This window comes from Fundulus heteroclitus, chromosome 14, assembly GCF_011125445.2.
Source record: "Fundulus heteroclitus isolate FHET01 chromosome 14, MU-UCD_Fhet_4.1, whole genome shotgun sequence".
NCBI lineage: Eukaryota > Metazoa > Chordata > Actinopteri > Cyprinodontiformes > Fundulidae > Fundulus > Fundulus heteroclitus.
The window spans coordinates 9,569,293-9,630,240 of NC_046374.1; the positions used below are offsets into that span (position 1 = coordinate 9,569,293).

General features: G+C 42.4%; 3 protein-coding genes and 3 long non-coding RNA genes across 6 annotated transcripts; 3 read left to right on the top strand and 3 right to left on the bottom strand.

Moving 5' to 3' along the window:
* Window positions 1-2: 2 nt before the first annotated feature.
* LOC118565890 (C-C motif chemokine 5-like) lies at window positions 3-883 on the bottom strand. Its single transcript, XM_036146947.1, has 3 exons — window positions 755-883; window positions 547-658; window positions 3-400 (listed from the first exon to the last, which is right to left on the bottom strand). Exons 1-3 carry the CDS (start codon window positions 822-824, stop codon window positions 265-267), a joined length of 318 nt encoding a protein of 105 aa, XP_036002840.1. The 5' UTR covers window positions 825-883; the 3' UTR covers window positions 3-264.
* A 13,349-nt stretch (window positions 884-14,232) lies between these two features.
* On the top strand, window positions 14,233-16,021 carry LOC118565651. The gene is made up of 3 exons (XR_004932503.1): window positions 14,233-14,720; window positions 15,316-15,427; window positions 15,601-16,021. It is a non-coding gene; the product is annotated as an uncharacterized LOC118565651 (long non-coding RNA).
* A 9,336-nt stretch (window positions 16,022-25,357) lies between these two features.
* Window positions 25,358-32,283, top strand: tada2b (transcriptional adaptor 2B). The gene is made up of 2 exons (XM_012851127.3): window positions 25,358-25,730; window positions 28,880-32,283. Exons 1-2 carry the CDS (start codon window positions 25,461-25,463, stop codon window positions 30,089-30,091), a joined length of 1,482 nt encoding a protein of 493 aa, XP_012706581.2. The 5' UTR covers window positions 25,358-25,460; the 3' UTR covers window positions 30,092-32,283.
* Window positions 32,284-33,368: 1,085 nt separating this feature from the next.
* Window positions 33,369-36,720, bottom strand: grpel1 (GrpE-like 1, mitochondrial). The gene is made up of 4 exons (XM_012851129.3): window positions 36,579-36,720; window positions 35,842-35,989; window positions 34,668-34,749; window positions 33,369-34,396 (listed from the first exon to the last, which is right to left on the bottom strand). The coding sequence occupies exons 1-4, from the start codon at window positions 36,644-36,646 to the stop codon at window positions 34,050-34,052; spliced, it is 645 nt and encodes a 214-aa protein (XP_012706583.2). The 5' UTR covers window positions 36,647-36,720; the 3' UTR covers window positions 33,369-34,049.
* On the top strand, window positions 36,214-36,654 carry LOC118565652. Its single transcript, XR_004932504.1, has 2 exons — window positions 36,214-36,300; window positions 36,435-36,654. It is a non-coding gene; the product is annotated as an uncharacterized LOC118565652 (long non-coding RNA).
* A 10,180-nt stretch (window positions 36,721-46,900) lies between the features above and the next one.
* On the bottom strand, window positions 46,901-50,613 carry LOC118565883. The gene is made up of 3 exons (XR_004932695.1): window positions 50,531-50,613; window positions 47,506-48,174; window positions 46,901-47,390 (listed from the first exon to the last, which is right to left on the bottom strand). It is a non-coding gene; the product is annotated as an uncharacterized LOC118565883 (long non-coding RNA).
* Window positions 50,614-60,948: the final 10,335 nt, after the last annotated feature.

The window sequence follows — 60,948 nt, forward strand, 5'->3', positions numbered from 1 at the left end:
TGTTTTATTTTTAAACACAAAAAGTATAAAGGCCAAAAGCAAAATGCTGATAATATTGTCTTACAAGTGTAGGCAAAATCAAGGAAATAAAATAGAAAAAGCAAAAACCAAACATAAAAACAACAGAAAATCCTACTGGTTACCAGCTCTCCAGCAGAAAAGAATTTATAGAAAAACACAGATTGCACATTGAAAGAAAAATCTTTGATTACTTGAAACAGAATAGCACTGATACCAAAATCATGTTTCCATTGCCCGTTGGTTTTATTGTACTAGGTTGGTAAAAGCAGGACAGTAGGCAGCTTCTTTAAAGGACACAATATCCAGGTGATCAATAACGTTCTTCACCCAGCGGTCATTTGGATTCGCACAGATGCGGCCTGCCCGTTTTGTTATTAGACTGAAAGGAAAGAAATGCACAGAATTTGGATTTTTTACACCCCAAAAGGAATAAAAACTATTTATTTTCTAAGCTTTAGTTTTAATACCACTAGATTACTGTATGTAAAATACGGAAAATGAAAGGAACCGGCTTGCATTACTTACACAACTGCATTCAAAGAGCAGCGGGGATCAGTCTTGTAATATGAAGTGAACAGCTTTTTGTTCAGGGGTTTGCTGAGAAGTTTAAAGCAGCAGTCCTTTATTTCTCTTGCATCTAAAAAGAGCATTAACATCATTAAGGTAATAAATCAATCAGATGAGTTGATTGAGAAGTGGCATCACTCAGTGACATAATCTACTATAAACTTACGGTTGCAGAGGACCGTGGACAGCAGAGCAGCTCCCAGGATGCAGAGCAGGTAGATGTGAGCGACCTTCATGGTGACCAGATATTAGATGATAATACCAAGGCTGACGGTCTGGGCTTTCAAGACAAATAGTGGGTCAGGACTGTGTTTATCAAGATCAAAACAGGAAAAAAAGGTGTTAAAAGAGGCTGGGTGTTTGTGGTTACGCAGCAACTGAATGTCTCTGTGACACAAGTGAAATGTTCCACTTGGTTAGATAGAGTGGTAGATTTAAAAGGAAATGGAGCTGTGGTTAGACCAAAGTTGCATCTCAAATGCATGAAGTCAAATAATTCTACTGCGTAGGAAACTAATAAGCTTCCAAAAAGAAAAGGAACTTTAAAAGGCTAACATTGCTTGTTTTGATATTGCTTGTTCTTTTTCTATCTTAATTAATTTTATTTTATTTCTCTCTTGATGAAACCAAGATATTGGTGATAATGTATTGATTGAAAGGCGTTGTAAAATAAAATGTATTATTATTAATATTATTATTAAGAGGATCTTTACATTCATATGATTGTATTTGTTACGTGTTTTTATAACAGCAAAATAAAAATAAATCGTATTAGTTATCAGGCACTTTAACCAGGATCAAATTGAAATGTATAGAGTTGAAATTCCATCTGTCTATATTGTTAGTTTGATTAGAAGATATATTTCTAAATATGAATTGGATCAAACTGGTGCTCTATAAAGAAACTGAAGTTAATTAAATGAACAAATAATTAAATCTCGTACTTAACCTCATTATGACAGCTGGAATCAAACTTAAAAGACAAAATTGCTTTACTCTGCATAAATAACACCCAAATCCACGTTTTAAAGATTGTTTAGTTTTTTGGTTTATTCCAAGTCAGTGCAAAATACTGTACAATATTATCTACATATACTGTATTACAGAATACAGACGAGAGAACAGATACTCAAGAAAACACAGTTTGTGTTTTAAACCCATTTAAAAAACTCAGGTTAAACAGTGACTTAATAAAACTACTGGGTTTACTAAACAAAGCTGTGAGAATCTCTTAACCACATCAAATCCTTTGTAGAAATTTCACTAAATTTCAACAAAGTGAGTAATGCAGAAATAATTTCTCCATAGTTATAGATTTCATATTTGATTAAACTACCGCGACCCCATGAGGGATAAAGCGGATCAGAAAATGGATGGATGGATGGATTAAACTAGTTCAAACATTTTGCTGTGGAGTCATATTCAGATTAGCTGCCTATTAAAGTAATTTCACAGCACTTCCAATTATGATGGTATGCATAGAAAGCCCACTGAACTGCCTCTGCAGAATATGGAGATTATATCATAAGTTAATATATGATTACTGACTTGTAAATCACAACATAGTTTAAATCCACAGCCCATTTTCATCACTATCAGCATCATATGTGCTACCAACCAAGTCATAACTTAATGAGTTTGGCCATTGTTTCCATGTATTTGTTTGCATTTAACAGGGGGAAGGCTGGTCGCTTGATGGTGAGCTCTGATTGGAGAATATGAATTACGAAGAAAATAACCTATGATGAAAGAAAAATAGTTTTCTGATGTTGTGCCATTAGGCACTGTTTTAAGTAATTTAATGTTTAATAAATAACCCTTGGTCTGTTAGGTATTGTCTGGCGAATATCAGCCCAAACAGCTAATATTAGAACAATAGTTAAAAGCAATGATTGGAAGAATGATTTCAGAACTTTAAATTAAAAGGGCTATAAGTAAGTAAGTAAGGTATAAGTAAGGTATTTACTGTAAAATCAGCCTAAACCATTTTCATTTGTTCCCTGGGATGGAAGTCATGGGTGCAGCTTTATAGTGGTCTCAATCACCCAACATACTTTGGTTTACCACGGGACAGACACCAGGAGATGCGCCCGCAGCAGACAGTGAAAGCCGAAGTGTTTTCATAGTTCATGGTTTGTAAAATAGTTAAATAGTTTACAGTCCACCAAGTTCGGTTTACATAAAAATTCAGTCTTCGGGAAATGTGTGATTTCTGTACACACGAACAATGAAAGGGCTCTGTTTTATCTCTAGCACTAAAATATCAGTCTAATTACCAAACTGTGGTGAAGTAGTTTATAATCAACTCAAAATTACGAAAACATCCAGCCAAGATTTTCACATTTGATATCTGTTATGTGCAGATGTAGGAGGATGGCTGTCATTTTGGCTTCAGCTTTGGTTTGTTGCATGGTTGCTGTATATTTTTGCGCATGCTTTTTAGAGACACCGGTTCCAACTCCCTCCCTCTGGCCAGCGACTGATTACGTGTACCCTATCATGAGTGATGAGAGACAGGAAGAAAAGCGGCGGCCACACCCAATGATAGGAGTAGGAGACAGAATGCGTAGTGAAGGAGCCACCGGCGCCCGGCCAGCAGTCGAGATGTGGTTGGGAGAAACCTGCGGAGGCATCATCAGAGAAGCGCTGTCCACCGGCAGTGATGGGTACACGACAGATCTTGACTAGCGGCAGGCAGAAGTGAACCCCAGGACCGGGAGCAGCAGGGCCATAGTGGGGCCATGGTGAGGCACACCTGAGCCGGGACCTGTCGCTTTCCTTGCTACGCACGTTGGCTGGATGGAGGCGAACCCATCCAGGGACGAGGGCAGGATGGAGAAGAGGCTCAAGGGAGGGGCTGGCCCCACCCGCTCAAGCGCTGGAGTGATAGCTGGGGGGTGGACTGCAGAAGGACAACGCGTGGGAGCGGTTGATCCTCACTACCCTCTCGCTGCTGAGACCGCTGGATGTTTTGGTGCTGGGCCTTTTAACCATTTTAACGTGTGATTGCACTTTTAGTGTAGGTTTTAGGTATCATCCACTGTACAGTTTTTAGGGTTAATTTTTATCATTATAAAGTTGTTAAACTTTTAATCTTGTTAAAATGCACTGCTCACCCTTGCAACGACAAACCTGTTTTATTCCTAGTTTGACTTGGTGCCGTTGTTAGTGTGACTCATTAGTTTTCTGTTGCTCAAAAAAACATGGACATTACTCGGCGGTCTGCATGGTTTCTGACCTTCTGCCTGTCCACCGACCGTCGCTTCCTCTGCGCTTCAAACTCTCGGAGCTTGAGAACCTGCCGCGTCGTTTTGGCAGCTCACCAGCTAGAATCCCTTTCCATCACCGGACCAGTACAGGGCATTAAGAACAGGTTAGTGTCCTGAAAGTTTCTGTTTATACACATCCAAACAGACGAGGTTACTAACCTGTTGTCTCCACCCGCAGAGGTTCCTGCTGAAAACACAGACGTTTGTTAGCGCGGCAGGAAGAGGAAGACAACTTCTTATCTGGACTCATCAGCTGTATGAGTGTAACCCACCAAACCATTGGAAGCTGACCTGTGGGTGCAGCTTCACAAAAAACACTTCCCTTCAATATGAGAACTGCTGAGACACATCTTTCACACTTCTAGTACTTAAGACAGTGTTAAACACTACATAAAATGATAACATAGCTTATACATGAATATAAAAATGGTAGTAAAACCTTAACACTTATGGTTTCATATTTTCCACATGCCTTCAGTAAAGATTTCTTATTCCATTTGCAGGAAATGCGCACTTCCAGGCTTCTTATTTCCTGCCATTGCCATGGTGAATCATGTTATCTGTGCTCAGTTGATGAGGACTTTTTTCAGGCTCGTGCTCACATTCATCTCAGGGTTTAATTGGGCGTTGTGTTTAGTTACCTGATTGATATCACTTGTTCTGAAACTGAAAATGCAGAGTATGACAGAGTGAGGTAGAACTACTCACAGTAGCTGCTTTCTACTCGGGGTAGATCGGCTAGTCTTTCTGAAATGGGACCCAGAATAGGTTGACCAGACGTCCCCGATTTCCGGGGACAGTCCCCGTTTTGGACCGGCGGCTAAGGCTGTCCCTGGAAATGTCCCCGATTTTACCGAGGGGGGAAATGTTGCGTGCAGACTGTTATTACGGTAGAGCTGTTGCGCGCATAAACCGGTGTTACGGTAGCTGGTTGCGCTGTTGATAACATAAAGACGAGGAACAGAGCGCACCACTAGACGGGCAGTATTGATGCTTTTGGATGTCAGCTGGCATTAAAACACAAAGGAGAAGAAGAAGAAGAGCGCACCACTTTTCAAAGAAGAAGTGGAAGTTCGTTGTCACAACCAGGGAGCTGCCCTGTGTTATGGTGTGTTAATCGATTCAATTTATTTGGATCGGGCTGATCCTGTGAGAAATGTTTGGTTTGTGTCCAGGTAAAAAAAAAAATCAATAAAAAGTAAGACAAAACCACAAGTGGCTGCTCGCATGAGTAAAAGATACTCGAAAAATTTGTAACAGAATGATTGAAAACTCTTTGTAATGCGCTGATCTGTTACTTTGGTTCTCCAGGGATCAACAAGGGTTCGTCGACATTTTAGAACTGATTGGTGACCTTTAGTTTATATTTCAGTTAGTTAGTTAGTTAGTTATAAGTAGAGTTATTACAAGATGTTTTGCTGATTTATGGTTGTGATTTATGAGCATAGACTTCCAGGCTTAGGTTTAGCTTTTCTACTACTCAGCTTGGATATATGAAAGTTCTTCATAAACAAATAGGAGCCAGTAACAGGAGAACTGAATGAGACAAGATCTGCATGATCTGAAAGTGATGGAGTAAGAGATAACCACCTGTTTAATGTTTGTTGTTTTTGTTTGTAACTCCAAATATTGTGGTTATTACATTTTAGTATTTAATCAGATGAGATAATAAAAAAAATAATTGGAAGTTTTCATCTTGTACATTCTAATGTTTTTGGAAGTGATTTGAATTATATAATGTCTCTGTTTTAGAATAGTGTAAGATTCATACAAGAGGAGAGAGGAAGAAGATAGGAAGACAGAAGATTAAATGAGAGTGGAGGAAAATAGGAACACTGATGGACAGAATGGTTGACAAGAAGGGAGAAATATTTACTTAGAAGAGTGTTAATAAAGGTCAAGTGATAAAGCGTTGACATGATTTGAGTGATAAACTAACGTACTGAGCAATGTAGTGTGCAAAGTATGCTATGTAAAACAGAGTGGCTATGTACTCAGGTTTGAGGATATAACCTCTTTCTGAGTCTCTGCACTGAACATGAGTTTCACTGCACTTCCCTAGCTGTGGCAGAATGAAGAAGCAGTTTAGTTGTATTTTTTTCTTGTGTTTTAAAAATGTCTGTTCTGCACATAATATATCCTCTTCTCCTCTTATTCTATCCAGACCTCTGGATACCATGGCTGATGGCTCTTCAGAGACAGAAGGCCTTGAAGAAACCAGAGATGACCTCATGTTAGCTGACTCACTGATCAGAGTTAACAAACCTTATAGGAGCAAACAATATACCTGCACATCAACTACTACCATATACATAATGTAGTTATACACACTTTATGTAAGTTTATACATGTTCATGCTGCACTACACACACAATCACTTGCATTTATGTCAAGGGATTTCCAAGTATGTGCTTTTTTAAACATGTTTAACACCTTTTCACCTCACATCACCACAACCCATTTTCTCGTCCCAAAGGGGCTCTATGCACAGCTCCACTTTTTCCTGAACTTCATACATGGTAAATGGACTGAACTTATATAGCGCTTTTCCAGTCATGCTGACCATGCTGACAAGTGAACTGCAGCAGCTCCTTTGTTTCCTGCCCTTCATTACTGGACAGACTGAATAATCCAGGTGTGTCTGACCTCAGTAACCAGCCAGACACACCTGGATTAATCATCTTGTCCAGTAATGAAAGACAGGAAACAAAGGAGCTGCTGAAGTTCAGGAAGTAGTGGAGCTGTGTTTATAGCCCATTAGTAGGAGAAATGAATCTGCTTCTTTGGGATGCACAGGCCCCTGATGTGGCCAGTTGACAGTAAGAAACATATATCACCCTTTACCTGCAGGCTTGACCACTACTTTTTGATGTTAACCCAGAAAACCAATTTCTCATAGGTATGTAGACGTGAACAGAATAAGTATTTGTTGCACTTTTTTGAAGAGGTGGGGGAGCTCTGTCTCCACAGACAGGAAATGGCTAAATGTTTGTACTTACTGGTTTTTCTTTTCCTCATGTCACTCTCCCCTTAGGAGGCGGCAGAGCTCTTTGAGCCCCACAAAATTGGAAAGCCCTGCTAACCACACTTGACCCCTCCACTCCCACCACCACCACTTTGCCCCAACCCAGAAATGCAGTTCTAGTTTTCTATTAATAACACTATTTATTCATTTTATTCATCTTAGGATATACTAAAAGTGGGGTAAGGCACATTCCTGGCTTTTACACTTGATTGTTGTTGTTTAAATATTAATAAGTATGTAAAAAATAAATGAAACCATTACTGTCCCCGTTTCCTAATTTCATCTTGATGAGATGTATTAATTTTTATCCACGAGCAAGAAATGTCCCCAGATTTGATTTCTGAAATCTGGTCACCTTAACCCAGAAAATAAGACGCGCAGAGCAACCTGCTCAACTATAAAGGCTACCGCACCCATCAATCAGTGATGCGCTCCAATCAGCCCCTGGCGCACACTGAGAGGGACCGTGGAACACCATCTCACCAGAACTGCAAAATGGTGCAAAATAACTTGGTTTGTTGTTATTTTATTTACAGTTCAGCTTGGATTTTATTTACTGTGCAGCATGGATATGCTGTGCGCGCTGAATCCAGATGCAGTGTGCGATTGATCATGCGTGCAGCTTAAAGGGAACATTGCCAGCAACCTCTATTTGTTTTTCCTGTGTTATCCCTGGGACCAGTCCTCGTTCTGCCCTCGCTAGTCTGCTTGCTAGTGCTTGTGTGAACCACCTGGACAAAAGGTTCCTGTTGGATACTTTGATTCGCTCTGCTCACGCTGGGAACACGTTGGTGGCTTCAAGTCAGACTCTACCTACAGCTTCTGGTCAAGTCTTATTCTACCTGCAGCTCCTGCACAAGTCTGGTTCTATCTGCAGCTCCTGCAAAGGTTTTGCTGCCTTCAAGCTACTCCTGATCAGGTCTGGTTCTGTGTGCCACTTTAGGTCATTATGGTTCTGCCTGTATTTATCTGTTCAAGTCCACAGCCTGCCTACCTATTTAAGTCAGCCTCAGCCTACATCCTCTGGTCATTCTTCTACCATCTACCACATTATCAATAAACTGTTTAAACGTTACTCTGTGTTGGTTTGAATATCTGGTTGCTACATACATGGAGTGTCAGAATTCACTCCACCTGCAAGCCTCCCCACATAAGCCTCCCTGAGTCTTCTCTTCCCCGCCGGCTCGTCTTCAGTCTCTACCTACACCACGCCTGTCTAGCCCTGTTCTCATCAGTCTCCACTCCACGTCTGTCAACCTGGTTTGTTCCCTGTTTTGTTCCTGGATTTCCTGCCTCTTCTGTGCTTCAAGTGAGGCCTCTGGTAGCTCCTGGATTTACTACAGCCCTCGGATCTCAAGAACTGTCCCTGCTGCCCTGCTGGATTTACTGCAACCCCTGTGCTCCAGGTTTGCTCTCTGCTCTGTTGCTGAACCGCCTGCTACACCTGTGCTCCAGGTTTGCTCTCTGCTCTGTCACTGGATTGCCTGCTACCCTGTGCTCCAGCAGTCCTGCACCCCAAGAACTGTCTCGCTCTGCACCTCTGCTCTGACAGCAGCCCAGCATCTCCTAGAACTCTCTCCAGTCTCTTCCAGTCAGCCTGCTCCTGCACCCATCATCTCCAGTCCGGTTACTAACTCTGGTCATCATCATCCAACTCATTATTTTCAATAGACTACAAAAGCTCTGTGTGTGCGCAAACTTTGCGGGTTCACGAAGACAAATTAATGACACATCGTTGCACTGATAATTTTTTTTTTACTTCCACAGGATAGTTATATGTTATTGTATTCTGTTCTATTTCTAGTCTTCTTACTGGCTTCCATGCTGGCAGGCTGCTGCTCATTTGCCAAGATAAAATACCAAATGATGTGCTCTGTTTTAGGAATCTCATATGATTGGCTGAGGATCCAAAAAGTAAACACAGGCTACACTCTGAACCAAAGTTGTTCCGGACCCTACCTTTAGGTTTAAAAGGAGAAAAACTTGACTAAGTAATTGTTGATGGAGAGGACCAATTGTTTGTATTGAATGTTACTTCCATCCCAGGTGACATATGAGAATGATTTAGGTTGATTTTTACAGTAAATATCTTACTTATAGCTCCTTTAAAACAGGGCCAAACAAAGCATAACTGATATATTGTTCTGCTGTAAGTTGCAAACAGCAAATTAAACATATGTTGATTGACAGATGTTTTAAAGACGTCTATGGTCTCAGGCATATATGTCTGTGTTTAGACAGGAGAATGCATTAACAGACACTGGTGATGAGGTTTACCTTGAGAACCTAAACTAAAATGATGATTTATGCTGAAGATAGAAAAAAGCTCCCTCCTGCTGTCATGTGATTTTGCAGATAATTTATTACCCATTAAGGAAAGTCTCATGTTGCTTTAGCGCTAGGGTTTTGTTCCAGGTACTGTCTGGGCTTTTAAAAGCACCATTAGGTGCTTCCACATGTGAAAATCTGTTGACTTAATGACTGATGATGAAATGCAAAACTTTAAATGAATTAAGCAACTAATGTTTTGCTTTGTTTACATATCATTAAAAATAAATGACAAAATGAAGTCACATATTGTGCAAAATGCAATATGTTAGGGTTGTGGTTATTTCTAAAAAGTTTCGTCATGGCTGCTCAGAGACATAAATAATAATTGAACTTTTTTGATCTCACAATGGAGAAATTCACTTCTGCATCTTAACTCATCCCCTTGGGGAGCAGTGGGCTGCCACTGTGGGGCGCCTGCGGAGCAAACAGGGGTTAAGGGTTCTTGCTCAGGGACCCAGAGTGCAAGCTGTGGGGATTGAACCGGGTACTTGCAACCTTCTCAGAGCGCAAGCGCACTGCTCTAACCACTAGGCCACCACTCCCTCCATAAAACCATGAGTTGTGGTTAAGACTGTATACATCTACGATGTTCACAGTCTGCCTTCTTTCCTGACTAAGTGAAGCTACAGAACATCAGCAGACAAAGACATGCAGCAGATTGTTCACATCTGTGTGGTTCTGATGAACGTGGTCTGGATCACATTCTTTTTAACTACGGATCCAGATTTCTCAGGTAAGAGCGATTAAAAGAGCTGATCCATTGATGGTTTCTACCATGGATGAAAAATGTATTTAAACAGACTTCCTGTTTGTCTTTTCTCTCTTTGAAAGAAGTCATCTACAGCTATTATTATGGTGTAAATGTTAATATTGGTTCTGGTGAAAGGCTTTTATCCTCTCATCGTGAGAGTGTAGTATCTTTTTTTTTTTTTGCATGAACGTTCTATCACTAACAGGCTTTAATGATTTGAATGAACCATTGCTTTTTCGAGGTAGAATAATAATACATCATACAACTGCAATGAAACTGATCTTGATGCAGGAAGTTTGAATTTGAATTGTAAACTTTGAAATTTGAAACTCCAAACTGTACAGAGGCTCACACACACATGCACTGATATTTAGTTACTCTTGGAAAGATGCAGAGAAATAGATTTTTTGTTGACAAGAACAAGCTTCTGACATATTTCTGATTAAATATTTGGGGACTACATGTGTCAGAAATCGTTAGTCTACTACTAGACTACGAACAGTTTTGTTTCCGATCACACGTCTGTTTTTTTTTTTTATCATAGGCCATCAAACTTAAATTAGGTTGAGGCCGGTACTAATCCAGAATCTTTTTTTTTTTTTTTTTTTAGATTATTTTTATTGATTATACAGCTGAAAAACCACAAGCATAAAGTAAAAAAGCTAATCCAGAATCTTAAGCTTGGCTTTATCGGCCAGTTACTCCAAGAAATCATCAGCATGATGCTGCCAGCACAATGTATGACCCATAAGTAAAGTTATTTAAAAGCCTCACCCTAACCCCTCCAGACGTTACCTCTTGTGTTTGCTGACAGACAGCTAAACCTTTCTGTCAGTCTGTTCATAAACCTGTTTTTAAAGAAAGCACATCCTTGTAGGCCGCGACTGATTTTAGTTATGCTTGAAGGGGGGGGATTTTTGGAGTAAGGGCTTCTATTTTTGGTAAGCACCCTCTCGTATTGATGATCTGGACACTAACGCCGAGGACTGAGCCCAAATAATTCTAAAGGTAAACCATGAAAGTGGGCAAAACCAAATAAAGGTGAGACATTTCTTTGGCCATCCCAACCCAACAAAGCAACTCCACCAGACAAGCTTTAAAAATGGCTTAAATGATCTCTACCGCATTCTGCCAAGAAGAGTGGTCAATTACTTAATCAGTAATTACAGTAAACAAATTCAATTAAATGTTCTCTGGATCTTTTAATATATTTAAGCTTATATGTGTCATTTTCACATATGTGGACTCAACTTTTGTTAAAGAAAATGAGTGCAGACAGTGGTGGCTCGCCAACTATGGTGCTGGGGTGCTGCCCCATCAAAGTTGTGGGAAAAACTGTAGACATTGCAAAAATAAAAATTATTTATCAAATATGTTTTCTCATAAAAATGTGTCTGACCTTTGATTTTCAGCATTCCTTTTGCACTTTGAGTTTATGTTTGTGTGTACGCCTTCTAATTTTAATTTCAATGCTGAGGGCCCTTGGATTAATGAGTGTGTGTGTTCCCTTTGCGCTTTGCAGGTTTCTGGTTGGTTACTTAAAGTGTGTAAGATTTACACTCTGGTGCATCATCTGATGGTGCTCTAAATGCATTACAAACGTCCTTGCCTTCAAGCGCGTAATAACTACTGCATAAGCTGCATGGAGTCAAAAATGTAACAATCTCAACACGCCCTTCATGTATTTGGTAGCAAGCTACTGCTAATAGCTCGTTTTGAATCCCTGCTCCCTCATGAATTGTCTCAACTCCACCTGATAATAATAGCTGGGCTAATGCAGACTCTCACTTTCTGTTGGTTATTACTTTTTCTTTTCTTGGTTACTTACTCTTGCCTCTTGCTGGGCAAAGATTATGGATGGTCCTCCATTTCAACAGAAAACGGCAAATAGGATGATCTACAGTCATCTTTTCTTGTTTATACTCCTCTTCTACCGACAACACATCTTCATGTAGAAGACAGATGGGTAAAACACATATGGTAACAGAAATAGCAATTGCGTCTCCCGTGGGTGCACCTCCACCTATCTATTTATAAATAACTAAGTCTATGCTATGAGAACACTTTCATTTTTGATGTGATGTTAATTAGACTTTGTCAGAATATGTATTTATAAAATTAATACTTGATTTTTGCTGATTAAAAGCCACATTAGTTAAACACTGTCCTTTTAAAGATTCTTCTTGAGGCACATCTCTTTTCCCCTTTGGCCAGTCAGGGTTTTTGTGTCATTCTTCTCCCATGTCACTATGATACAAAAGGAAGAGTCAGACTGCAACCAAGACAAAAATACAGGAGAGAATGCTGCAGCAAAAAGAAAATTTTCTTAAAAAAATTATAATTTAACTGTACAACTCTTTTTTTAACTGGAAGAAATAATCACAATATAACTTGGACTGGATCGACCAGTTTTAAAATCCAGCAGCAGGTAAGGAACCATGGAAGAATTTAGGTTTAGGTAGTTTATTGTTATAATCTTAAACCTCTAGTGCGTCCCCCCCACCCCCCCTCCACCCCACAAAAAAAGTTAGTCACCAGCCATCACTAGTTGCGGATGAATGTAATTATCAATAGATCCTGCAGAAGCAATGGTTCAAGTAAATCAATAAAAGCTCAACATTAGTTTTTAGATGAGTGGGTGTCAACATGTGACCTGCAGTGTAACTATGTGGTTGTATCTCTTCATCTGCAGTGTTTATGCTGAAGAGAAGCAGCAGCAGCAGCAGCGCTGATAAGGAGATGTTAACAGAGGAGTTTTGCCTTCAGGGGCCCAATGATGAAACAGCAGACCCTCAGGGAGAGGTCCTGCTGAACAAATCAACACCCTCACTGACGCCCCCTGTAAGGCTCAGTTTTGTGTGCAACTTTCTGTGTTCAGCAAGAGAAATGTGTTCTGTTTTATAGTAAACTTTGTAATTGTGGGACTGTTAGAACAGCAAAGAGAGTAAAATTATGTGGTTAACTTGGTTTGAAAGATGATGCAATAGGAAGATCGAAATGTTCTTGACATTTCTGTTGGAAACAGGCTTAACCTAAAATTTGTGTCCATTTTGGAGACAAAACATAAAAATTACTGTGTTTCTCCAACACGTTCTTCAAATCTTAGTATTTTAAAAACTTTTAAAATACTAATATTTTAAAAACTTTGAATGTAAACTAGACCTCCAAGCAGTTATCAATGAGTGTATATATATATATATATATATATATATATATATATATATATATATATATATATATATATATATACACACACACACACACACACACACACACACACAGGTGCTAGTCATTTAATTAAAATATCATGAAAAAGTAGATTTTTATGCAAAAAGGGAAACTTGCATATTATATTCAATCATTACACACAGACTGATATATATTAAGTGTTTATTTCTTTTAATTTTGATGAATATAATTGATAACTAATGAAAACTCCTATATTCAGCATGAGAAAAATAGAATATTGTGAAAAGGTGCAATATTGAAGACACATGGTGTCACACTAATCAGCTAATTAACTGAAAATACCTGCAAGGGCCTTTAAATGGTCTCCCAGTCTAGTTCTGTAGGTGACACAGTCATGGGGAAGACTGCTGACTTGACACTTGTCCAAAAGACGACCACTGACACCTTCCACAAGGAGGGCAAGTCACTCGACTGACCTTAACCCCATAGAAAATCTATGTGGTATTCTGAAGAGGAAGATGTGATATACCAGACCTAACAATACAGAAGAGCTGAAGGCCACTATCAGAGCAACCTGGGCTCTCACAACACCTGAGCAGTGCCACAGACTGATTGACTCCATGCCACGCTGCAATGCTGCAGTAATCCGGGAAAACTGACCGTTTTAAAGTGTATTTATTGTCATATATGCTATGTATCCAGCGGTTGTTTATACTGTAGCTGCTTATCGTTGATAAATTGACGAAATCAAGATAAATCTCCTGCCTGTTGTGGTGCCATGGATATTGCGAAGAGTAAATACGAGTAATGCGGGTAGTAGACCCAAAAAAAAATTATCTGAAGGAATAAATAGCTATGTGGACATCATCTGTAAGAAAAATCTCGCTGATCTGCCACTTCAATGATTTAGCGCTTCATGACCGGTTTAAGGTCAGCTCCTGACCCACATGGGAGAAACGATCAGGAGTGATCAAAGTTTACAAGATTTATAGAAACATAGAGTAGATGAAGTCTGGGTCCAGGGGGCCTTCAATGCAGGCTGTAGGGTCACTGTAAGGGAAAGGTGGAAAAATAAATGCAGCCACTGGTCTGTAGGACATGTTGGTGAACAGACCCTACTGGCCTGAGGTCGAGAATGGAAAGAATTTAAAGACGTTAAAACTGAGGTAATTACCAACCCAGATTTTTTGTGTACTACAGAGGGGCCCAAAGGCATCTGCATCTAGTGAAAAGTTTTATAGTCCAAATAATTCACAGAAGTACTGTAACTATTTTTTGACTTAGGGCCAATAGACTGATTATTGAATAATTCTAACAAACAACAACAGAGCTGTTGCTTATGCATTACATAGATTATGTATGTGTCAACAAAATTGTATGTTTTATTTGTCAAAGATGTGGATGTTTTCTTCTCCATCTGCTCCCAATGAACAGACACTGACACTCTCAGAGGTCACTTCAACGCCACAGATCAACTACACCACAGAATCTGCTGACATCACCCAGCCCCCTCAGAGAAAAGTCATCCGCATCCCTAGCATGTCTGGAAGAGAAAGAGTTTCTAACAGTACGTTTTCATTAAAGATGTTATAGAATTAGAGCAAGAACACAAACTCTTTGAGGCTGATCTAAAACAGAGTTCGGTCTCAGGTTCTGTGAAGTTTTATACGTAATGCTACTTAAAAAACAAACAAACACTTGACCTAACATTTCTGAGACTAACTGCTAAATTGTAATAGATGTATTCTTTTCAGTGTTCATTATGTTTTACGATTGAAAGGGAAATCAAGATTTTCTTTATAGTCCAGTTGAACTCAAACAGTCCAACTAGTTGAGCTCCTGTCTTTGGAGCCCAACCAGCAACATTGACAAATTGAAACACTGCCACCTACTGGTGATGTTTACATGTTCATAATGTTTCTAATATGCTGTTTGTAATAGTGTGGATGGAAACCACAGGACCTTTTGTAATGGATAGAACATTTGTTTATATATATATATATATATATATATATATATATATATATATATATATATATATATATATATATATATATATATATATATATATATATTTATATATATTGTGTGTGTGCTGAATCATTTGCAGCAAAAGTGTGTATTTAATTAGAGTTTCACCAATGTAATGCTCATATTTTCAGGTTCTTTTCATCTTAATGACTGCTGCTTTGAATTCTTCACAAACCCTGTAAACAAAACGCAGTTTACTTCATATTTCATGACTGATCCCAGCTGCCCCACCACAGGAGTTTTGTAAGTACTTCAAAGTGTGTTCCTGTTATTTGTAGCAGGCTATAAAGCAAGATTTGCTGTTTTATTTTCGTCTTAAAATCCCTTATATTGAAACTAATGGTTATGATTGTACTTTATTTGCTCTATTTGGGGAGGAGGAAAATCTAAATTATGTGCATTTTCTTTCCTTTCAGTTTAATAACAACACAGTCATGCTACATTTGTGCATATCCAAATGCATCCTGGGTGGAGAAGGTTATTAAGCACCTGGATTCTGATTCCCCTTGAAGGAGCTGTCTACAGTCCTGCTTTATCAGACCATGTGAAGTCAAATTAACTGCTTGTGGCAAAGTGATCATCATTTTGGTATCAGTGCTAGTCTGTTTCAAGTTTCAAAGATTTTGCTTCCAGTTTACAATATTTTTTTTAATATAATTTTTTTGAATGCTTTGTGCAACAGATATCCTACATTAGTCATTTTAACCAGTATTGTGCTTTGTCTTAGACCAGGGACTACTGAAATATGTTGCACGCACCCCTGGGGGTGACAGTGTTTTTTTCACCACACCATAAATACATGCAAATAAACATTTCCTCTGTAAAAATTTTAATCAAAAACTGTGAATTTAATTTAAGTCAATAAAAAGTATTCACATGAAATTTGAATTTAGAAGAAGCCTTCTACATGTTCATTTTAAGATGAAATATAGAGGAAGTTATCCTGTACTGTAAATGCGCACCTAGCTTAAAGCCTCTGCTTCAATCATTCTGGCAAACACGCTCAATTGGCTTAAATCAGGGAAACTGTCATTCAGGTGAGACATCTAGACTGAACACGTTATCATGAGCATTTTCTCAGGCTGCTTTTTTTTTTCATCAACCTAACTTTTATCTAATGGTTCTTTTTTAATATTAGAAAGGAAGCTGTAAGTTTAAGTTCTTTGTCAATCATTTATACATATTACAATTGCATTCAGAATTAAGCACAGAAGGAAGCAGTGAAATGCAAATTTAACATGAATAAAAAGTTAAGATCTGGTTATTTGAGCTAACAGAGTCTTTACAGGAAAGCTGCTTTAAAAGATAATTAGTTCAGTCCTGACTAAAATGAGCCAACAGCTTGTGCACCTCTCTGGTTTGATCACACAGTACCATTTATTTAATCAACAGCAAAGTTAACTTACTGTAATTAGAGATTTAAGCACAATTTACCTAGTAAACCTGTTCTCAAACATGTTACTGTGGTTACCACATCACTTTACCCTCTTTTTCTGCAGTAGCTCTTTGATCGTGTTTTACCTGTTTATGTTCTTTTTCACAGATTTACAAATAAAGATCTATTAGCTAAAAGTTGAATGTTGTACATTAATTTTACAAGATTAGTCCCATTTTTGTAAATATTTTTCTTAGTTTAAATATACAAAGATCAAAATAACTGTTGCCTCTAACCAACATTTTGTCCAGCAGGGATTCCTTGGTTGCAACCTGTTTCTAAGTTACTGTCATCCGCCCCTCAATATCAAAGGATGTGGCACTGTGTTATTAGGTTATCGGCACAACAATTTTATTATTGGCAAATTATCAACTTGTTTGCCATTTTTTAATTATTTTTTTAGGGTATATAACATTACTGGACTTTATTACATTATTGATTACATTTATTACAGCTTTAAGTAGTTTGTGCGTATTTGAGCTCACCACCTTGCTTAAAACCTTCTCACTGATTGCATTCTGATAGACACAATTCATCTGTTGAAACAGTGATTTGCATCTATAAACTCCACAAGAATGTGAAGGCATCGTATCATCCAGGAAGGAGAAAAGTTCATCGCAGAGATGAAGAGCTTCTGTGTGAAATGTGTGACTAAACCCAGGAATAAAAGCAAAGCTTGCATAGGCAAATGCAAGCTTGGGGTCTACATCTAACCTCAGTATAATCATCTTTTCTGATTAGTTTGTTAAAGGTTCCTCTGGCTTCTGTCTCCACTTCCCACATCTGAAGCTGAGCTCAGCTTGCTTGGACTTTAGATCCTCCAGATGGTTCTCCAGGCGCTCCGAGGCGTCCACAGTCTCCTCAAAATCCCGCAGCAGGTCCCTGTTTTGTAGGAGACCACGGCGCTCCTTCAGCCTCTGGTTGTCTCTCTGTAGGCCGGTCCGGTCCTGCTTGGTTCGGGTCAGGAGCTCCCTCTTCCTCGCCACCATCACCTCCACCTCTGCCAGCTGCTGCCGCTTGGCCTGGACCTCCGCCTGGCTCCAGTGGAGCTTCTCCTTCATGTTGGACAGGACCTGACACATCGGGTTGGCAGCAGTTAAACGGCTCACGCTTCTCAAAACACCCGTGCATTCATCAGCTCACCTCCAGGCAGCCGGCGATCTTCCTCTGCAGCTTTAGTGCTTCCTCGCTCTCCTTCTCCGCCTGCTTCTTCCGCTCCAGCATGTCGGCCCGCAGCTGCTCAAACTGGACCTGCAGGGGGTCCTCGCCGTACTCGGCCCCCTCGCGGAGCTCGGCCTTCAGCCTGCGGATCCTGAAGCTCAGCTTGAAATGCTTCAGGCGGAGCTTCGTCAGCTCAGCCTGGCGGAGCCGCTCTGCTGCCAGGACCGCCTTCACTTTGGACCGGGCCGCTTCTTTCCCCAGGCGACGGCTCAGCGCTGCCACCGCCGCGTCCCGCTTCAGAGCCATCAACGCCTCCCATTCTTCTTCCGCCTGAAGTAAAACGAGAGACGTTTTACCGATATAACATGGGAGCACTTGTTGAGTTTTTGAAGTTTCCAAATTGAATAAAAAAAAATCTTTTATGTGAAAATACAGCCTGAATGCTAAACGCTGCATGGATGAGCCGATTTGCGGGAGAAACAAATGAAGCAGAAATGCTAGCTGGAGCATACAAACTAGCAAAAATATTAACTAATCAAACATTTTAAAAAAAAATCTACTGATGAAGTGTTAGTTGAAAAGAGGAAATTAATTGTGAACAGGTAATATCCGAATCAAAGCGATTCTGGTCCACTGTCCGGCGTCTCAGGAGGGGGAAGCAGTGCAGTACCAACACTGTTTATAGTGGGGGTGGTGTGCTGCTGACCTCGACTCGGGACGTCGTGTTTCGGTGGGCGGAATACTTCGAAGACCTCCTTAATCCCACCAACACGTCTTCCATTGCGGAAGCAGAGCCTGAGGACTCTGGGTCGGGTTCTCCCATCTCTGGTGCTGAGGTTGCCGAGGTTGTTAAAAAGCTCCTCGGTGGCAAGGCCCCGGGGGTGGATGAGATTCGCCCTGAGTACCTTAAGGCTCTGGATGTTGTGGGGCTGTGTTGGTTAACGCGGCTCTGCAACATTGCGTGGACATCGGGCGCAGTTCCCCTGGATTGGCAGACTGGGGTGGTGGTTCCCCTATTTAAAAAGGGGGAGCTGAGGGTGTGTTCCAACTACAGAGGAATCACACTCTTAAGCCTCCCTGGTAAGGTCTATTCAGGGGTTCTGGAAAGGAGGGTCCGTCAGATAGTCGAATCTCGGATTCAGGAAGAGCAGTGTGGTTTTCGTCCTGGCCGTGGAACACTGGACCAGCTCTATACCCTCAGCAGGATTCTGGAGGGGGCATGGGAGTTTGCCCAACCAGTCTACATGTGCTTTGTGGATCTGGAGAAGGCATTCGACCGTGTCCCCCGGGGGATCCTGTGGGGGGTACTCCGGGAGTATGGAGTACCGGACCCTTTAATAAGGGCTGTCAGGTCTCTGTACGACCGGTGTCAGAGTCTGGTCCGCATTGCCGGCAGTAAGTTGGACTCGTTTCCGGTGAGAGTTGGACTCCGCCAAGGTTGCCCTTTGTCACCGATTCTGTTCATAACTTTTATGGACAGAATTTCTAGGCGCAGCCAAGGTGTTGAGGGGATCCGTTTTGGTGGCCTTAGGATTGCGTCTCTGCTATTCGCGGATGACGTGGTCCTATTGGCTTCATCAGGGCGTGATCTACAGCTCTCACTGGAGCGGTTCACAGCCGAGTGCGAAGCGGCTGGGATGAAAATCAGTGCCTCCAAATCCGAGACCATGGTCTTGAACCGGAAAAGGGTAGAGTGCCTCCTCCGGGTTGGGGGGGATATGCTGCCCCTAGTAGAGGAGTTCAAGTATCTTGGGGTCTTGTTCACGAATGAGGGGAAGAGGGAGCGGGAGATCGACAGGCGGATTGGTGCAGCATCTGCTGTGAAGCGGGCGCTGTACCGATCCGTTGTAGTGAAGAGAGATCTGAGCCAAAAGGCGAAGCTCTCGATTTACCGGTCGATCTACGTTCCTACCCTCATCTATGGTCACGAGCTTTGGGTCGTGACCGAAAGAACGAGATCCCGGATACAAGCGGCTGAAATGAGTTTTCTCCGTAGTGTGTCTGGGCTCTCCATTAGAGATAGGGTGAGGAGCTCAGTCATCCGGGGAGGACTCAGAGTAGAGCCGCTGCTCCTCCACATAGAGAGGAGCCAGTTGAGGTGGCTCGGGCATCTGGTCAGGATGCCTCCTGGACGCCTCCCTGGTGAGGTGTTCCAGGCACGTCCCACCGGGAGGAGGCCCAGGGGAAGAACCAGGACACGCTGGAGGGACTATGTCTCCCGGCTGGCCTGGGAACGCCTTGGGATTCCTCCGGAGGAGCTGGCCCAAGTGGCTGGGGAGAGGGACGTCTGGGCCTCCCTACTGAAGCTGCTACCCCCGCGACCCGACCCCGGATAAGCGGAAGAAGACGGACGGACGGGTAATATCCGTTTAAAACGCTGAAATCTCAGCGTCTTTAGAAGCATGCTAACCTTTGTTATATTGACATAGTTAGAGGTGAAGCCAGATTACACAATGTTAGTTTGTATATCCACCGATCAGCCACTTTATTAGGTACAGCTGCTCAATAGCCTTTTAGTGCTAAAGCAAATCAGCCAATCACATGGCAGCAGCTTGATGCATTTAGGCACCTACATGTAGAGAAGATGACTTATTGAAGTTTAAACTGAGCAAAATAAGGATTAAAGTCACTTTTAGTGTGCCAGAGGGGCTGCTCTGATTATTTCAGAAACTGTTGAGTCAGTAAAATATTTTTTGTACTGATGAAGCAGAAGTCAGAGCAGTCATGTCACCTAAAAGAAAGATACATTTGGCTGTTTGGAAATAAATGTGATCGTCGATATGTGGAAATGACTTTCATCCCTCAGCCTTGTTAAAGGTTTTATTTTAGCAGCTCGAGGAATAATTGTTGCTTCAGTTTTCCAAATAAGATCAATTAGATTGAGTTTAAAATTTTCTCTTTTAGATTTTGCACAAATATTACAATGCAGTGATGTTTGAATCCAGGTTAGGATCTCACAGCTGCCAGTGTCTTATCTCTTAGCTCCCAACTCATTTTCAACAAAATTCCACGGCAGTGGATGGAAGTCTAACGGGAGCGTTTCATCATAAATCTACGGCTGCTGGACTCAGACACACACCCTTGTGGTTTCCTGAAATTTATACCTACCTTGCTTCTAGGCAGGAAAACTCCTAAAGTAAAGCCTAACGGCATTTTAGCAACCAAACCCAAAAATGTCGTAGCCAATGCCAGGTAGGAACAGGGTTCCAGTCTTGAAAAGTCTAAATATGCATTAGTATTGTTGGATAAGTATAGAAAAAGGCAATCTGAGTGTAGAAAATGTTTTGTTCTTCTTTTTTTTTGATGTTTTTCTCTCAGTCCTATCATCCATTTGAATCATTTGGTGTACCACTCTGTTCTTTTTGTCCTCACCTCCTCTTTAGCTTCCTTTCTGCTGTCTTTCCTTCTCTCCTCTGCTCTACCTGTCTGTTCTCCTCTCCTCTCTTTCCATCCAGGGTCACAGAATGTTGAAATTCAGAATATATCAGTAAAAGGTTATATTTTATGCAAACTTTAAACCAGAAAATAAAAACAAGCATATTCCTACTTTGTACAGGTCAATACACTGGACTCGCTGATGCAGTAGAAATGCTTTCTGCACATATCAGGCCACTTCCCACACGTACACGTCTTAAAGGGCCTTAAGAGCCGCTTGCTTGCATTAAACCTCTTCTGACCACGAGCTAATGGGGATCAGCTGAGTTGGACCAACAAGCCAAGCAACAATGCCCCGCTCTGTAGCTGGCGTCGTCCTCCTCTGCTTCCCTGGCAGAGATGAATCTGCACCTGCTGGACACTGGGAGGAACCGCTTGGCTCTTTGAATCAGAGATTTCAGAGGTGCAGTGGTGGTCAAATATCTTTGTAATTCTGGTAAAGACATGGAAAACAAACAAAACACAAGCAAAAAGCCTTAAAATACCTTCCTCTTGTATTGCAGCGGCATTATCACGCACTGAGAAGGACAACAAATGTCCAACTTTAGTTCACCTGGTGAGACACTATTGGTACAGTAGCTTTTAGCTAGTGTACCACTCCTACCTCCCTACATTATCCTGTTTCCTGGGTCTCCTCTACCCTCTTTTCTTCAGCTCAGGTTATTTATAGGGACTGAGTCGGTCATGGAGGAAGGCTGTTTGCTTTGACCATGTGTTTTGGATTATTATCCTGCTTAGGGACCCATTTTTAGTTTACTGGTAGGGTCCACCGGGTAGTCCACAATGCCATGCACTCTGGCAAGGTTCACACAGCCTTTGGAGGAAAAGCAGGCCTGTGACATCATAGATCCTCCCCCTTACTTAACAGTGGGCACAGGGGGATATTGTTACCAGTTTGCAGAAAAGTCTTTGCAGAGTTTAGCAAACTTAGCGTGTTTATGTTTGACATGCAGGGACAGGAAAGGCTTTTCCCCTTTGGTAATACTTTCAAGCAAGCAGCTGGTTAAAAGTGGCCCCTGTGGCACTTCATATTTATACCCCAGGGATACAGAAAGTTGTGGACTAATATTCAGATGTTCCTAAAAACTCTGATGAGCATACTGATCATGAGGTATGGATCATGACCAAACAAATGTGAACCCTAATCCAAAAGGCCAAAATTGGGCCTTCTCCGGAAAGACGCAGGGCTCAGCCTTAGACATTAGATAAGGAGCTCTGTTATCTGGGTGGAGCTCAAAGAAGAGCCGCTACTTTTTCTCCTTATTCTAGAAAGACTTGAACATACTGTAGGGATTAAGGGAAAAGCATTAGGCTGGTTTAAAAAACAACAACGTCTTAATCAATCACTTAATCTGAATGGCATTAAATTGGCCGCTGGTTATAATGTAAAGAACCTTGCAGTTATTTTTTTTACCAAGAAATGTCATTTAAATCCCATATTAAACAGGTTTCCATCATATATCAAAGATCTGATTACCCCGTATGTTCCTAACAGAACACTTTGCTCTCAGACTGCAGGTCTGCTGGTGGTTCCTAGAGTCTCTAAAAGTAGAATGGGAGGCAGATCCTTTAGCTATCAGGCTCCTCTCCTGTGGAACCAACTCCCAATTTTGGTCCATGAGGCAGACACCCTGTCTACTTTTAAGACTAGGCTTAAAACTTTCCTTTTTATTAAACCTTATAGTTAGAGTGGCTTAGGTTACCTTGAGCTATCTCTGTAATTATGCTGCTATAGGCTTAGGCTACTGGAGGACATCAGGGTTTATTTCTCTCACTCTGCTGAGTTCTCCTACTGTTCTCCAATTTGCATTGTTTGTTGTTGTTCGGTCGGTGTCTCTTTTTAAATAAAGTCTGTGTAACTTGAAATACACAGAAACAATCACATTTATATAAACATATTTAATACCAACTGTGTGAAAAAATGTTAGTTTGATGGTAACAGTCATGAAGCTGTAAAGCAGTTGAAGCAGCAGTTAAATAAAAAGCAGGAGAAAGCAGCTTTTAATGTTTGCAAATGCTTTAAAGATGGTTAGGGCTTCCTTGTGGATGAGCTACAGTGCAGAGAAAAAGTATTTGCTCACTTTCAGGTTGCTTCTGTGGTTGCTGTTTGGTTCCGCTAATGTTTAAGATCGTCAAACTAATTTGATATCAGGCAAAGATAGCAGAAGTAATGCAAAAAAAAGCCAATTTCATTCATTAAGAGCTAAATGATATTCAAAAAAAACCTGGACCTATATGAAAAACTAATTGACCCCTAGCCCTAAGCCATAGCCCTGCAATGACTGATTTATGTCTCTATGGAGGAATTTCTATCCCACTTTTCTTTACAGAACTGTTTTAATTCAGCTACACTGGGGGGTTATTTCAGTATGAACTGCTAGGGTAAGGTCATGCCACTCCATCTTAACTGGATTTTAATCCAGGTTTTGACTAGGCCATACCAAAACCTTAATTTTGTGGATTCTTCTGCTGCATACTTTAAAATATGATTGTGCTTAAGCTAACAAATATGGCCAGAATTCCACCTAGAGAGCAGATTCAAGGGGTCAAGTAGCCTACATTCTGAAGCAGCAAAGCAGCCCAGACCATGACACTATCACCACCATGTTTAAATATTGGTATTTGTTTTTTTTCTTCCGTTTTTTCCCCCCTGAAATGCTGTTAGTTTTAAATTTGTTATAACATGGTGCATACCAGTGGGGGTTATAGACCAAATTTAGCAGGGGGGCCAGTGTTTTTTCACAGGGGCACAAAACAAAAGATTGGGGGGGGGGGGGGAAACTTAACAGGTCAACATTTCATCGTTTAATATATAAAGTAAGCCAAAGAGCCAATTGTGGCTCTGGAACTGCAGGTTGCAGACCCCTGATCTTTTCTCAATACAGCGGGAGCTTAACGTGAAACAGCTTAATTTTTTATTATTGTTATTTTTTTATGTTTATTTTTTAATTATTTTGTTATTGTATTATTGGGTAAAAACATAAATGAAAAAAATACAACTGATTCAAATGACCAGTCACGGTATCTTTGTCAGCATTTATCATCCTAAGAAATTTAATATCATGTCTTTAGTACAGGGGCCAGTAACAGTTCTACAGGGGCAGAGGCCCCTATTGGCCCCTGTCTAGAACCGCCCCTGGTGCATACCTTCCAAACATTGTCCCAAAAGTATTGGGGACTTCCTGTTCCTACAGCAATCAGGCTTGGATGAAAATAACTATGAAAATATGGTTAGACATTGGATTCATGGTTTGACAATGGAGGATCATTTCCATACGTGAGGAGGCAGCTACTTTTTCAGTGCACTGTACCACAGACACCAACCTTGTCCAGCTTCTCCTGGGCCTGCGACCTCAGCTGCTCTGCCTGCTGCTGGGCTGTCTCTGACGCCGAGCGGAGCTGCTGCCTCAGCTCAGACAGGATCTGGACGCACTTCTCATACTCCTGGAGCTGCTCCCCTTCAGGCCCAGACCTGTCTCCCTCGAGCCGGCCTCCATCAATGGCTCCGTTGTGGAAGTATCCCGCCAGCTTGATCTGCAGCTGCCTGTTTAGTTGGCGGGCCTCGTCTCTCTCTGCGCTCAGCTCCCGCAGGAGCTGCAGGGCATCTTCGTGCTGGGCTTTTTGGTTTTCTGGGTCCGCTGCAGCAGGATCTTCTTGCTCATCCTGGCCAGGATTTTCTCTCTTTGGGGTCTCAGGGTTTAACCCCAGAAATCCACCACTGGTGCTGCTGTCAGTCTTAAAAGCAGCATTCTGACCATGTGGCAGCAGCTGATCAGAGATGCTTTTAAGACCACTGCCCTGCTCTGGCCCGCAGGTGGCTGCTCCTTCAACAGAGGGCTCTTTTTGGACTTTCCTGCTGCCAGAAGATTCTTCGTGATCTGAAAATACTATTTTAGCAAAGGCATCTTCTTTTTTAGCTCCAGTAACATTATTTTCAGCAGTTTTCTCATTTCCTTTGTCCTCTTTTTCCATTTTAATATTAAAACTAATGATAAAAAAGTCCCTAAAGAACTGGTAGCTTTGCCTGGAACTGAAACGCTCGTGAGTTTGTGTAGCTAGTGACGCCTTTCGTTTAGTTCCCGTTGTCCTGGAGACTGGGCTCAGTGGCCAATCAGAGGCGCTCTGACGCATTCTCGCGCATATTAACAAGAAGAGAAGGGTGCGCGAGTGGCCCGAGCTCGTGCGGCTCGCTGCGCGCAGGCGCCAAGTGGAGCCTCCTACAACAAGAAGCAGCAGCCAGGCAAGATGGCGGACCTGGGGAAGAAGTACTGCGTGAACTGCCTCGCAGACGTCACCAACCTGCGGCTTCGCTGCACCGACTGCCCGGATATCGAGCTGTGCCCGGAGTGCTTCTCGGCGGGCGCCGAAATCGGCAACCACCGCCGATGGCACGGCTACCAGCAGGTCGACGGCGGGCTGTTCTCACTGTGGGGTCCAGAGGCAGAGGGAGGATGGACTAGCAGGGAAGAGCAGTCGCTGCTCGATGCCATCGAACAGTACGGCTTTGGAAACTGGGTACATCACTCCATTGACATTTACTGGCAGAAGTCTGTTTTAAAGTGCTTACACACCAAATAATGGCATTATTACCATCTCCTTAGTGGTTTTAGAGGTGAAAAGGGACAGTTTTAAATTCAACACAGAAGATTTTAAAGTCTGCGAAACAATAACAATCTTGGTGAGAGTTGAAAGTGAGCCCTATTTTATCTGTGGAGGTCTTCACTTTAATAAGAAAGTCAGGCAGTAACGCAGATGTGTGCCCCGAAGAACAGCCTTTGCTGTTTTTTTTTAGCCATTTCCAGGGTGTTCAGAAAACTTGAAGCTTTTATCAGCAAATGCCTCATTTTATGTGAAATTGAGCATTTGAGCCTTTTTATATGCTGCTTATTTGTAAATTTATTAATAAGATCACAAACTGATGGCCAGATCAGGTCCATGTTTTTCACATTCCAGCCAGAAACTCCACACCGCTTATTTTCCTGCTGGAAGGTGAACGTCTAGAGATTCACGTTTAACTGGTTTTCTTCCAGGATGCCCTTCACTCTATTTAGCTGCATCCATCAGAAAAAAAAGAAAAGAAAAATAATTAACCCCCCACAGCATGATGCTGCCACTGCTGTGTTTCAGTGGAGGTTTCGTGTGTTGTGGCTGATGTAAACAGTGTTCGTTTCCTCCATACGTCGTATTTTGCACCGCGATGATTATGCTGATAGATAACTGACCTATCACTAGTTTTATCTCTGCTTTATGCAGTTGCAGCTTCGGTTCTGAGTAATGATACATGCCTTACGCTTCTCAGAACTGCAGAGCACATTTGTCACATTTGTGATTCTCGCCCTGACACCACAGTGCGATCAGATAGAGTCCCGCCGTGAAGTGAAACATGAAATTAAACATGCTTGTTCTTTGTTCAGCTATGACGCTGAATCTAAAATATTCCAGACAGTCCAATCTGACTTGTGTTAGTCTAGGTTGGTTGTTTGTGGAACAATTTTCGATTGGGAAAACTAGAAGTGATTGTAACTTATTGGGCATTTTAAACATCTTTAAACATCGTCTTTGCCCGAAGCTTGATTGGGTGTAGGCCTGGTGTTGGAGGAGGACATTTTTGGCATACGGTCACTGTGAAGAACCCTGTTGTGTTGTTTTTTTGTAAGTGCTGATACAGGTTAGTGGTGTTGTTTTAACTTTAGCTCGACATGTTTGATGGAATAGCTCAGGCTGCACATTGTCGCCTCTCTGAAAACCCGTCTGAGTATTCCCAGACGAAGCTTTCCTCTTCAGCTCCAGGGTTTCTTTGGTTTCATGGCCTCGAGTGCTCTCTTGTCCAGACTCCATTGTCGCAGCACTTTACCGTTAGGCGGAGAAGTGCTCACCTCTAGCCCGCTTGATTTGATCTGCCTGTTGGCGGCAACTCTCTGGTCCACGCCGTGTGCTGCCACGCCCACTTTAACCGTATTACCGCCACGCAAACGGATGTCGTGAGAAAGGACGCGTCCTAAAATGTTATGTGACCAGAAATTGCGTGCCTCTGTGATTAGAAAATTGTGTTTAAAAAAAAAAAAAATCCTGATTATATTGCAAATTCAGGCCGCATGATATTGAGAAAAGTTGTGATATGCGATAATATTACTAGTTGTTGCGATAAGGACATAGCTTGTGATAAATTCAGAAGAATTAGACATAATGTCTTTCTGCTTTAGGACCATAGTAAACATAGAGCCCAGATATTGACTAGTCTGTCCAGCTACTAAAACACAGACATTCATCATTTCCATCTCAAACACCAGATTTCAATAAAAAGGTTGCCTCTGTCCGACCTATGATGTTTTTCGATAAGGAATAAGTTTAGCCGTAGTTTCTCATCATCGTTACCGTCTCAAACTGTTTATGTTGCAGTAAACGACAAATATCAGCAACGATTAAGGGCACTGAGAACCTGAATGCAAGGCGCTTCAATAATTAGCTGTTATTGCGCTTCAGCCGGTTCTTTGCGGTATGCATTTTTCGATCCGTGTTATTACCACGATAATAAATTTCCCATATATTGTGCGGCCCTAGTTTGATCGGTTTGAATGTTTTGGATTTGGGACTAGAGCTGAACAGGAGCCGTCCAGATTCCTACGAAAGCGAGGGCAGAATCAGAGTCGGTATCAAACACTCTTAGTCACATTAGCAACAATAGTAAATAACCGAATAAGCGAAACGATTGGTTCTTCAATAGGCCTTGCTGCGTAAAAGGCTTAAGAATTAAAAGCAGATCAGCTGCATTTGATGCCCATCAGAAATCTGGGGCCCAACGTGACCTGTGTGTGCGTTGATTGTGATGGATGACCACAGCGGGGCCGTTGTCCCATTACTTTGACTCGCTAAAGCTCAGACCTCCTCTTGAGTTGCAGTGCTAGGCAGATCTTGGCAGCTTGGTTCCGTTTGCCTTCAAGTTACTACAGACAATACCTGCCCCAAACCTTCCCACAATGCACTGCAGATCAAATAAAATGATGTGTTTCTACACGTGCCAGCACATTTCACATAATTTCTTTCTTTCTTTTTCTTATTTCCGTGGTTACACAGGCTAGCCCTTGCTGCCTGGACATCGCCGGTACAGTCTTGCTCTCACAAACCCCCGTCTCTCTGTTTGACCAGGGCTATTCTGGAGGTTGCTTTTGGGTTTTCGTGGTGCGGAGGGTTTTCGCCAAATTGCTGCTCGCTGTTAAATGGAACCTAGAGTACATGTTAGGCTTTTTTTTCCAAGCAACAACGTCGTTGCTGTTCAATCCATAAGCGTTTTATTTGCGTTTATGTGGAAGGAGTCAAGTTGGCAGTGGGTGAGCCACCGAGGTGGGATGTGGTTGTTATGATTATATATCTGTGTTGGTCTAACGACGTGTAACTCAACTGTGTTATAGAATGATTCAAAAACACTTGATTATCTCATAAACGCGTCGCTCTGTACTGCGGTTTAGTATTTTCTTTGGACAATTGCGTCGCTGCGGCCTCCTTCTGTTCCTCGAGATCTCGGTCCGGCTCAGACCTCTAACAAACGCGTGCTGTGTGTTTCACTCAACTCAGGTTTGTGACGTACGCAGGCTCTCAGCGTAAGGTTGATTCCACTGATCTATTTCCCATCGTTTCTTACACCAGTCTGTGTCTCTCTCCCGAAGGAGGACATGGCCGCGCATGTCGGACCATCCCGGACCCCGCAGGAGGTCATGGATCATTACGTCGTCATGTACATCCACGGCAACCTGGGTAAAGCCTGCATCCCCGACAGTATTCCCAACAGGGTAACCGACCACACGTGCCCCAGCGGGGGGCCCCTGTCGCCCAGTCTCACCACCCCGCTGCCCCCTCTGGACATAAGCCTGGCCGAGCAGCAGCAGCTCGGCTACATGCCGCTGCGCGACGACTACGAGATCGAGTACGACCAGGACGCCGAGAAGCTCATCAGCGGGCTGTCGGTCAACTACGACGACGAGGACGTGGAGATCGAGCTGAAGCGAGCCCACGTGGACATGTACGTGCGGAAGCTGCGGGAGCGGCAGCGGCGCAAGAACATCGCGCGGGACTACAACCTGGTGCCGGGCTTCCTGGGCAGAGACAAGAAGGACAAGGAGAAAGAGAAGCCGGGGGGGCTGCAGGCCGGGGGCGCTTCGGTTCCCGCCGGCGGGGCGGGAGCGGGCGGCGCCGCGGTGGGGCCGGGCTCCACGCCGGCGGCGGGGCCCGGCCCCATTCCGAGTACGCCCAAAAGGAAGATCACCAAGGAGGAGAAGGAGCAGCGGGTGAAGCTACGGGCGCTCTGCCAGTTCATGGCGCACCGCGAGTTCGAGGAGCTCTTCGAGAACATGCACAAAGAACGGGTGCTGAGGGCCAAGGTGCGCGAGTTGCAGCGCTACCGCCGCAACGGCATCACGCGCCTGGAGGAGTCCGCCGAATACGAAGCCGCCCGCCACAAACGGGAGAAACGCAAGGAGAACAAAAACGTGGTGGCGTCCAAACGGGGCGGCTCGGGAGGGGCCGGGCTCGGCTCCGGGGCGGGACTCTGCGGCGGGGCCGGCGGGGGCGGGGGCGGCCCCGGGGGGCCCGGAGCCGGAGGTGGGATCAAGGAGGAAGGCAAGGACGGGGAATTTGCAGCCATCGAGAATCTGACGGGGTTCGAGCTCCTGTCCGACCGGGAGAAGGTGCTGTGCAACTCCCTGAACCTGAGCCCGACGCGCTACCTGACTGTCAAAACCATCATCATCAAAGACCACCTGCAGAAGAGGCAGGGCATCCCCGCCAAGAGCCGGCTGCCCAGCTACCTGGACAAGGTCCTCAAGAAGCGCATTCTCACCTTCCTCACGGAGAGCGGCTGGATATCCAGAGACGCCTCGTAGCGCTCCCTCCCTGCAGGGGAAGCACAGGCTGCCGGTGGCCGCTAGCTGGCCAGCGTCACGCTCCGGAGGCTGGCCTCTGCTGCTGCCTCTCACCGACTACTTTTTCTACTTTTCTCTTTTTCAGCATGTGAATATGTACAGTGCAAATAAAAAGATGGCCCACTGGAGGAAAAAAACCCTATATATTCATACACGGTCCAGGAACAACAGCAGAAAAGAAGCTATCCTCATATTTTTGCCTTTTGAAGGTAACAAGGACATTCAACACCTTTTGGTTTACTAAAATGTGCTTCCTGCTGCAGTTCTTATTATTCATATTATTATTAATATTATGATGAAAGGAACAGAATGAAAGTAAAAGCCACTTCATACTGAATAATAGGAGTGTTTCACTCATCCAGTGTTTGGAGCCACGCGTTTGAGGATCCTGATGAAAATAAGCAGCTTTGTGTTTTGTTTTCACACTATATTTAAAACCAAACCCGATTCATTCAGTTCTGCTTGGTTTTCATGCACTGCTGCTGTATTTCCGGTACCACACTGTTTTATCACTGATACATTGGCACTGAAGGGTGGATGGTCGGCAGACTTAAAGGAACGAAGAGGACTGGGGTGTGGTTTAGCCACTAGGGGGCACTGTGGCTCTGAGTTAATACCTTCATTACACAGGAAGGAAAGTATTCTGCTATAATGTGTTAAAAATGGAAGTGCTGGTTGCCAAGTCACTAACTTTGTGCGTTTTTCTCGACCATCACGCTTTTAAAGACGCGAGATTTAGCTTTATCCGATTTAAGTCGGAGTGACCGCTGTTGTGACGCCTGATTTTAATTTCCGAATCCTAACTGGTCCGCAGAAATCTGAGACCGTTCCCACGCTACCATTAGGGTTTAACAAATACAAAAGTGCCTTAATCCAGACCAGAGGAGTATTCTGGATCTGTAGAGCCGTGCTGTTGCTCTTGGTTTTAGAAAGTCAGCCCCCTGATAAAGATGAGTGAAAGGGCTTAAGATATTTGTTCTATTGTAAGCAAAAGAAGAAGAGAGAGAAAACATGACCCCAGCATCACTGCTGAGGTGCTTTTTCACATAAAAAGTATTCTTTAAGTGCATTATTTTTGAAAAAAAGGGAGAATCCAGTGTTAAAAAGTTTTTGTTTTTAACAAAATCACTGCCAAACATATTGATCAGATCAGACCCCTCCTGTGTCCTTTTCTAAAAACCGGTGACTTTGCATTTCCTTTTTTTCCTGGTGGACGCCACCAGTTTTTTATTTCGGATCTGTCCGTTCTGGATTAGCCTGAAGCACACAGCTCCATCTAAAGGGCCCGGCAGCGTACAGCAGCGTTAATGTTTGTGACGGCAGGACAAAGGAAACGGGTTCTGGTCCAGCCTGGCGGGCTATCAGGGAAGATAGCAGTGATGTTGTTTAAAACATTTATATCTTTACATGGATTTTTTTAATTTTTTATTATTTCTTCACTAAATAACTCATTTGAGGGCATTTTCCCATTGCTTTGCTCGTGTCTGTAGTAATTGGGTAATTTAACTCTCAACCCGCCTTTCTTAAAACGCATTACATGGTATTTTTTTTCTAATACGCGCTACAATAAGGCTAAAAAGAAATGACGTGCTCTTAAGCATGAAACAGACCCCCCCCTGCTCCTCAGATTAGGGATCAAAGTCCATAGATTACCTGCTCCCAGAGCAGAGGTTCCCTGCCCGGGTCGTTGGGTCAGAACCCGACCAGCGTCACCGGATGCTTCTTTGCAGGTCACTGCTCTGTGTGACATTGCTTCTGCTTTTACGCTGGAGGAGCTGTGATGCTGGAACATCTTCCACGGTCCCTCTGGACTCAGATCATGTGTCCAGAAGCGTTTTGGGATTTGAAGGAACGCTGATGGGCTGCTGGGAAACCGAAACGTTGATGTTTTAGGCTGTCTGTGCTTTCAGCCGATGATGGAAAGCTTGAAGCTGAAGCCGTGTGATTGGATTTAGTTTCTGCCTTCGGCCAGTTTGTCTCAAAGAAAAAGTGGAAACTACTAGAAGGAAATAGTCTTTAAAGGGGGCATATATGCTTACTAAGTGAACCAAATGTAAATAATCTGTAAGATAAAACAAATGTGTAATGTACAGTATTTTGTGTTGTGTACATTTTTCACAGGTTTTGTATTAAATAAGGATTTTTGACAGTGATGCTGCAGTTTTGTTTTTTTTAAAGTCATGACTGATGAGGTTCCTCTGGTCACGATGTCTTCCTTCACCATCGATGGACAAGGAAGAACATCTGAATCTTCTAAGTAAAGATTAGGAAGCTGAAGTTAAAGGTTCCCAGTGATCCAGCTGAAGGCGACTTCCACAGGTTTAAAGTTAAAAGGCAGGAAGCTACGCCACATGGGGGCAGGAAGAGGAAGCGATTAGCTGCTGCCTCCAGATTTGTCAGGAAGCAGAGGGTCAGAAACCTTTGTAGACGTCCAAGTAGGTTAGGTAGGAGCAGCGTCTGAGATGTTGACATGGAGGTACACGCTAAGCCATGCATCCCAGGTTCCAGTCCTTCAACATTTAGAGGCATCTGCTCCAACGACTGGATTTCCGACTCAGCATGTCACAAACTTGAGTAATAACCCATTCTTTAGGTTCAGGTGTGTTTGGGAGAAGGTCCATGATGCTGGGGATGCAGGCCCACAGCATCATGGACCTTCTGAAACACCAGGAAATGGTGATTAAAATCAGATGGACTGTATCAGAAACTGAAAATGGTTAAAGTGAGAAGAGTTCTGCATCACAATCCATAGCATTCAGAAACCAGCAGAAACGTTCCTGGATCATACCGATTAATGCACAGATGTAAACATTCTGAGCAAGACGGGGACATAAAAGCGACGAGAGACGAACCGGCAACACACCAACAAGCTGGGCCCTGTCGAGGCCACAATGGCATCCACTTGTTTAAAATGGGCTTCTTCTTATTCAGCGAAAACATGGAATCCGTCCGACCTCAGGTAAATATTTAATGAGACTAAAGTGATTTTCATAAATGCTGAAGCCGTCCATGCACTGTAGGATTTAGTGAGACACTGGGCACTATTCTGATCCTGCTTGTTTTTACCCCAGAACAGGAAACAAAATGTTACAGTTAACCTTCAATGCCTCGTGCTTGTTCTCCTGCAGATCTACAGATGCTGCAGGGAGTCAATATCTGAACACCCATCTGATCCACATCTGTTAGTTGTACTTTGAGGCTCAGGATGCAGTCTGAAAGTCAAAACCCTTCACAGGTCTGTGTTACTTAGTTTATTCCAATACAGAACCCTGGATGAGGACTGGGTCATTCCTACACACCGACATACATCTGATTATTATGTCAAAATGAGCCACATTACATCACGGCCCGGGGCTTGTTTATCAGACCCGATTAAGTCTAGACAACAACGTTGATTTGACTAAAACTGCACAGGGAGCCAACATCTGTTCAAAGGAAACATCTGGGGTTTTTGTCATATCTTCGCTTTAATTCAGAATGTAGTTCAAACTCAACACAAAAACACAACTGTGAAAACAGAAGTGTGGAATGACAGCAGCATCAGAACCCCCTCCTGCAGGCCTGCTTGTATTATAGATGCAGCATGCCTTTATTTAAATCTTCTGGTTAAATGATGATCTTCGGCTCCTCGCTGAAAGCTTGGTGGGACCTCCTCCTTGTGTTTCTGACGGAACCTGAACAAAGGCAAATCACGATCACGATGACAGACGTATTTACTAAACGGGCCGTCCTCTGGCAGACCGAGTTAAAACTGTTGGATGCTGTCCGCGTAGAGAGTTTGCATGTCTGGGCCTGTGTCAGAGTGTGAGGACAGTTTGGTGGGAGTAGACTGCAGAGCCTGGGCAGTCCACAGAGTTCGGCGCCATCCGCTCCCCGGGCAGCAAGGCTAATCCCACTGTCACGCCGTTAGCCCGTCCCGCTAGGGGGCTTTGGCCACACCCACCAACGCCGGCCTGAGGGTGCGGCCGTGGAGCTTGTAGCCCACTTTGGTCACCACGGCGACGGTCCCGGGCTCTTTGCCTTCCACGGGGGCGTGGAAGAGCGCCTCGTGCTCGTAGGGGTCAAACTTCTGGCCCTCGGGGTTGAGCTTGATCAGGCCGTGCTTGGTGAAGACCTTCTGGATCTGGACCTCGGTCATCACCAGCCCGTCGTACAGGTTCTTCAGGTGAGGGTTCTGATTGGTCACCTCCTCCTTCGGCACGCTCTCTGTGGCCTTCTCCAGGATGTCGGCCACCTCCAGGAGGTCCTTGCAGAAGCCTTGGATGCCTGGAGAAGACGTACAGAATTCCTGATGACATGATCCACACCCCAAACTACTCAAGACTTCTTCTGTTGAAGTTCTATTATGTAACCTGATCACATGAAAAGGACCTTAAGTGCATTAATAAATATATGCACCGCATTCTGAGCCCCTTTGGACGCCTTCAGAAAATGAAAGCGCTTATGTAGCTCGTTTGTGACATCTAGTGGTGCAAATATGCAACTGCAAAGAGCAAACGACCTCTGCCAGAGCTGTAGATAGTTTCTTTTTTTTTACCATATAATTTGGCATCCTCCACCATCCTTTGACTCCTGGTCCTCAGGTTCTCTGTATCTGCTAGAGCCCTCTTATACTTTTCCTGCAAAGGACACAAAGTGAAGAAATTCAACACAATGGATTCTTTTTAACAGTCTGGCAAAAGTAGTCATACATCTTGACCTTTTTCACGCCGTATCACAGCGTAGCCACAAACTTTAATGTGTTTCTGTCAGGTTCTAGGCTATAAAACGACAGTAGAAAAAAAATGTGTGTAGTGGAAAGACAGACACGCAGTCTGAAAATGATGCGTTTGCATTCAACCTCCATTCCAGCAGTTTTCCTCATCTAAAGACAGATCCCTTTTTGCCCATTTTTCAGTATAAAGCATCCATGAACATCAGCTTTAAAGTATTTAATTTGTGGACTTTGACTAGGCCACTAACTGATGACTATGCATTGATCTAAACCATTCCACCTTAGCTCTGGCTGTGAGTTCAGAGTTGTTGTCCTGCTGACAAGTGAACCTTGCACTTTAGGTCTCTCGCAGCCTCCAACAGGTTTTCTTCCAGGGACGTCCAGGATTTAGTTTCACTTATCTTCCAATCAGCTCTAAGTAGCTTCTCCATCTGTGCTGAAGAAAAGCCTCCCCAGAGCCTGATGCTGCCAGCACCCTCATGTTTGCAGTGACCTCTACATGACTCGTGTCGACCACAGCTTTCTTCTGGCCTCTCCCCCATTCAGGCCACATTTATGGGCTGCACAGCCATTAGTCATCCTATCAAAAGCTTCTTGCAGCTGAACTGTGAATCATAGTTCAAAGTAACGTTTTATAACCTAACTCTGCTTTCTCCAGGACCTGTCCTGCTGTGTGCGCCTTGGTCCTCGTGGTGCCGTTTGTTCTCTGATGTCCCCTAACAGACCTCTGGGGGCAGACACAGAACAGCAGGATAAATGCTGATAATGTGCTGACTTTGGACAGCGGTTGGTTCTACTGGATTTTATTCAGGGGAATCAGGGGGAAAAAAGGGCTGGAATCAATCCTAGGCAGCGATTTGTAGTACCAGTACCACAAGAGGCTCCACGGTTTAAGAACCACAGCTCTACATTACTGTCCAGTAACTACAGTGTGTGTGTGTGTGTGTGTGTGTGTGTACCAGGACGATGATCAAACAGACGTCCCACTCTGACTCACCGTCATCTCCTTGAGCTGCTCCTCCAACTGGACCTTCTCCTCAGCGAGGACCTTGTCGGCTGCGCCCGGCTCCGTCTTCTCAGCCTCCTCCTCGGAGCCGGGGCCGTTCTTCTGCTGGGTGGCGGTGCACAGCAGCCGCAGAGGCGCTCTTCATGGGGAGACAGGACAACAACAGCATCCCTTAAGTTGTGATTTAATCAGGGCGGCCTGACACACACCAGCCACACTAACAAACCAGAAGGTTATGCAAGTAAGCCAACAGCCTCAGGAGTGGGCGGGGCTGCATCCCTCCATGTCAACTTATGTCATCACCTCTCTCCAGCCAATCGGATTGCGCTGTCACATGACGCCTAACTTCATTGATAAAGTCCTTACTGGCTCGAACCCACGATCTAAAGCTAACGGCAGCAACAACTCCGCTCTGTGTGTCCCAGACACGCTTTAAATAGCTCAGCCTCGGTAAGTTACATCACGCCGTCACCCATCTGCTTCCTGCCAGAGAATGGTCCACAGTGTCAGACCTTAAAGCCAGAGCATGTCCACCGCCATACGGCGCGTAAAGTGTTCCTGTCTCTGTTACTATCTCTGCAAAGGTCAACAGTGAACTGTGGAGGCAGGCAGGAGAAGCTAGCTGTGCTAACCGGCTCCCAATCATCCGCTACCGGCGGCTGGAGTCCGGGTAGAGGCGAGCCCGGCGGTTCTTTCCCAGCATGAAGTCAACTATAAGCGCCGCTCACCTCTTCAGCGCGGGGGACCCCAACACGGAGTAGCTCTGCCTCACTGCTCGGACACACCAGCTCGCCATTTTCCAAATGTACAGAGACACACGCTGACGCCTTGCGTAAGCCTCCCGTTCACACGGCGTGGCGCTTCCACCAATCAGATTCGAGTGCAAAGAGGCAGTCTCTTGAATGACCAATGGGATGCACGGAAATGTTTTTTGACGTCTTAGTCAAGGGCGGTTGAGAAGGCTGCACATGTGACCAACCAAGGACAGTTAAAAAAACACTTATTAAACAGAAAGTTACCAAATTGCATCAGAACATTTTGTAGTCACAAAAATTAAAACGTGATTTCCGATTTTTTTCGTTTATTAATTGTATTCTTTGATAAAAGTTTAGATGCCAGCTAGGAAAAAAAGAAGAAATTGACCTGAATACATTTGTGAAGCCCCTTTCTTATGAGTAAACTGGAAATGGATTTGTAACATAAAGTGGGCAACTGTCCTGGCTCACTTTTTGGAATGTAGGGAGGAGAGAGTCCCACGAAAAAAGAAAAGAAAAAAAAACTAAGACAAAAGCTGTGTCACATGATTTTTAGCAAAACAGTCAACTTTTGTTTCATGCCGTGGTATTAAGTTGTATTATACCATACAAATTGTATCAACACTGCTTTTAAATATTCATTCACTGTCTGAACTGGGTTTGAATGGGTTCTTCTGAGTGTTTTAAAGGAGCAGTAAGTAAAAATGACATCCAGTGTTGCAAATCGGAACAACACACACAACACCTGCCATGGAGAACAGCCATTTCCTCAGCGGTCCGTTGCTGCTGTGAAACCCCATTGAATGTTTGCCTCCACATGACAGCTATATGATGTTGTATTTTGTTCTATTTTGTATTTTGTTCTCTCAGAACAAAATATAGAAGCCTCCACAGAGATGTTTACTATAGTTTACTGTGTTTACTTCGGGAACCAGGAAGTAAACACAGGCTACACACTGCACTAAAGTAGTTCCACACCGTATCTTTAGGTTTGAAAAGAGAAAAATAAGACTAAGACATTGTTGATGTAGAGCAGAGGTCACCAACACGGTGCCCATGAGCACCAGGTCGCCCCCAAGGACCACATGTGGTCCCCTCATGCCAGTTCACACATCCTTGCATGTGACCACAACATTTCTGCTGAGAGCCAGGCAAACCATGAGCCAACGACTCTCCATTGTGAGAGGCGTTCAGGTGAATCTACATGCGAATCCAAGCTCTGACAAGGCCTCGCCAGCGGGTCTACACAGCTTGGAACTCCACACTAATCCAGACATTTTGAATTAAGAAAGCTTCCTGGATGGGAAGTGAATTTTTTTCCAGTTTCAATATAGAAGTCCAGTTAAAAAAAATGTACTTTCTAAAAACAGCACAACCCTCCAGTGAGTTGCATCTAAAATTTTATTTTATTGCGTTGCTATTCCTTTGGAATCACTGTTACATTTATATTGATTTGAAAATGACAATATCGAAAGGACAAAGTATTAAATTATTAAGATGTCTAGGACCGATTGTATATAGGGAATCTTAATTCCATTCCGGGTGACAAATGAAAAGGATTTAGGTTGGTTTTACAGTGAATATTTGACTTATTGCTCCTTTAAAGATCATATTTCATGTTTGGACATATTGCTGATTTCCCCTTTTGCTTCTCTTATCCTTGGTGACCCCCTTGAGTCATCTCCTCTAGAATGCCTTTCACTTGTTCCATCATAACTGCCCCAGAGGAACAGGCAGCATTCATTGCATGAACTTCAGCTGCCTGATCCATGTGTGTACATGATGCTGATTTTACATGCTCACATTCCCTTTTTACCAGTGTTTTAAACTCTTATTATATTACCAACTTGATGGTAATATAATACCAGTTAGAAACATGATCATTTCCTTCCACTGTCACAATTTTGGATTGTGACTGCAGCTTCTTTTTTGTACCTGTATAAACATTGCTTCATCAATAAAAACTATTTTTTCAGAATTTTCTCTGTGTGGTTTTGCTCCTCTCTCTTCCTCTCAATTCTCCAACTTTTACTCTATTTCTTTCAACAATTTTGCCTTCTTCTCCATATATCCTTTTGGGGATTCTCATCTGTTCAGTCATGCTGTTTGTTTTGACAGTGTAAAGGATAATCCTGGAGCAGAGGGCAGAGCTGCTGCATGTGCATCAGATAACCCTACTCTAAACAGAGGAGGAGGCCTCAGACATCAGCTTCCAAAAATACACAGTTCAGTCAGTTTCAAGCCAATTCACACCTTCTTGCATGTATCTAAACATCTCTCAGCGAGAGAAAAAAAAAAGTCTGGAGTAATGTGGAGTAACAAGCTTTATACTACTGCCTAACAAAGGCCTTGTAACGGCTTAGATAACATGTAAGTTCAACCGAAACAGGTCCACCCCTTAGTAATGGTCATTTAAGCCATTAAGCCAGCAGAATGGACCGAAACTGGTCTCCTCCTCTGTAACGAGGAGTCATTAGGGTTGTTATTGGCTTGGCTTAAACCATCCAATAATATTATCTATTGGCTTAGATAATGGTTATCTAAGCCATTACAAGGCCTTTGTTGGGCAGTAGTATAAAGCTTGTTACTCCACATTACTCCAGACTTTTTGAATTGAGAAAGCTTCCTGGAGAGGAGGCGAAACGTCTTCAACTACGAAAAACAAGTCCAGTTGTTTTGTTTTTTACTTTTTTTTGGAATGTATATTTGTAAATCTGACTCTGATCACGTCAGTGCCTCACCAGCTATGAACCCTACCGCACGTAACTGTTTTTAACATTTAGCTATGTCTAAACATACAATACACGTTGGTTATTTGCTAGTGTCTTAAACCAAATTAACTTTAGCTAAAGGTCAGCCCGAAATGCCAAATTTTTATTTGTTTCTTTATTTGTACAACATAGTGGCTCAGGGCAAGTTGAGTGGCTGCTCAGGTAAATTAGTTTTTCAACTGAATATCAAAACTGATTATTTTTTCATATATGAACTTTCTTCATCACTGGGTAGAATAAGGTATGGTCTGTTGTTGAGTACTGAAGAAGGCCCAGATTGTCATAATTTAGGTTTTTGTTTGTTTATTTTGGACTTTTCTGGACTTGGATTAGCCTATCACCTCTCAGCCACCAGCCACTATCCAGTCAGCTCAGTCACCAGTAAATTAGCCCAGATTATCTCCACCTGCTGCCAGTAATTACTGTCAACTCTGGTCACCTGTTCACCTGCTTACATATACCTGCCTAAGCCAACTCATCCCTGCCAGAACGTCTCATTTCATCTTGCCTCATCTAGTGTGATGAGCCCTGCCTCTACCAGTTCCTGTGTGCTCAGCCATCTGGACTCTTCCAATAAAAGTTGCCTATGTCTGTGTGCTGCACACGTCTGTCTGTTTCCCCGTAAATTCCAGCTGCTCGCTCGGCCTGTTCTGGTGGTTCCTTGGTCCACATCACCTGTTCTGCTCATCCCTGTCAGCCTTTATCTGGTCAAATCTGGTTCTGCAACCTCACCTGCCATTATTCATTCTTTTCAATTAACCTTTAAAAACGTATATATATGCAGCATAGAATGCAATGCAAGTTCCTCGTATTTATTAATTTTTCTGACAGTTTTGCATATTACAGTTATTTATCACATTACTTATAGAAAGCCCTGTTACTGTATGCATGTATTGCTAATTGTATTCAACATCAAAGAAAATAGAGAACCCTACGGATTGCAGCGGTGACCTGTTCAAGTCAGGTGACGTCATTCCCACTTCTAAGTTCAGTCAAATTCAACACAGCACAAAATTCCACACAGTAAAAAGTGTGCAAACACACCATAGTTCTGTTATTATAGGCTGTGGTTACAGATGTGGTAATTGTCTTTGTTTACTATGTGGACTATAGAGTAGTTAAATTTTGGTTAACTGCTTGACATTAAAATGTTCTAAATAATCTAATTTTATTCTTACAAAAAATATGATGTTTTTAATTTTAATCACTTTGTTGTCACAGATGGGTTCTTAACATTCTTAATAAGCACATCCTGAAGAGATGGCTGATAGTTTTGCTATTCATCTGTATTTCTTGCTGATAATATATATAAAAATGTCTCAACTTACTCCATGTCCTGAATGTTTTATTTATAATAAAGCTGTGGTTATATATATTGCAAGGGAATTGGGATGAAGGGTATAAACCCAAAAAATCTACTTTATAAGTTAGTTTTTGATGAAGTATTCTTCTTTTACTTTTTGTCCCATCCTTGACAATGGCAGGTTTGTCAAGCATTTGGCATGCTGAGATGAGTCATTCTTTCTCAGTGCATACGAAGCGTCTGCATTGTGTAGCATGAAATTAATGTAACCCAGTCCAAAATGGTCATGGTGTTTGTTGTTATGAATTCACATAAGGATAAATATTTGAAGTGTCAGTCAATGTTGAATGTGTTAAAGTTGTCATAAATAGGTTAAAACTTCGTTTATAAAGGCTAAGAACAGAATGCCTTAAAAGAGGTATAAAAATCTACAAATGTGTGATTAAAAAATGTTTTGTTTTAAAAAAAGGAAGAATTGTCACATATTCTTTTATTTTGAAAGGCTTATTTTGAATGTTGTGTGTTGCTTGGTTATTTCTGATAAGTTAATGTTTTGAATATGAAATAAGCTGAGGTAAGGTTTGGTTATAACATTGATTTTGATTGACTGTCAGAGAACATTGCCGTACTAGTGTGCTAGTGCTCAGAGGTGAGTGAATCTCAAGTCAAAAGACAGAATATAAAGTAATTAAATGACACATTACAATTTTTCTTTGTAAGTTGAGTTTCGGGATTTTAACAAACTCAGTGGCCCTTACCTACTTCAATGGGGTGTAGGTGGGCTACATTAAGTAACGTTATTATAGCTCACTGATAAAACATTGAGTGGCGCAATAAACACAATGACCTATTGTCAGGGTTTTGTGGATTGAACCCGAATTCAGCCACACACAGAGCCACAATTAAAGAGTCTTTATTGCAGGGTTTGAGCAGTGGATGAAAAAACCAGGAAACTATACCATGCTGGGGCTGAAGTGTGAAGATGGCTGGAGCTGGACGGCTGAGCTGGTGAGGGAGCAGATGCTAGGCAGACGGCGGACGAGGAACACACATCGACTGAGGGCATCTGAAGGTTGCAGACGGACCAGCAGTGGGGAACAGACTGAGGGAGTTTATATAGGGGAGCTGGCAGGTGTATTGAGTCCAGGATAACTAGAGCAGCAGGTGAAACAGATCAGGCTTGGAGTGGGACTGAGCAGAGTGGAATGATCCGGAACTGTCCATGGTGAAGCCGGAGGAACTGATCCCTGACACCTATTAGGCATATTTGTGATATACAGTATGTATGTAGCTTATCTAAGGCTCAGTCCAGACCAACATGGAGGCTTTGCAGAATGGAGATTTTCTGCTCTGAAATTTTCGGTGTGAACAACTAAGATTTCTAAGAACCCAGTTTGTGGTCTCTATGCAGGGGGACTGGATATCAAAAATAAATAGGCAGAAGTGGAAAATATCCATCCATTATCTAACATGACTATCCCTTGTGGGGTTGCGAAGGGGTGCTGGTGCCTATCTCCAGCTGTCAATGGGAGAGAGGTGGGGTACAACCTGGACAGGTTGCCAGTCTATCACAGGACAACACAGAGACTAACAGGACAAACAACCATTCTCACACACATTCACACCTAAGGACAATTTAGAGAGGCAAATTAACCTAACAGTCATGTTTTTGAACTGTGGGTGGAAACCGGAGTACCCGGAGAGAACCCACGTATGCACAGGGAGAACATGCAAACGCCATGCAGAAAGACCCAGGGCAAGGGTTGGACTCGACCTTCTTGCTGCATGGCAACAATGCTACCCACTGTAGCACTGTGCAGCCCAAGTGGAAAATAGTACATTCTATTTCCTCATATCAATAAGTCAAAAATTTACACATTTTTATTTTAAGTTTTAAAATCAGCACTTTTTCCCACATTTGTTCAATAATCTTGTCTACTGTTTAAAATGTATCGTTGCATCCCAAGCTTTTACCCCCATAAGCAAAGTTCCTCCAACCAAATAAATGGCTCTTTAAATACTATTGACTTGAGGTCTTTTATAAACCAATGCAGGTGCAGGTTCTTGAGAGAGGTTCTGCACAGATATGGATAGTTCTTTTCTATGACTGCAATCCATTGGCTAGCAGAATCTAGAGGTTGCAGAAAAAGAAGGCAAGCGTATCCATCGTACCACCAAAATGGGGATTTGCATGTCTTCTTGCCTGTAAACTTCTTATGGTATAAAGGTGGCAGATTAGAGCCACAAAGCTGACACCTTCAAGTGAGCTTGACTCCCAGAGAGCTGCTAACAAAGATGAAGTGTGCAGGATTCTAGGTCTAAGAGGTTACAGTCAGATTGCTTGTATTCTCCTCCAGGTCCTTCCTTTTTGACAGCTGGTTCATTCAAAGATGTGTTGTCACATGGTGACATCTGTCATAATCTCTCCCCCCCACACACACATTCTCCCTGTTACTTCTCTATTTCCAGTTTTATCTCTGGGCACATATGACAGGGTGAAGAGATTTCATGGGTACGTTACTTTTCCCTGCTCCCTCCTCAGCAGCAGATCCGTCTCTCTCCCTGCCATTGTGGGGAATCAAATGGAAGAGAAAATAATTTCTATATTTTGTAATAAACTCCATAGACTGTTACTTTCTCATTAGTGAGGGAATGAATGGTTTTAATGAAGGGAGGTTGAGAGCATTTCTTTTCTCTTAGCTCATACTTGCTGTAAATGACATAATTAATAAACTTTTTTAAATATGTATCTTGGAATTGAATAAAAAGTGAACACACAGGATTTGCAAAGTTGGATTCCACTGACCTCTGAAATGAAACGTGAATTTAGTTGGTAATATCACAATCAATTTAATTGTATTCTAGCTGCAAGGCCAAAAAAAAAAACATGCAGAGAAAAACAAAATAAAACACACAAAAACAAAAGATAAACAAAACAAACTAACACAACAGTAGCATTAGCTAATTATTTTTTCAAATAATGGGACAAACCCTTTAGAAACACAGCGTCATAAACGTGTGTTTCCTTCCATTTTGTGCACTTTGTTGCAACATGTCTATTGACTCAAAGCATTCAGCTATGTATGTGGCTGATGTAGGGAGACACAGGCTAAAAAGCAGTAATTCAGTTAACTCTGAGCTGTGCAGTGAGCACTAATGACACCCAGCTGCCAACGCAGCAGGTGGTTATCATGGAAACTTTGGATGGAGGGAGCATGTTGGAGAAACATTGCTAACTAAGAAGTGTCGGTCATATGTGAAGTGAGTCCCCCAGCTGCCTGGTCCGCAAGAGATGTGCAGGGTGCTGCTCCATCCTGCTGGCCTGGGAGCTGTATTAAACTGAATTTAAACTCATCTGCTTCCCCAAACCACATGCTGTGTTGTGGGTTCCAGATCTCTGACTTTCGGGATTTTGCCTCTGTCTACTACTTGTAAATTTGATTCACACCCTTTCTCTTTATCAAGCCTTTGACTGGAATGTTTGTTAACTAACAGGGCATATCCATTTTTACATAAACTAGAAGACAGCATAGTCAAGGTTTTTTCTTTTTTTCAATTATTTATGTTTGGGGAGTCTCTCCAAGCTTTCACTTCTCCTCCAAAACCACTGGCTAGGTAGTCACAGCATTGCTGAGGGGGATGGTTGCTCACACAGATCAGATCTAGAAAAGGAAAGCTGCTTGGTTGAGTCAGATTAATGCTGAAAATGCCTTTACATACACACATGCTGTACACGCATACTATTCCTGTTTCCTTAATTTTATTTTCTCTAAAGTTAGTATATTTACATCTAATCTCTGTACGCCGTGAGAGTGTGAAACCAAAGTCAAATTCCTTGTTTGTGAGCATCATCTTGACCAAAAAACCTGATTCAGATTTTTAATGTTTAAAAAACAGGCGGAATGTGAACATAACCAGCAGGGGGCACTCAGGCACAATATTTAGTGAATAGAGTGCATTGAGGTAGTAGCTGAAATGGGCCTGAGCAGCAGCAGTGCATTCAGTGCTGACAAAGCCTGAGATAAAGCTCCCTCTCCGTTCTGGTGGCACCCGACGAGCAGCCGACATCTAAAACAAACTTTCCTGATTTCCTTTCTCTGAAAGGCAGCAGCAGCAAATATAATATACGATGATGCGTGCTCATCCAGGAGGAGTGAATGCTGCAAGTCAGTGATTGGATGCAATCTGCTGGGTTAGCTTAGAGAGAAAACCTAACCAGTTTGACTAATAAACTGAACCTGGCCGCATTCCTTGATAACTAGGATCAGTTGGAATGAATGTGCTTGAGCTGGAATCTGTCTGTGTGATTAGACTGAATTGAGTCTTTTTGGTAAACATCAAGCTCCTGGGTTCATTTTTGACTTTTTACCTGAGCCACCACCGGTGATAGAAGCATACCTTTCTGCTCCAGATGCACGTCAACAAACAGCCAGCCTCAAAAACAGCAGCTCAGTGATCTGACCTACAGTACAGGTGAATCTCAGTAAATTGCAATATCATTAAAATGTTCATTTGTTGTTGCATTAATTCTGTTCAAAAACTACAACTCAAAAATCATATGAAATATTACACCCAAAACATATGAAACATTTTTATGTCTCACAGTCACACACAGTCAAACACTGTGAAACATATGAGAATGATGCTGAATCTCTATGATTTTACTGTTTTTATTCACATCCGGGACTGTGACTGTGTTGCAGTGGGTGAAATTGTCCCACAGGGGCCTCCGTCTTCGACGCGACTCACCCAGGTTCGACTCCAGTCTCATATCTTCACCTTCTTTCAGCCCCCTTTTCTGTCAGCCTACTTTCAATAAAAGGGCCACTAGGGCCAAAAAAACTCCAAAAACTGTCCAATAAATGTACACACCTGAAGATACTAAGGAGACCCTCCATTGTCCTGAGACAAAACGTTATTTATAAATGTGCGCTCTAATGTAGAATTCTGTGTGTATTTGGGTACTTGTACATGTAAAGCATGATTTGTAAAACCTTTAGAGCATTCTGTGCGTAACTTTGGGTATTTGTTAGTGTGTGCTCAAATGCACACATAAATATAAAGAAATCATGAGTACAAAACAAAATTACACAAACACACAACTACTCATGCAAATGCAAATCCTTAAAAATCCTTGTGTTACGCACAGATCACTTTACGAGTGCATGGAGGGTGTTGAGACGCATTTCACGCTTCTGGGAGCTTCACAGTTCCTGCATACATGGTGCGTTTAATGTTATTGGAAAGCTGGGTCATTTGAATTTTAGTGTCAAAGAAGTGAAAAAAAAACAAAACAACAAAATATACTTTAGCACCCCTTAGTTATAACACAGAGACCCACATTTACTTTGTAATATTGTAAATTATTTATCTAAATAGTTAAGGGCTTGTACTTGTACAGCGTTTTAACCAGTCCGACGACCCCAAAGTGCTTTACACTACATTCAGTCATTCACACATTTACACCCTGACAGTGGTGATCTCTGACCACCGCCAGCAGGCGTGAAGTGTCTTGCCCAAGGACACAACGACTGAGGCGGTCGGAGCGGGGAATCTAACTGGCAGCCCGCCAATTGCAGGACAAACTCCCTAGCCTCTGCGCCACTGTCGCCCCATGTACGTAGTATGTAGACATACAGTATATTGATTGTGATTATGTGGATAAAAGAAACGCCCACTAGGTGTTGCAATGGTTCATTGGCAGGGAAAAACAGGCAGTCAATGCCTGTTTGATTCTGTGTTCTCTCTGTACTGCAGTGGTCTTTAAAAAACATGCCGACCTTGAAATATTAGTTTTCTTTAACTACCCAAAGTTTTCTTGTGTGCTCTGCTTTTGCAAGACAAGGCAAGTTTATTTGTATAGCACATTTGAGTAAAAAAAACCCAAAACAATTTAAAGTGCAAACCACAAAATAATTGTGGATTTTGTCAATAAACCTGATTTGCTGTGGGAGTTAAATCATTTTACCGTAGGTGCAACTGTACATAAAATGCCTGGTTTTGGACTCCATGGTGGAAGTCCACAGAAGGAATGCCCTCTGCAGGTTTCTAAGAAATGTAATTCCTGAGAGTGGGTGAAAGCAGCTGGAGCCTGATCAGTTCATATGGAGTTCGTTTTTATGAAAATAATCTAATTTTATTAACCCCTAACAATTGTTCATACCTTTGCTTGAATTAAAACGATTTTGCGTAAATTAACGAGTCAACTGAAAACAACCGTCAGGCATTGAGGAATCTTTGACCATTCACTGGACAAATCCCAGCACCTAAATCTTTAAATATTCAATCTAAAATTGGGATGTAGGGGAGCAGAAATAAAATGCATTCTCAGTGTTGCTACATTTCATTGCCTTTGATGAAAACCCCGGGCTAAACATGAAATGTGTCATTTGAAAAAAAAAAAAATACATGAATTCCTTCTTCATCAACCTTCCTCCTTTACACTTTCTCTTTCCCTTTCCCCACCCCTCTCTTTAAATCAATTAAGCCATTTAACTTGCACAGTAAATAATCTGTCACAATTAAAATGCTTACAGCAGGGCTTGTTTCGGGTCCAGGGGGAACGGGGTGAGGCTGGAGCAGAGGGGCTGGTGTGAGTCTGTGCTCAGGTGGTCATGTTGAAATGAGAAATCCAGGAGGTGGGTGGGTTGGTTCCATGGAGAAGGAGCTGTGGGTGAGCTGCTGACAAGCAGCTTGGCCCTCCGGGGAAATCTGACAAATGGGAGGGAGTTTTGAGAGTTCCCGGAGTAAAAACTAACATCAAATACTGGCAGAACAAAAATGCCTTGGTGTGTTTACTGCTGAAAAACATTAAAGTTTGAAGGACCTGAAAATTTTATGCCTCTCAGAAAGGCAGAGAGTCCTTGCAGTCAGGGTTCTGTCATGGCCCGAGTGTTGTTTCTGATGCTTTAGTCATTATATACAGAGGTGGATAGTAACCACAGGTCCATCTAGAAAAACTTAGTACATCATGAAAAAGTTTTGTCCCTCATTTCAGAAAGCAAAGCTCACATATATAGGTTCATTAAACAGAAACATTTCAAGCCTTCATCTTCTTGTAATTGTAATGATTATGGCTTAGAGATGATGAAAACTAAAAATTCAGTATCTCAGAAAATTTGTAAATTACATAAGATCAATAGAAAACATAATTTAAATAGTAATCTCAGGCTTCTGAAACGTCTGTTCATATCTATGTACTCAGTATTTGGTTGAGTCTCCTTTAGCATGAATTACTACGTCAGTGCAGTGTAGCATTGAGGTGATCACCCTGTGGTTCTGCTGAGGTGTTCTGGAAGCCCAGGTTGCTCTAATAGCAGCCTCAAGGTCATCTGCATTGTCGCTTCTGTTGTCGCTCATCTTCTTCTGGACAATACTTCACAGGTTCTCTCAGGGATTCAGGTCAGGCCTGTTTTTTTGCCCAATCAAGAACAGGAACACCATAATCACTGGACTAGCTTCTGGTACCTTCAGCAGCGTGGGCTGGTGGCAAGTTCTGTTAGAAAATGAAATCAGAATTAAGCTTGTTAGCAGAAGGAAGCATGATGTGCTCTAGAATGTCCTGCTAGATGGCTGCGTTGACTTCAGAAAACCCAGTGGACCAGAACCAGTAGTTCACATGGTGACCCAAACCATTATTGACCGAGGAAACTTCACACTGGACTTCAACTAATGTGGATTCTGTGCCTCTCCACTCTACTCCAGACTCTGGGACCTTGATTTCCGAATGAAATGAAATCTGAAAACTGATGCCCAGTGGTCCATCACCTTTAATTCTCTGTCCGTAAGCACCTTGACTGTCAGGAGCAGGAGGTCATTTCTGTCACACAGTAATGTTCATGTGTAGCTTTTTAATCACAATCATCAGAATAAGGTGGAAAGTAGCTTACAACAAGAATCTTTTTTGAAACGGAGATACTTTATGTAACAAATGGCAGGGCTCATGAATATGAAGGGGCTCTATTTCCACAGAAAGGACTGGAAAGGTATTTCTCCGTGCTTATTCATGGTAAAGTGTGTTATCAGTAAAATAAATTGCTTCTCTCTGTGTGTTGCTCTTTCGTCGACGCTGTTCACACACCTGCGGTGCTGAAAATGCACTGGCTAACTGTCACCTGTCACTATTATCCAACTAATTTATTAGGAATGATGATCATTAATAAAATCAACCGCTTTATAAATACTGACTAAGACAAAAGTAGTAATACGTACACTGGTGCAAGAACACAGATTGGCGCTGCGGTGCAGAAATAAACTTGCGGAGTAGACAGGGGCAACTACTTTGGCACGGCACCGGCGCCATTGCATAGATGGACTCAATGTACTTGTTTAAGTTCTTTCTAAAGGCGTGCGGTTGGAGAGGGTTTTATATAGATTCATCTGAGTAAATGATGCGTCTCAGATTTTTACACCTTAACAAGGCTCAAATACACAAATAGCTTTTTTACCACTGTACCCTTTGCTAGTATATGAGATAGATTGTCGATTTAAAAACTAATGTTTGAGGTTGCACTGAAAAAATTATGTAAAAATTCAACAGAATGCTGTTCCAAGAAGGTGCAGAAGGTTGCTGGTCTAAGGCCTGGCTGAAGCCTGCCTGCATCTCTGGGAATAGGTGTCAGGTTATTTAGCAACTCTAAACTGCTCTAAATGCAGTGCAGGTGCACAGCTGGTTGTGTCACATTGAAGCTGTACTATGAAGGAGGGAATTAAGCCATATAACTCTGCTCAGAATTACTTCAGACTTCAGATAAGCAAATGGCACAAAACCTGTCTTCTATGCTCATATATTACTGCATGGGTGCCCACAGCATAGTGAAGTTGAATATGTGTAAAGGTATTCTTGATACAGAGACATTGGAATTTTGTCAAACACAAAGTCAAAGCAAGTCTTTTTCCTGTGAGACCCATAGTTATTTCACCCCGGACAAATGTCAGGAAGGCTTAACATACAAACAATGTGCGTGTGCGTGAGTGGCCTGCCTGTAATGGAAAATGGTGCATTGTGAAGAGCAGAATGAGGCAGAGTTGACCTGAGACAGTCAGGCAACTGCAATCTTATGCATTCAGAAAGAATAGACACACTCCTTGGGATAAATTGCTACCGTTTGTATTTTCAGCTCCCGAGCTATTTCCAAAAGGGGCATTAAAGGCACCAAATCTATGCCGAGTGTGCTGCTTTCTTATAATTTTAGTTCAGTTTGGATTTTCCAGAATATGATAAAATTGACCAGTTAAGACTTCCAATATTGTCCTTTTAGACAAAAGTTCTAATTAAGGTGCAAATTGGAAATGTAAGTTTTTGCTGCATCTTTCGATAACTACCACCTGTTCTAAATATAAGGTTTACAAGTCTCTGGAGATGAAGATGGAAGCTTTTCTGATTAACTCTTCATCCTTGAAGGTTTATTGTAGGTCAGAGTGATTTCTCTGAGAATTAAATATGCATATAACTCAGCTCTGCACTTTGCTAATCAGATTCCAGCCTGATGGCACCAGGCAATTGGGTCAGCACAGCTGAAAAAAACTAAAGCAGTGCTTGTAAATTAGTTCAGTCTGATGTGAAAAACAAAAAATATTCAAGATTTGAGATGGAAAAAGGAAAAAGGAAAAAAACCTACTTTTTAAAAAATATTCTAACCTAACTGTCATGGTTTTTAGGTGTTTGGCCCACATGCACAACACAGTCGGCAGACAACGAGCAGCTAAAGATGTTTATTTAAGGCTCAAAGGTACACAAATATTGTGCTCTCTGAGAGAGCAGCTGACAGTGATCGAAACACTGTGGGAGAAGAAAGGAACAGATTAATGAGGGCAAGTGCGGTAAATAAGCTGTGTGTAGCTCTGCTTACCGCCACGTATTGGTAACCTATCTGGGTGGAGTGGAGTGGAAGAATGGATACACTAGGTGACCAAGTGACAGGTGAGCTGGCAGGTGGAACAGAGGTGGGGAGCCCGAGCAGCACCACAGCAGGTAGCAGGGAACAGAGAGCAGCTGGAGGAACCAGGGTGAATCCAGGGAAGGGACTCTCTTGTCCAGCTTGGTAATACCAGGGGGGCTCGAGGGGAATGCCAGAGCAGGATCTGAGCGGCGGGGATTCAGGAATCTGTCTGCAGCGCTCGGAGAAGCGAATGGTGAGTAATCTAAGGCACAAAGCGAACTACGAAAAAACAGGAGACAAGCGTTAGCAGAGGGAACCAGGAACATAAGAAGCGCTGGGACAAGAAACTGTCGAGAGACAGTGGCCACTAAGTGTACCACAATGGTTTAACACTCCGGCGTCCTTCAGCTGACTGCAACCTGCTTTTAAACTCCAAACCGGAGCTGCCGAAACGAGCTGCAGGTGTGCACCACGCCCACCTGTCAACTTCAGTCATCTGTGAGGAAAAAAGAGAAGAGAATTGGCAACGTGGACAGCGCCACCTACAGAATCCTGACACTAACATGTTATATACGAAACCCTAAACGTTTGATTCCTCCTGAAAAATCCTGCCTAATTTTGTTAATTTCAAACAGCAAACTTCAATGTATTTTGTCAGGATTTTAAATGATAGACCAAGAACAAGTAACCCCTAACTGTAGCAAAAGGGAAAGGACTTTTTAAGATAAATACAAAGGCGAGGTTAAAGCAGGGCTATGTTATAAAACAAAGCAGGGCTATGTTATAAAACAATGTCCCATGACTGCACGACAAATGCTGTATGTGGAGGTAACCCTAACGCCGCACATTGCTCTGAACAAACAATATCCACAGCTAGACATGGTGGTGGCAGCGTCATGCTATGGGGATGCATTGTTTCTTCAGCTGCGAAGCCATGAGAAGATGGCTAAACATACAGCTGGCGCTACGATGGAATGGATGAGATCGGATGTTTGAATGGCCAAGTCAAAGCCCAGAACTAGTTTCAACTGGAAATCTTCAGCAAGACTTGAAAATAGCTTTTTAGAGCTCTCCATCCAATCTGACTGAACTTGAGCTGTTTTATACAGATGAATGAGCAAAGATCTCTCCAAATCTACAAAGCTGACATAGACATACCACAAAAATGTGCAGCTCTAACCTACAGCAAAACATGCTTCTACAAGCTGTTGACTCAGGGGCATAGAAACACTTTTGCAGGGCATTGTATTTATCTTAATAATGTTACCTGGTACTCTGAGCTGACTATATTTATACTGTCCATACGAAGCGCTAGCCCCAGTTAACAGATTGGCGTAAAAATCTGAAACGTACCGGCTGGATAATCTTTTTATTGAGTAAAATCAATGTATCCAGCATGGGGAAGTGCACTACACTCTGCTGTATTATAAGTCTCTCTGCATGAATGCCTGTACACGAAAACATTCATGTAAATTCGTCCAGAACACGCGTGCTTCTTCATGCACCAGCGGCGACGAGGAACACAGAGGCATTCAGTCCACCAGACAGGGTAAGTTATCAACCACCCTGATTTTAATCCGGGATGACAGAGTGTGACCGTAGCAAAAAGGAGGAGGACACAGGCCCGTGCGGTCTCTAATAGATGGTCACACCCTTTAGACCGTGCAAGATATGAAATATTAAAGAGGTGAGTCTTGAGCCTGGTGCCATTTTCTGGTGTTAACACTTATTGGTAACATTAATTGTCCCTATGCTGCTATAATCTGAGTTCCAAGGGTTACTGGCAGCAATAAGCTCCTCAAGGAAGGTAACAGTGCTTCAAGGAGCTAATTAGTTTTAACCCCCACAGAAACTTATATTTATTAGCAAAATCCAAACTTCTGCAGTTTATTTCCAGGCATTCATTCCTTAGCTAAAAGCTTCAAGAAAAGTCAAACTAAGTTTACTTAGAAATTTGTAAATAAGCCGCATGTTTTGGGATTCTGTTCTCTGGAACAATAAATCAAAAGTTCTCTTCGTTAATAAATAAATATAGAAATGTGTCATGTATGTAAAAGAATTAGCCATCTTTAAATGATTTTATCTTCCAAGATCTTACCTTATCAGCCATTTTAAGATCACACTGTTGGTTTTCTACATCATAATCGTAGTTAAATTGTGACAATTTAATTTATGTTCCTGTACTATCATGTACCTGCACCATCATCCACCATCCAGTAGTACAGTTTACTAGCTGTATTACAGATGAAAGTGGAACAAAAAGCAGGCTGGGCTCTGTTGCTACACTTCTGGCCCTTTTCTCGTCATTGTTGGATCTGAGACCTACCGCAGTGCTTTTGTGTGCACACTTCACAACTATGTTTGTGGGGTGGATAGAAGAGCAGTTGTGTGTGAAGAGGGTGTAGAGAACAAAGCTGAGGACACAACCCTGTAGCGTGCCAGTGTTGAGGACCAAATGGGGCGGATGTTTTCCTTTCCTCACCACCTGGGAGCTGTTGGTGAGGAAGTCACTGATCCAGGAGCAGAGCAGTGCAGATAATCCCAGGTTGTGCAGCTTCAAGGCCAGCATGTCTGGGGACACAGTGTTGAAGGCTCAGCTGAAGTCTACAAATAGCACCCTGACATAAGTGTTGGGATGCTGGAGATGAGTCAGAGCCCTACGAGACGCCATCCTCTGTGGAGCGATTCTCACTATAGATGTCCAGGCCAGCAGGGATGGCATCCTTGATGTATTTCAGGGGGATCCTCTCAAAGTACTTCATGATGACTGGGTTCAGAGCAACAATATGGTAGTCACTGAGGCAGTGGATGGTTGTTTTCTTTGGCACAGGCACAACAATGATTTTAGACAGGCAGGGACCATGGAGAGCTGCAGTGAGATGTCCAGAAAATCCCTGCAGGTTGGTTAACACATAAGTTTATAGTCTGGCCCTGCAGCCTTGTTGATTTTGAACTTCTTTAAGGTGGAGGTCAGTTGGTGCAAGATGACGCTCAGGCCTTCTGTTTCTTTGACTCTACTCATCAGATTAAACACCTGCAGCAGCATCCAGACTTGTGTATTCACTTTAAGATTTTGAGTAAACATGTGGCAAAAAATGGCATTTAAAAAAAAAAAAAAGAAGTTGAACACACTTCTGTGCATTCCATCCATGTTATTCCATTAACGCTTGCAGAAAAGCTCCAAACTTGTCAAATTCAGCACATTACTCTATGACCCTGTAGAAAATATCAGTAAATATTTAATGGACCAGGCTGATGGGCGCCCTTGGCAAAATTCCGACGGTGTGATTGCAGATGAGAGGTGTGGGTGAGTACAGCCCGTCTTGCATCCTCCGAGCAGAGAGACAGTTCAAGGAGAGGTGAACCTTGGAGCGCAGGAGTCGTAGTTGTTAGCATGCAGCAGAGTGGCCGCTGGATGGAGCTTTGTTCGTCATGAAATTTTCATGGCTAATTGCACCTTATGAAGATTAATGTGCATGTTTCATGCCTCATGACTTAGTCTCACCAAGTCAGGGCTGTGAGTCGCTCCGTCTAATAAAGTCCTGATACCACAAGGAACAGGAGTCATTGAGTGATCGATGGATCCCTGAATTCATGGAAACGAATGGATCTGTTTTGCTCTGTTTTTTTAAGGCCCTAAAGGATGTGCACCATAACTTTACTGTAATTGAGTCTAAATGATCCCAGTTAGGGAGCGCATGAAAGCAAATCTAATTGTTTGCTTCGCTCTGATTGCTGTTATTTCCATGAAACCTATCGCCCGTATGAAGGTCTTAGCAGTGAAATTAGACCCACCTAATCCACGCTCTTCATGTGGGTTATTTAATATTTATTATAAAAAATGAACTTAATGGCTTCAAGAATAAGATGGGGAAAATACAACACCACACTTGTTCATTAAAACGAAGAAAAGAAAAATGTTTTCTTTGTATGTGTATTTTACTAGAAAAGTGATTTCCTTTTTCACAGGTTTTTCATTTTCCTGCAAAAATTTGACTTTTATGTTGTTTGTGTTTGTCTGGGTGTGTTTATGATTCTCGCTTTTCGTGGAAATGGAAACATTTTTGAAACCAAATTTATTTTGAGGAGACAAAACAAACGTTCCGCTTAGATGTGTCATTTTTGAAAGTCTTGCTTGGGGGCACATGGAGATTTAGACTGGACAGTAAAAGCAACTCAAGCAAAATGAAACAAGCTGTTTTTGCAGGAAAAAACTGTAATACAACATTTTTTTATACCAACAAATTGACGTATCCTTCCTTGACACCCATTTGGGTTTTTTTTTCTTAGATTTTCCTGTTGTAGCAGCCAAGACTGTTAACATGCAGGAACAAGACATTTTTGCATATTTTAAGCAAGCCTATTAAAACCAGTCAGCCATGAACTCCTTCTCATTTTTAAAATATATGTTTAAGGCAGGTGCAGAGGTAGTTAAAAAGCTCCCTGGTGGTAGCGTGCCAGGACTGAAAGGGATTTGCCCCCGACATGCTGAAGGCTGTCATGGTTAGAGAATAGAATAGAATAATCCTTTATTGTCCCAGAGTGGGAAAATTCAGGCATAGCAGCAACAAATAAGAGAACGCCCACAACAGAAGAAAAATCAGACTGTGCAGTTATTGAAAATGGCATACTCAGATTAAACACAATGTGCAGCTGAGTGGGGTGACACCCAAAGTGTACAGAATGTGCATGCATAACTGTGCATAGAAAACAGGAGCATTGAGATGAAAACTATACAATAAACAGCTGGTATGTAAACAAATTACTGAGTTTGTTGGGAGAAGCGATGGTTCTAACATCTAACAGCTGCTGGGAGGAAGGATCTGCATTGGCACTCCTTTGTTCATCTGGGATGCGGCAGTCTGTCACTGAAGGAGCTCTGCAGCTCTGTGACAGCTTCATACATGTGAAGAGAGACGCTGTCCAAACAGTGATGTTATTTTTGCTAGAGTCCTTCAGTCTCCCACCACCTGCACTGGATTGAGGGGGCCTCCCAGAACCGAGTCAGCCTTCCTGATAAGTTTATATAATCTCAGATAAAATGTTGTTCCAAGAAACTACACCTTAGAACATGGCTGATGGGTCAAAATCGGTCTTTAATGGTGCCCCCCCTGCACTATAAAAGATATCAGCCTTCTCTGCATATAGAACCTGCTCTAACCTTTCCTGTAAAGAGCATCCGTGTTGTGACAGGGGGTAACGAGGGGCGATTAGCCTCTCATGACCACCTCACGATCAGGAATCAGACAGTCGGATGAAAATCAAACATGTTTGAAATTCCTCGTGAGCGCATCCTGCAGTTGAAGTTACCAGCGTCCACGAGCCGATTTCCCCCAACCTCGCGCACTGTGCATGTGCAAACAAGGAGATTCTTCTTATTCTCAGTCGAAAATCTAGGAGTGGAGAGAAGCATGAAAGTACGTGTGACATGGAGTCAAACTACGAAGTAGTAACTCGTAGAATTGCCCAGGCAGCGCGTTTCGTTCCTGTGACCCTTATATTTAACAGTGAGCATCGACACTTACGTCTTTTTCTTCTTCTGCTGTTTACATTTGGCTTCCGGATAGATGAGTCCGACAAGCGCCATCTCTCTACGGGGCTGAGTCCGATGTGTGGTTTTTAGACGTACAGTGTGAGCAGCCAGGTCGCATCAGAGCGTCGGGACGTACAGTGTAAGAACAGATATGGTGAACTGTGAACTTTTAAGCCCTGTGATTTCGTTGTACAGTTTGAGCTGTATCTGAGTACAACGATTGAAAATATCCTACAGTGTATGCCCGGCTTTACAGAGACGGCTGTGCTTATTTCTGAACAAACACAAGACGTGACAACAGAGCAAATCAGAGAGAGAGAGAGCAGGAAGCAGTGACGTTGTTGAAAACGTGAGCATTGAAGTCTATACTAGACGAATAAACATTAATGCTAGGAGGATTAGCTATGGCAGCTAGGGAAGATGAGGAGAACTGAGCAGCTGAACTCAGCCAAATGGAAGAAACATGGTTTACTTGAAGTCAGAAGGAAACACTACTTTATTCTGATCCTTGTGTTCTCTAACCGCTGTAGTTGTCTCTCCTAGCATGAACATTTACTTTGGTCGGTGTTCAGCCTGACATCAGTGCTTCTGTTACTCACTGTGCGAATGCTTATGCCTGACTTTTGAGTTGACTGAATGAACATAGCACTACACACTCCAGGTGCCAGATCTGACCAATAGTTTCCAGCCAAAAATAACAGAAAAAAAAGCAGCTCAAACTCTCTTGCATTCGTGTTAAAAGTGTAGAACTGTCAAACACATAATAAAGAACTTGAGATTAGCACACGATTGCCATGAAGGAAAGAAAAAAATTTCACACATACAGTCTCCCCACAAAATGTGCAATCAGGCAACCAAATAGCACAAGATCACCAACTAGTTTTTATCAATAGCCTCCCAACATGAGCTGTAAATCTAACTTAATATAAAATTCCTTTCTCTCACAGAGTATAGATGAATCTAACATTTCTCTTTCACACGCAGCCATTGAAGATTCATAACATTGACCAATACAATTTCATAGTGAATCATAGGGATTAAACATTTTATTAACCAGAGACTCTTATTCATTGATGATGTCGGGTTCAATAGATTCTACACACTAAAAAAAAAATTCATTATTAAAATGAGTTTAAGGAGATGGAATTTATTAAACTGTGGACGTTTTTAGTTTTCAGTCTCACAGGGACAATTGTATTGATATATTTTGTTAGTTATTCTTTCTAAAAAGCTGCTAAATGTTATGAAAAGCTTCCCACATTTTTACAACCTGCCCATGAGCTATTTTTTTCCACCTCGGTGTGCTCCAAAGAAGTCCAATTGGACCGATCTGACAAAACTGGCTAAACATGTTTTGTTTTCTTGTTTTAGACTTTGGGATTTTATTGAGATAAGAAAAAAGAATATCAGCACTGTAGGAGTTGTCACAGAGCCACTGTTCAGCCTGAAGTGTGCTGCAAAAAAAGAAAAAAGTGAAAGCCCCCCCCCCCCCACCTCCTTAATTTCTTTCTGCATCCATGTGTGCTCTAAATGGTCTTTTACAGATGTGAGGCCAGTGCTCCTGGCCTGTAGCTGCTGAGGTCCTACAGATGTGTGGTCTTCAGCACTGGTATCACACAGAATTTGTTCCACAGCTTTGGTAGATTCCCCAACTCTGTAATATTACACATTGGCACCGTACTAATAGAGTGGCCGACTAGAATGGGGATCCTAATTTTTAAGAAAGAAGACCAGAGAGTGTGTTCCAGCTCTTAACTGGATCACACCTCTCACCAACTCTGGGAAAGTTTGCTCTAGGGCAGCCGTCCTCAGGACCCACTGTCCTACAAGATTTAACTTAGACTTAGACTTAGACAACTTTATTTGTCATTTTGTATGAGTGCATACAGAAAGAAAATTTCGTTGCATACAGCTTGTAAATTACAGGATAAAGTGCAGCAGTGATTAAAAAGTAAACAATTGAAATGCAATGAAGGAAAAATACACAGTGTGCGATCACAGTGTACAGGAGAATATTTAAACCATTTGTATGTGCAGAAATGATGGTGCAAAAAGGCATTTGTGCAAAAATGCATTTAGAGACTGAAAGATCGGCAGCATTTGTAACGCTGGATAGAGATGCAGTGATGTAAATGTGCAAATGTGCAAATGTGGTGCAGAGTCCAGTTTATAGTTCAGTAGTTTAACAGTCAAATGTGTCTCTGCTCCAGCACACCTGGATTAAATGATTGTATTACTTCCTCAGCAGTCATCAAGTGCTGCAGAGGCCTCTTCATCATGAATGTATTCGTTTTAGGTGCTTGTTGGACAGTCCTTGACCTCCGACCCTCATAATTGTGGAGAGGAGGTTTCTGGTTTGGGAATCTCAGCGTCTCATCTTTGCTTTTTGTGGATGATGTGGTTCCGTTGGCCTCAGGATGAGAGTCAGCTCCTCTCATTCTGAGTTATTGATCTATCTACCCACACCTATGGTCATGAGACATGATTATTGGCAGAACGAAGGAGATCCTGGATTCAAGCAAAGGAAATGAGCTTCCTCCGTAAGACAGCCCGACTCAGCTTTTGAGGTAAGGTCACAATCTCAACTGGAAGAGATCCAAATAGATCTTCTGCTCCATTACACCAAAAGGACTCAATTGTGGTGACCTGAGCATCTCTACAGTGCGTGCAACCCCCTAGGAGACCCCGGGGCAAACATCTCCATGTGAGGGATAATGTTCTTTCTAGTCTGAGAATGCCTTGGTTTGACCAGCTTGAGTCTGAGGGTGTTTCTGGGGATGCCTGGGTTTACCTTTGGGAAGACGATGGATGGATGCTTTAAATGAGCTTTTCACTGTAAAAATTTCACTCAAGGTCAGTCAACTGCAGTAAAACAGGGTACACTCAGTTTTTACACAGGCTCTTTATTCTTGCAGCCATACCTTCCAACTCTCTCTCATTTACACACGGCCACAAATTCAAGCGCACACACACATTTTGAGTGAGTTATGAAATATTTAAACTTAAGCTCCAGTTTGGGAGGTGCAATTACAGGCAGTATACTGACAACAGAGGTCATGAACGCTGCGCATAGCTTTCACACACTGTGTGCTAGTGTGTGTGTGCATGTACAGCTATAGTTGTGAGGACCCAAACTGACAGTAAACCAATGTTGTGTGGACAAATTAGCAACATAAGGACATTTTGCAAGGTCAACACAATGCACATTGGGCTAATGCTTAGGTTTTAGGTGTTAATTGAGTTTAAGTTCAGTCTAGGGTTAGGTATGTAGCTGTGACCTTAGGTTTGGGGTTAGGTTCAGGGTTAGGGCATATAAAGCAATAGAAAATGAATGGAAGTCAACATAAGGTCCTCACAACTATATATATATATACATATATATATATATATATATATATATATATATATATATATATATATATATATATACACCAACCTGTGGTTGTGTGGGTGTGGGTGTGTGTGGGCATATGATGCATGATACCAAATCCCCGGATAGCTGTAGCCTTTTTTCCTGAGATCACATGCTTTTTTCTGGTTTTGATATTTTCCAGGCTGTAGGCATCATACAGAGAGAGTGCAGTGCTGAAGTCAGATGAAGTTTTAAGTTTTTCTCCCATTGGTAAAAGGAATGAGGTGTGAACCCTGCCTTTTGAGTTTTTAATGTTCTCACTGTGCATGCATGGGTTCTGTCTGAGTACGCAGGCATGCACAGTGAGAACTGAGTTGACAATTAACTTAACATCTATGTTAACTTAACTTAACATGTATTTTAAGTTAATTGTCAACTCTAAATTTCCACTAGGTGGGAGTGAGTGTGTTGCTTGGTTGTCCTGTGTCACTCAGTGCCTCTAGAAAATCTTAGATGCATTTTATATCGGCTTTTTGTTGTTTGTTGGAATTACATGCTATGTGAATTTTGATGTATAGTTTAATCCCCCCCCCCCCCTCCCCTCCCCTCCGTACAGCTTAAGCGTGTGCTCAGTGTCACCTAACAATTTTCTTTAAGCATGTTTTGCTTTATATCTAAGAACATTTTGTAAAATATGCAAGATAGAGCTCCTCCAGAAATCCAAAGACATCCCACTTGATATTTTGAGACACTCTTCATTACAACTGTAGTGGGTCTTGTTTAAAACCGACTGTTTCTGAATCTTTGTTTCATCTTTCTTCTCTCAGATTAAAGTGTCAGAAATCAGAGCGTGGTCACACAATCCCTCTCTTACGACTCCCGAAAGACCAAAGTCTTGATAAAATTTAAGTACTAGCGATGTAAACATTCACCTCCTAGTAATAATATTTCCTGTTTAATTGGTCATTTGTACAATAATTAGCATTGTTCATCATTGTTTATTGGTTATTATACTTGGTTATTTTTGTGTTCCATTTGCTTTAAAACAATGCAATTCATTTCAATTTTATTTATATAGAGCCAATTCATGAAACATGTCATCTCGAGGCACTTTGCAAAGTCAAAATGAATCATATGCCCCTAGGTGGGAGTGAGTGTGTTGCTTGGTTGTCCTGTGTCACTCAGTGCCCCTAGAAAAATCTTAGATGCAACAGTAGTGAGTAAATTGTTAATAAAAGTAATTATTTGTTTCTGTGTTGCCTCTCATCACTCTATATTTCATAGCAGGTATTACTAAATTCTGATCCTGAGAAATGTACAGCAATCTTCTTCTTTCAGTCTGCAACATAAACAGCTTAGAAGAAATAAAAGGAATTTATCCTCCAGACCGACTGTAATCATTAGGAGTATTTAGTATTTTACCATTAATGTAATTTACCATAGCTTAATATCACTAAGTGACATGGTTTGAGGCAAACTCCTAACCCTCATCCACTTTGCACA

What these genes read in the sequence shown, in the direction of transcription:
- LOC118565890 (XM_036146947.1), bottom strand. Translation starts at nt 824, where the DNA reads ATGAAGGTCGCTCACATCTACCTGCTCTGCATCCTGGGAGCTGCTCTG. An exon ending in GTCCACGGTCCTCTGCAACC is followed by an intron (nt 659 to 754) that starts GTAAGTTTATAG and finishes TGCTCTTTTTAG; the next exon opens with ATGCAAGAGAAATAAAGGAC. An exon ending in TGCTCTTTGAATGCAGTTGT is followed by an intron (nt 401 to 546) that starts GTAAGTAATGCA and finishes CTTTCCTTTCAG; the next exon opens with TCTAATAACAAAACGGGCAG.
- tada2b (XM_012851127.3), top strand. Translation starts at nt 25,461, where the DNA reads ATGGCGGACCTGGGGAAGAAGTACTGCGTGAACTGCCTCGCAGACGTC. An exon ending in AGTACGGCTTTGGAAACTGG is followed by an intron (nt 25,731 to 28,879) that starts GTACATCACTCC and finishes TCTCTCCCGAAG; the next exon opens with GAGGACATGGCCGCGCATGT.
- grpel1 (XM_012851129.3), bottom strand. Translation starts at nt 36,646, where the DNA reads ATGGCGAGCTGGTGTGTCCGAGCAGTGAGGCAGAGCTACTCCGTGTTG. An exon ending in GGGTCCCCCGCGCTGAAGAG is followed by an intron (nt 35,990 to 36,578) that starts GTGAGCGGCGCT and finishes CTCCCCATGAAG; the next exon opens with AGCGCCTCTGCGGCTGCTGT. An exon ending in AGCAGCTCAAGGAGATGACG is followed by an intron (nt 34,750 to 35,841) that starts GTGAGTCAGAGT and finishes TGTCCTTTGCAG; the next exon opens with GAAAAGTATAAGAGGGCTCT.